Source organism: Adiantum capillus-veneris, chromosome 14 (assembly GCF_014529385.1).
Source record: "Adiantum capillus-veneris isolate H3 chromosome 14, ASM1452938v2, whole genome shotgun sequence".
NCBI lineage: Eukaryota > Viridiplantae > Streptophyta > Polypodiopsida > Polypodiales > Pteridaceae > Adiantum > Adiantum capillus-veneris.
In genome coordinates, this window is record NC_140944.1 from 28346752 (window position 1) to 28418840 (window position 72089).

Consider the following 72089-nt stretch of genomic DNA (forward strand, 5'->3'; position numbering starts at 1 on the left):
TAATTGGGCAGGTCAATATATCACCACAATAAACATTCATGACCCTTGCAATGCTAAGGATAGAGAGAAATTGTGGATGCACCTTAGGGATATCCCTATTGAAGGAGAGTGGCTACTGATAGGTGACTTTAATATGGTGGAGAAGAGCAAGGATATAATAGGCTCAACCAATCTGTTGACAGGCTTCAAAAAGCTAAATGATTGGGTCTCTATGAGGAATGGGCTATGGTGGACTTATGGGAGGTGGGTCCTTGGAACATCATGTTTGGCTTCATGTACACAAGCCTAAAGTATGCCGCATGGCTTCCTGGCTTGACAGGTGCTACTGCTCTCACCAAGCGGACTGGATCCTGTCGCTACTTGAGATGAAGGTGTTGCCAACAAAGAGAATGGTGGACCATATACCTCTACACTTAAAACTTAGGAAAGCCAAGGGGGAGGGGCAACCCCCCCAGAGGGAGTAAGAAGTTGCTTGTAATTGGGGAACACCTGGTCAAAGACCCTCTCTTTAGAAGGATTACCAAGAAAGCTATGAGTAAACTTAATAAAGATACCAATGTTGAGAAACTTAAAGCTTGGGACATCTTTTCTCAGAGTGTACAAAAAGCGAACAAAATACTGGGCCCTCGGATGAAAAAGGCCCAGGAAGAGCATGGGAAGCAGCTTGAAGAGGAGGTCGCTACTTTAACTTCTAGAAAATCTGCTGCACTAGCCTCCGAAGAAGAACACAAGAGGTGGCTGGAAGCTAAAGCCAACCTCATTGAGAAATAACTCGAGGAGTTTAGGATGGTGAGGTTGATATCAAGGGAGATCTTCCTCTAGCCAAAGGCCGCTAATCAAGCACATTTCTTAAAGTTCTTGAAAATCAAGAAGAGTCGGGGCTCCATCCACTCGCTCATAGATGAGAATGGGAATACTACACTGGACTAAGACGGAATGGTAAGGATGATGCTTGATAATCTAAGCCAAATTATTGGCCAGCCCGCTCTCAAGAAGTGGAAGAAGCCAGAGCGACCTTGCTTGATGGTGTCAATAGGAAAATTCCCCAACTTGAAGCTAATCGTCTTGAGATGGCCCTCTCTGAAAAGGAATGCTCGCTTGCATTGGAAGTTGTTGGAAAGGAGAAGTCCCTTGGGTGGGATGGCTTCAACATGCAATCATTCAAGGAATTTTGGGAGGAACTCAAGGTCCTAGTCACGTGTATGGCTAACTGAGCTTTTGTCAATGGCTCGTTGGATCCTAGTGTAAAAAGAAGCCTTATCAAGCCTATCTCGAAACAGGTTCTTTGCTCGCATTTTAAGCTCTAGCGTCCCATAACTATGATGTCTATGGCATACAAGATCATTGCTAAGGTATCTGCTCTTAGAATTTCCCCCTTCTTGGATAGAGTCATCTCTCTTCATCACCATGGGTTTATCAAAGGAGGGTGTCAATATATGACAATATCTTGAGGGCAATGGTGGGCATTGAGTACGTAGGCTTCACGAAGCAGGAGTGTATTTTGCTTCAGCTAGACTTGGACAAGGCTTATGATAGGATTATGTGGTCCTTCATTGAAGATGTCATGAAAGTACTTGGCTTTGGGCCTCGCCTCTATCGACTTATACACACTCTAGGTGCAAGTAGAAAGATGTGTAGAGCTTGTGATATGGGTGTTGTCGATCTTTTCAAATCGTTAATCGGAGTCTCGGATGCCAAGATACAGAGCTTTGAAGTTTTGTCGGGCCGATTTTGAGCCGGTTTGACCGCTTTGGAAAAGGTGCCATAAGGTGGTTCACATGTTGTGGGAGAGAGAAGAGGAGAAATTCGATGGCCAAGAGGGCCGTCACACACAGTGTGAGAACGAGCCGAAAGGTGAAACTTGCCGAGCTATCTATGCATGCAAGGTGATGCTAAAAGGGAGTGTGACATATGAAGGCAATGCAAAAAAATACTATCTTGGGCTCTGATGGAGCTGCATGAGCGGAGATAACACATTTTTTTGTTTTTAAGCTTTATAAAACCCCTATAAAGGGAGATTCACAAGCCTTTGTTGGGGCTTTTTGCCCATTTGGGGCTTGAGCCAGTGTATGTTTCCAAGAGGAAGCGATTGTTGAGCTATGGAGTTATTGGGGAGCAGGGAGGTCTCCCAAGTCCTGTTTTGAGCTCGCCGATGCGTGTGCCAGCTTGGAGCTAGTGTTGTAATGGTTGTTTGTTGAGAAGTGAAGCCAACATTTCTCTGTATATTGTGTCGGTTCCCCCTTCCCCCTTCTTTTCTCTGCTTATGTGTGTGTGTTGGTAGGTGTGCCCCACGAGGTTTGATGTGCAAAGAGGGATTGAGAGAGGTTGTGTGTGTGGTGAGGAGAGTGAATTGGGTTGTGCGAGATGATTGGGATTTGGGTGATGTGATGCAATGTGTGTGTGTATGGTCGTGTGAAATTGGTGGTTTGCTTGTGAGTCGTGCAAGTTTTGAAGGTGAACTCTACTGAATTGGGATGCAATGAGTATCTTGGTATAGAGAGGTGTGTCAATTGTGCTCCCCTTTCCCCCTATCCAACATGTTCTAGTCTAAGATTGGGTGGCATCATGAGAGAGCTGGTGAAAAAGTGTAATGGATCATCAAGGGTACTAGGATGGGGCGAATTAACCATGTACTTCCAGAACTCCATCTGTCACTAGTCCCCTTGGCTGATAAAGGACTCCAATGGTTGAGCCACTTTTGGGATAGAAATAGCAAGTCCTAGAAATCCGTTGACCAGGTGGTAGCCCAATTTCAACGCAATGGCATTGAGAAGCTGCTTGTTAACAGAGAAGTAGAAGGCCTGGTCAATATTCTAATGCCGATATGTGAATCTTCTTTTGAGTGGAAAGCTTGGAAATGGCCTTTGAGTAGCCATTTCTTTAAACCTCATACCAAGGGCATTTACCAAGTGTTAATACACGAGGCTGTTTGGTTCGTCCTCGAGGCTAAATGGGTTGAGGTCACAAACAACATTTGGAATCTACAATGGCCTAGTTTTATGAAGATATTTCTATGGAAGGTACTTTGGGGGGCCTTGCCAACAGGTGTCAAGATACAAGCACACGGTATTGGGTCCGATGGATGTTTAGGGTGTAGACTGGCTAGTGAAGACTTCGCCCACCTGTTCATAGGATGTTTGGCTATTAGAGGCATAGCTAGAAAAGTGTGCAAATGGATACAAATAACGTGGAAGAAAGGGTTCTTTAGGAAGGATCTGTGCCTTGGTGGAAAATAATTTCAAAAATTTTCATTGCTTATCTGTACTCAAATTGTCAGATATTGTTCCTTTAGGAATATTTGGAAGGCTAGGAATTGTCGCATATTCCATAACGACCTCATTGTGGCTAGTTTCTTAGAGATTGTACAAGAAAGTAAGGAGATAATATGTGTGGTAAGCAAAAGGTATAACTTAAATGATTGGATTAGGGCGACTCTCACCATTCGATCAAGGTTTGGCAACAATACTCTATCGGGTATTTTTGACTAAGTTCTGATGTAACCTTTTGTCCCTCAAGACTCGGCATGAACTTGATGCTGCGTTATATTTTTCTTTGTGACATTATAATACAAAAACCACTCACAATTATGAGTTTTGCCAAAAAAAGAAAAAAAAAACTACTAAGGAGCTTCCTTGTAGAGAAATAAAACTTGTTTTGTAAAAGGAAAATGGGATTAGAGATTCTTATGTGAAAATGTTTTTTTCCTTTCTTATGTTATGCTAATCCAAACCATATTCTAGATCAATTTTTGTTGCATTGAAATTAAACTTAGTCATACAAGTTTTCATGATTCATATAATCTTCTTGATTATACTAAATTCAAGCATTCATGCAATACAACAACAATAAGCACAAAGTCAGTCCTCAGTGGGGGCACCAATTTGAGGCGGTCCGGGGCGGGCAACAAGAAGAGTGGCCTCTAAACACCCTTTGAGGCTCCCGTGCTGCTCAATTGGGGCTAGGGCAAGCACAATCAGAGACAACAACAACCCACAGCCAGAAACCAAACAAGAAAAGGGGCACCACCTAGTTGTAGATGCGAACTAGGACGCACGTGATATCTCCTTGTACTCAAACGCACAAAGAGAGGGGAATGCAAGATAGCCACACACACCAAACACAAACATTCACCACGCCAGAGAGAAGTAAAGAGCACAAATCAACTTGAGCAACTCAGTCTTAGCCTTAAAGAATAGATGCACACAAAGCTTGATGAGAAATAGAGAGACAACACAAAACTTGACCTTGTTGTCAATACACAAATTGTCTTAGGGTCACTGGAGCCCTCTCACCGAGCACCCTCTTACAATTTACCTTTTAGGCAAACAATTCAACAATCCCTCAAACCACCAAGCATGAAATGGCACAACAAACTTCAAGGACAATATACCTTCAACCACCTGATGAGCCAACTTATCAAGTCAATTTGGAGAGAAGAGTCGTAGTTGCAGCATACAATTGTACCCAAAACTATGAATCTTATTTATGGACAAGAGTAGGCTACAAGTGTGATTGCAGAGTATAGTATCACTCCACTCCTCCAGATGGAATAACTAACTTCAAGCTTCTCCATGCACCTATGTGTAGTGATGGAATAGAGCACTCACAATGCACACACTCTACACAACTAGGCTTGAAGAGTGGTGTGTTATGTGTTGAGAATGGTGTGGTGTAGTGTGATCATGTGATGATTTAAAAGGGAGAGAAGGGCTCTATTTATAGGTTTTAGAAGCCCCGATTAGGATTAAGCCTAATCAAGTTTATTTGAAGGAATAAAAGATTATGCATATTTTTGTTTTTTTTTAATGAGGGTGTGTTTCTCTTGTCCTTTGAGTCACATGGATGTGGGCTCAAGGGAAGAGAATTATTGAGGATGAAAGGAGAGAGGATTGAGTGAATAATTTGGGAGTGCCTACTCTAGTAGAGGGTGCATTTTACAATAAGGTTAGTGGTTAGTAGTTAGTAATTATCACTAAAAAATATTTACAAAATCATTCACCAAATGGTGAGATATATGATGAGAAAAGTTAGAGAAGGGATGAGCTTGTAAAGAGAGGTTGAAGCTTTGGAGAAGTTGACATTCACCTCTTTACAACACCGGTAGAAGAAGCGGTCAGCATGGCGAAGTAGCGCGTGTCGATGAAGCTATGTTATCTTCAAACCTTGGAAAATTCATGATAAAAGCCTTCATTTGCAGAGGTTATCTTTGGATTTTTTTTGATTTTTTGAAGTTCTTTACAAAGTTGAAGAGAGTATGGTAATATGGACATATATGTAGAGAGAAAGGGGGACACATAGGGTGTAGAAATGGAGGATGAAGGCTATGGAGGTGTGAGAGATGTGGCAATGGTGAAGAGGGTGAATTAGGACATGGGAGTGGGACGGAGAGGGAGGAGTGTGTGTGAAAGAGGAAAATGATAAAGTGGAAGAGGGAGTGTGGCTGCATAGCATGGGCAAACTGGGGTCCACCAATAAAATCATAGCTCACAGATCGTAGCTCAAAAAAATATGAAAACATTTGAGGTGAAAGTTCAGCTCATGAGCTACAATGTTTGTTTGTATCACCTTTTCAAAATCAGGGAGCATGTGATCTTTAAAAATTCAGCAAAACTGACTGTTTTTTCCACTGCACAAGGTCCTTGTGAGGTCCTTCTTTGGATGATTCTTTTGAATACCTTCAAGAGTGAGCTCCCCATGGTGCATGCATGCATGCCACATACCCTTGACCTTATTTGGTAGGTCTATAATTGAAGATATTGTTGAGATCATGATATAAGTGAATAGTACAACTAAGAAAATCAAATATTGAGGGGTCTAAAAAAATATGTACATGTCAAATATAAATAATATAGGTGGAAAAAATATAAAGGGGTCAAAATAAATCTCTCTCATTATAAGTCTACCATAAAAAGATGAATAATTTTGGTGGTCTAATTTATGAGAGTAATAGGGAATAGATGTAGGAAGGAAAAAATCACAATAGTGAAAAAATATACACATAAATAGAACTAGTTTTTTTGGATTTTTGTTGGGATGGAGTTACACCAAAAATAAGAGAAGCTTGCATGAAATTATTTTTATATGGAATAAAGAGTATGCAAAATGGTAAGAAAAAATATGGTAATGGTGAGTCAATGTACATAGCATAAATAACACACACCTAAGTATAAATATTTAAATAAATACCAAAATAATTATGAAAAATCCTTTTATTTAGGCTCTATATACAATAAAATATTTACACACAAATGGGCCATAATATACTTATATATTTTTTATTTTTTTATTTTATTTTTGGCTCAACTAGCCCAGTGACTAGCTAATTGAGGGTTTTTAAGAAAATATGGAGAAAGTCCCTAACTCACACACGCCTATGTATAGTGAAATTGTAGGGATAACCAAAATTTTTGAGTGATTTGATAGGGTGAGGTAGCTTACTATGGCAATTATGGAAAGCTGAAAAACGGCTATGAATATCATCAAAGAACACTCCACTAAAGGTTTGGTGAGGCCTAAATAGCTTCTCCATCAAGCGGTTGAATCTGACTGGTGCAGTGGTCAAGCTAAAAGGCATGACAATGTATTCGTACAGACCAAACATAGTGCGAAATGCGGTCTTCATTTTGTTTGATCAACTATCATTATTTGATGATAGCCACTTTTTAGGTCAATCCTACTAAAGTAGGTGGACCCTTGTAGCTTATCAATAAGTCTTCTACCCGTGGAACGGGAAACATATTTTTGATATAGATCCTATTTAGTGCTCTATAGTCAACACACATACGATATGTGCCGTCTTTCTTTTGCACTAGTAACACAGAATAACAAAATGGAGATGAGCTAGGCCTAACCATGCCCTTCTCGACTAACTCATGCACTTGCCTCATAATCTCCTCTTGTTGAGCTTTAGAAACTATATAAGAAGGTTTGTTAGGCGGTGAACTTCCTGGAAGAAGTTCAATTGCATGGTCATCATTACCTCGTTTAGGAGGTAGCTCACAAGGGATGTCGTCAATAAAGACATCCTGAAACCCCTTGAGAAAATTGGACAACTCTAATTCCTTTTGATTGTGTATATTTTCTTTTGCTAAAACATTAGGTTCATTTTGGGAATCTTTAACAAAAATCATGTACACGGAAATAGAGCTCTTTATTGACTTGTTGAAAGCTTGTGTATGTACAATGGTTATAGTGTTACCCATTTCCTTAGCATGTATATACATATTTTTTGCCCTGAACTTAAAGGAGATTCTCCTTTCAGGGAATTTAACATTGGCAGCCATGCGATCAAACCATGGTGCCCCTAGGATTACATCCTCATGCTTGAGAGGAGAGATAAACAAGTCCTCTTTGTCCACATAGCTTTGGACATGGAGCCTCAATTTCCCAATTAAGGGAGTGACTGAAGCTTCTTGCCCCTTGAAAGCACCGTCTGCGGGGTAAGACATCTCCCATCTCATAGGCTTGTATGCCTAGCTTGGTGGCCAACTCTATAGATATAAAATTGTGAGTAGAACCAGGGTCAAAGAGAATAAAAGCATCATGTTCTCTTAAATCATTAGGAGAAATATGAACCTTGCATGGGCCTTGTAAGGAATCCTAATTTTTAGGGATTAAGGCTAATGGTGTGTAGGGTTAAGGGGACAAGGGCATTCAAGAAGCTAGTTTTGAGTAGGCTTTTCTAGCCTTTTTTTTAGACACATGTAGGATGTGGACCTAAGAGGTCACCTTCTCTCTCTAGCTTTTTGAAAGTGAAGGGAGTAAAGAGGTGTGGCCACATCATCAAAAACGTGGATCACTAAGAGCCAAAATTTGACTTTAAAAAAAAAATAAATTATTTTTACTTATTTTTGACTTAAAACTCCCCCCCAACATATATCCATATCAAAAAAGTATTTTTTGACATTTTTTTAAACTTACAAGCACTAAAAGTCCAATTTTTCAAAAAAAAAAAACTCCCCCAAAAAAAAAACCTTTCTTCTCTCTTCCTCCTCCCTCCTTTCTCCCTCTCCTCTCCCTCCCTGCCCCTTCTCTCCTCCTCCTCCCCTCTCTCCCTCTCTCCCACTGTCCCCTTCTCTCCTCCCATGTTCCTCCCTCTCCCTCCCTGCCCCCTTCTCTTCTCCTTCTCCACTCTCTCTCTCTCTTCCCCACTACCCCCTTGTCTTCTCCCATGTTCCTCTCTCTCCCTCCCCCCTCTCTCTTTTCATCCTTTGCTTCCTCATGCAACAACTACCATGGTGCTCAAGGACATCACAAATCGTATGCATACATATTTGCTTGTTCGCAACGTTTGCATCGAAGGCCGCACGTGAGGGTGAGTAGAGGTCATCCTAGGAACGTCGTAGCATCGGTGAGATGAATATTGACGATTCTTCAATATCTTGCCAATACCATCACATATTTGAATAAAACACCCCTTCATGCAAGGTAACAATATACTTCTTACTTTTGATTGTGTTCTTCTTATCATAAACTTTGAAGTCTAAGGTGTTGCCTCTACTTGTTTTGTAGTGCTTGGCACAAAGGTTGCTTTTATGCACAAATAGTGAAAGGCTGCAGGTTAGAGAGGCCAAGTGTCACCACTTTTCCTCTAAAACAGTCTTCTTTGTTACATCTTGCAGGTAGGTGCTTCAAATCCATGCTTATTAGGGGTGGTAGTCTCATCCTAATGTATATTTTTATATTGTTTATTCCCAGCTAGATAGAAATACTTGCAAATTTGTACAACATATACTTAACAAGTGTCTTCATTATATAGCTTGCAAATGTTGAATTCATACATGTTTTTGTTACAAGGTGACCTCTTGTTATGCTACTTGAGTGGCGTTGTTTGCAAGAACGGCTCAAGGAACTGGCATAACATGAAGCTTTTACGGTGGCACAAAGCTCTCCTCAGCGGCAATGTGGTTCCCACTACACCAAAAATCATTATGCTGACATGAAGAGATCCCTAGTAGGACAATGCAAAAACTTTTCATCAGTAGCAACACACTCTTTCCTAACATGAGGGCACTCCTACCAAAGATATTTTTATGTGATAGGTCACCCCAGGAGCATACCATGTCATGGAATGGATGTAAGAACTATGACCACACTACTCCTTGTAAAGTGTTCACAGATGTATGTTTATCAAAGTTAATGAGAAGAAATTTGGACTTTTTTGTTTGTTGATGTGTAAGAGCACTCTAGGTCTACCATATTTTAGATTGTTTGATAAGTTAAATAAAATTTGTAGTCATTTAAAGTGTAAGTTTGTTTTTGTTTGGTAAGATTGTACATGAGAAGACATAATAAAGTATAAGAGATCTTGACGGAATAAGCCTCGATTAGATTCCTACCATGCACTTGTGACACCAGACCTCTCCTTGAACCTTTTGATTTCTATCATTGTGGGAAGTCTAAGGGTGGTCTATTTTCAAATTTTTAGCAATAAATTTTTTAAAAATGAAATTTTGGTTATTTTAAAGTTTGTACACAGTCTAGGAGTTCATTCTGATTGTTTTCCTTCAGTTTCAATTTTTGATCGAGGGCACTCCTTGGAAGCCACTTTTGAAGGTGTTAGGGTGAGATTTTGAGAAAGTTTTGTATGTAGGAAATGCAGTCCTTAACACAATAAAAAACATTGGTTCCCTGAGTATTTTCAGATTCCATGGTTTTAATGCCCGTTCGAGCCCGTAGATTAAGGAAAAAGTAAGAAATGTCTGTTTTACATCATTTTTTAAGAAATTGCCAACTTGCACGTTGATTTTTGGAAAATCCGAGTAGGATATGATTTTTTTGCATCACACGATAGTCAAAGAGCGCGACGAGATGAACAAATTTATGTGAGACAAGCCCAGACAGATTCAAAGCCAATTGAACACTAGAAGCTCTTGAAAACAGCCTAAAAGTCCAACACTTAAGAAAAAAAAAAAAAAACTTACCACTTGAATTATGACCATGCATAAAAATAAAGCCTGTACTTGTCATTTTAGGGCCCCAGGGACCCTCAACATGAGGGGCCACAAGGGCGCGCAAATCAGCCATCCAAAATTTTTGGATGGCTGATTTGCGCGCCCTTGTGGCCCCTCATGTTGAGGGTCCCTGGGGCCCTAAAATGACAAGTACAGGCTTTTTTTGATGCATAGCCATGAGATAGAATTGGGCAAATTGATGTATTCATAGCAAACTCCCCCCCCCCCCCCCAATGGCAAATAGCTAAACATTGTATCATGCCATGCATAAAAATAAATCTTGTACTTGTCATTTCAGCCATCCAAAATTTTGGATGGCCAGTTTGCGCGCCCTTGTGACCCCTCTTGTTGAGGGTCCCTGGGCCCCTAAAATGACAAGTACAAGCTTTTTTTAATGCATGTCCATGAGATAGAATTGGGCAGTTTAATGTGTTCATAGCAACCCCTCCCCCCTCCAAATGGCAGATACCTAAACCTTGTATCATGCTTATCAACCATTTTTTACTTCCTTGTGTCCATCCCCTGTTCTTGGAAATATCTTGGTCCCTATTTGTGCCTGGATGGGCATTCTACGCGCCGTTGTGGTCCCTCTTGTTGAGGGTCTTTAGGGCTTCAAAATGACAAATAGGGGCTTTGTTTTAATGTATGGCCATGAGATAGAGTTGTAGTGTTTGATGTCCGGAGTATTCACTATGTCAAATTTTCCTATATCATGTCCGTTCACCACAATGGATTGAAAGTAGCCCTTATAGGCCTTACCTACACATGTTTCTATAACTTTACAAGAATATAAATTCCCTTCTGTTGAATACATGTGCTATGTTACATATACTTTAGTGAACTCGCAAGGTCAAAGGCCTCACAAATTTTGTGCACTCAGAACATTTAGCACTAGAAATCAACCAAACAAGGAGCCAATTTTTACTTCCTTGTGTTCACCTCGTGTTCTTGGAAATGTTTTGGTTAAGCCATTTCTTTGGTATTTAAAACCACATGTGACCCCTATTGTTATAGTATCCGACCAAAGGTTTCTTGATTAGCAGTTATATAGGTTCGAGTGATACATATCTTCTATGTTAACAATGCATGTATCTATAATTTATGTTTACACTTTCTCTATCCAAATGAGCTACATAGTAAAAATCAAATCTGCAATTCAACAATTAAGTTCACAAGGTGATAGATATTGCTATGATCTTTAACAATACCAAATAAATAGCTACCAATAGCGAATGAATAGGGATATTTAAGAAGGTTTGATACCAAAAACTTGTCAACACTACTCAAAAAGGTGGAAACTCAAAGGCTTTATAATATATATGATGAAACAAGAATCAATAATAATTCACCCCTATATATCTACACCTCCATCTCAAGTTGTCATTTCTCTAAGTCAAGCTTGGCATAGGAACAGTATGGAAACAATAACATTTTGGAAAGCAAGAATTTAGCTTTCTCAACTTTTGAAATGTTGCTATTGATATATATTCAACATCCCCAAATGAGGACATCTTGACAAAGGTTATGATCCACTTAATAAGAATAACCATTAGTGATTAAACTGAAATCAAAATATTGCATGAATTTCTTCATGGTGGAATGATTAAGACTTGAAACTTCAAACATCTTACAGACAAATCAGAATATCCAAAAAAATCAACAATATTTCTCAAATCTGTATGAAACTCCAGTAATCTAAATAAAATACTCTCACTCAGTGCGACACCATTTAATAAAAAGAAATATTTATATTGCATTTATAGAGGAATCCAGCCTCATAAAAATAATTACAAATGGAGACAATGTTATTGTTGTTAGGCTTCTCTTACAAGTATTTGTCTTTCTCATCTAGAGATTCATATATACGAGTATTTGTGTGTCTATGACACTAGGGAAGATAGTAGTACTATAGGGATGGCTTTTCTAAGAGCTCCTAGAGAGTACCTATTGGTTCAAGATTCTACAAAAATCCTACTATTCTTATCAAAATCTTTTAACACGGTAGTGAAAGGTTCCTCACGGAACAAAAATAGGGTGATTTCCATCTCTGCACATGGTTGCTTGCTCATGTCCTCTCAAAACAAGTTGACTCTGTAAGTAAACAACAGATTATGTGAGCACAAAGTTATAAAGTACAAAATGATATCATTCTAATAATCTAATGACAACTATACAAAGAATAAATTATAAGAAAAATCTTTGATGACTCTCCATAGATAACACAACTTACTTACATTGTGAGACTCAATCACATGCTACAAAACTATAGATGGCGCACCAAAGCCATCAACAAAATAGCACCACCCAATGTTATGAGGTGTGAAGCCTAAACATTGAAAGCCATAAAGAGGTTAATTCCCTCCAGCATGATAAACTTAAAGATGGAGATGATCTTAAGCTCTGAATGTAAGCTACAAGGGTAGTTTTCTCACCATTCTATCTTTATGTTGGAGATGAATCCTTGCAATGCCCATGCACTATTCACACCTCCTGTTCTTGTGGTATGCAAGTCATGTGAGTTGATGCTTTTTCCACCTTCGGGAGTAGAGGTTTTCATGTAGTGCGAGTGAATGAAAGTAGAAGGAGGAGAATCTTGTTTCATGCTGTAATGGAGGTGAGAGAAGGGAGAGGAGCTAGCTTGGTGTGGAACTATGTGGTGGGCAAGGGGAAGAGATGGGGAAGAAGCTTGCTTGGTGCTACAATGGAGATGGGAGAAAGCTAGTAGAGAGATAATGTTGGACTATAGGGGGTGCATGTGGTTGTTGCAGCCATGGAGAGCTTGGAAAAGGATTTGTAGAGAGAGAAAATCACTTTTAGCTATAGAATAGGTTTGGAAAGACTTTGGAGGGTGAAAAATGATGTTTTGAAATTTTTTGAAAAAATTTAATTTTTTGGAATTTTTTAGTGCACGTTTTTGACTTTTGGAGGTCAAAAATACTTTTTTGACCATGAAATAGGTTAGGGGACCTTTTAAGGAGGGAAAACTTGAAATTTGAATTTTTTTGAAATTTTTGAAATTTTTAGTGTATTTTTAAATCCGGGCCAAAAAGTGGGGGAAAAAAGGTCAAAGTGGTCCCCCCCCACCCCCTTTCCCCTAGCCACCTCCCTTACCTTCTCACTAGGTAAGAGGCCATTAAGAGGTGTAAGGCTACCTTGTCCCCCTACTTTTTTGAGGGTATAGAGTGTGTCCACCACCCTCTTCCTATTGGCTGGCCTCTAATTAACCTTAATCCCAAAGGGCCCCTAGAGGGTTCATATTTTTCCTAATGTTTTCCCAAGCATGGCATAGAGGAGATACTGTGTGGTGAATTTCCTCCTCTTGGATTTCAACCAAGGTAACTCTAGGAGGTTCATGGAGGGTGTTCTTTTGGGGACAGGTGCGGTACACATGCCCTTGCTCGCCGCACTTGAAACAACATTTATCCTGCCAATAACGTTCAAGCTCTTTAGGAGAGAGTTTGTTTTTACTTTTGTAAACTCCCTTCTCCTTAGCTTTGTTGGAGTTTCCCTTAGGATACTTTTGGACATTGTCCTTCCCCTTAGGCTCATTAGAACCCTTTTTTTCCGTAGGCTTAGAATTTCTTTTAGCCCCTGTTTGGAAATTGATTCAAGAAGCCACCATAGTATGGTGTATAAACGCCGATATGGTGTGTGACCTTTGGCAGTTGACATACTCCGCCATTTCTTCAGTTAAGCCCGCACAAAATTGTTGCTTTTTCTCTACAAAATCCAGCTTCTTGAAGACAGTGGCTTTGAGTTGTAAGCCCCAAAACTGGTCTACATATTTGTGAATGGATTCGTAGGGAGAGAGCTTCAAGCTTCGCCATTCGGTGAGTACTTTGTCTTTGGCATCGGTGGCCAGAAGCTGCTTCATAATGGAAGCTCTTAAAGCTTTCCATGTTTGTGGAGCTTCACCTTTGGCCCGTCGGCTAGACCACCATTGTCTAGCGGACTTTTGAAAGTTCATAGCTACATCGCATAGCTTAGAGGACTTTGTGAAGCCCTCATCTCCAAACGCCGCATCGAACTGTTGGATAAAGGCCAAGACTTTGTCCGTAGCACCAAAAGTGCCATCATAGGTAAGGAAAGAGATGCTCTTCCCTCCCTCTTTGAATTTCTTGAGCTTGGATGACCTCTTCCACGCGGTATAGGATTTCATAAGGCCTCTTCTTTTTGATGGGTCAAAGGTTGCATCATCACTTTCTTTAGAAGATGAAGAATTTGAGGAAGATAAAGAAGAGGGTGACCTCTTTCTCACCTTTTTCTTTCCTTGATTTTCTTTGTCTTCAGCATCACTTTCATAAGAGGAGGAGAATGAAGAAGACGGAGAAGAGGGTGTCCTCTTTCTCGCCTTTTTCTTATCTTGCTTTTCGTCATCCCTCTTTGAAGTATGGTGTGGAGAAGTATTCCACGGTCTTCTCCGTTTTGGAGGTGATGGAGAGCGTTTAGCCCGCCGTCTTGTGGAGCCATCTCCGCCGAGGTGGCAGGAAACTCGCTTCTTTCTCATTCCTTCGGTGGAGGCTCTTGATTTCTCCTTTGAGAAGGAGATGCGTCATCAAGGAGCAAATTTCTGAGCCCTTCATATGGATCCTTTTCTTCTTCCCGAATCGGAGAGAGACCTCTTTTGGAAGTCTCGCAAAGAGGCTTCCTAGGTGCTCTCTCGTCATATGAATCTACTGTTGCACTTCACTTTGGAGGGTTGGATTGCACATGGCTTGTTGAAGCCTAGAAACAAGATAGTTAACAAGCATCGGGGCATCATTAGTAGCTTGCTCATTAGCAAAATCAAAGTCATCAACATTAATTTCACTCTCTTTACTATTTTCAGCCATTCTAACAACTTTTAGGTGTAAACTTTTTAGGTATACTTTGGCACTTCAAGTCCTAGTTGCTACTCCTCTTTACCCCTTTAGAAAAAGCATTCAAGCTACTGTACCCCTGGCTTGAATACCATTAAATGCAACGAATAGAAGAGAGGGTCGTTCAACACCAAAACAACACAAGCTTCTAATAGCTCAATAGTACGTAAGCCATAGGCAAGCCCCATAGGACTCCACTATTAAGACCATAGCTCTCGACGGTGATGCCCCGTTAACTGCACAAAGGTAGGCGCACTGCAAGGCTGAAAAATCCTTATTCTACTTATTCACATGCAATTAATAGTACCAACCATTTATAGCTAGATTGAGGACCTCCCTTCTTGAGCAAAAAAATAGAAACCTTGTGCTCTGATACCAATGTAATATTTAATGGCCTAGTAACTTGAGTGTAGCGGAAAATAGCATGAACATAGTGAGCATTTCATTAGAATAGATTCCTAATGAGATTAACAAGAGTGCTTGGGTGGAGAGAGCAACAAAAAGCATAACACCTAGTTAGATAGCATGAACAATACTTCAAAAGAGAGAGATATTTAGCAATTGACAAGAGTTGAGGACCGGATTTGCATGGAGCCGGTCCCCCCTCCAAAAGGCTTTGTATTATGGTTTCTCCCATCAAGAGAGACATTTTACAATACAATTTTTTGTGTTCCTTCAGTACTAGCTATTGCAATGAAGATGGAAACTTCAAGCACTAAGCAAAACACTTATCAAACACAACATCAATTCCCTCACGGTCTCAGACCCAAGACCTCACACACCTTCGAAGATGGTGAGAGCTAGCGGGGTATGAGAGTAGATTGAGAGGAAGAAGGAGTATTCTTACGAGAAAGATGTACATCTCCTCACATAATCACTCATATTAGCATAGCTTAGCTTAGTAATTAGCATGGTAGAGGAGGTGAGCATGCATTGAAGCTTGTCTCTTGGTTGGATTCGCATCACAAAGCCAAGAGTTGTTGGTGTAGACCTCCCTTCTCACAAGCTTGGAGTAGGTGGTAAGCTTTCCATTAAAGCTTGAGAAGGAGAGAGAGTCTTCTTTGCTTCACACATGAGATTGTGTGTGTGGGTGTGTGATAATGCCTTCCAAAAATCAGCCCCCTCCCTCTCTCTTGGTCGACCCCCCTTGCTAAATGCTCATGCTACCCAGGCCTAGCAAATTAAAATTAAGCACCATAAGTGATAGCCTTCTAATGTGTGTCCCCCTTTCCCCTTTTGTGAGAGCTTTAGGTAATTATTTAATTCAACTAAACTCTCATTGGACCCCTTTGCCACTTGGCTAGTAGGAATCAGGCAAGCCATTGGGCTGTTGAATGCTCATTGGACCCCTTGGGAGAATGTCCAATAGTCTTCTAGAGAGCTTGATTCTTATTAGTTCTTTTATTAAGTGATATTAAATTAATTAAACTAGATTTACTCTAGCTTAATTCTCATTGTTCCACCTCCAAGGCCATCCAATAGGAACCGAGTACACCTTGTGGGCATTTGGGCTAGGGAGCTGACATGTGTCCCTCATTCCTTTTGTGTAAAGGGAGCTTGTGTGTGTGTGTGTGTGTGAGTTTCTCTTTCATCTCCTACTTCTAGGGCTCGCCCCCTCCTATGTAGGAATGGTTGAAGAATTTTGGGACACACACAAAGCATCCAAATTTCCTAACCTTTGACCTTTGGACACAACCTTTGAATTTTGGAACCTTAACATTTTGGAAGTCTTAATGGGCTGAACCTTAGGGTCTTTTAAGCCCATTGTTGCAAATTTCTCTTTTACAGATTGCCCCCCCTTGGATCCCTTTTTCCCTCCTTTGAATCCCTATTGTGGCCGATCAGCTAGCTTAACCAATATTATAGTTTTTTCTCCCCTGGAACTTCCCCATATCAAATGATCAGTTTAACATGAGAAAATCATTTAGGAGAATTAGATATTGATTATTATGAGAAAGGTTCTATTGGGTCCTGGAAAAGATTACAAAAAAAAAAGAGAAGTTGGGAGTTTGGTTGCTTCCTTCCAAATTCGGGTCAGAGTGATCAACTCATTTATGCTCCCCCCCATGCTCCTCTGTATGGCCTTCACCGACCCGCTCCTCAAAATAGCCAAATGTAACTGGTAGGAGTTTTTGAAACCTGTTAAAAGATTATTCTGGAGGAACAACACTAAATTCTTGTCGTCGTGGCAATGGGAAAAGTGGGAAGCTATCGCTTGATCGTTGCTCCAAGGAGGTCTTGGAATTCTCAACCCTCCAGTTCATGTTGAGACCCTCTATGCCAAGTTTGTGGTCTTATTTGCAAAACAAGACCGAGCTTGGGTTGCCATGACCAAGGATATGGTAGACAAGGCAAGACTTTTCTCTGATGGTGGTCAGTGGAAAGGGCTCTGATGGTAAAGGGCTCGAGGTAAGGTGTGTGAGGTCTTGGGTCTGAGACCGTGAGGGAATTGATTTTGTGTTTGATAAGTTTTTTGCTTAGTGCATGAAGTTTCCATCTTCATTGCACTAGCTAGTATTGAAGGAACACAAAGAATTGTATTGTAAAATGTCTCTCTTGATGGCAGAAACCATAATACAAAGCCTTTTGGAGGGGGACCGGCTCCATGCAAATCCGGTCCTCAACTGTTGTCAATTGCTTTATTTCTCTCTCTGTTGAAGTATTGCTCATGCTATCTAACTAGGTGTTATGCTTTTTGTTGCTCTCTCCACCCAAGCACTCTTGTTAATCTCATTAGGAATCTGTTCTAATGAAATGCTCACTATGTTCATGCTATTTTCCGCTACTACACAGAGGTTACTAGGCCATTAAATGTTACAACCTTTTCTTGTGAGTAATATCCACTCCCAAGGGGGCACCTAGGTGTTGAAATATCCTTTAGACACAGTCTCCCCTGTCCAGCCTAATGGATCAAATGTATCATTTTCAATCAGAGAGATCAATCTAGACTTCTCAATACTACACTTTGATCCCAAAGCCAAAGAAAAAAACTTCACAATCTCTAGGGCCTTCTAGAGAACGTGAGGGTAGGCTTTCAAAAAGAGGAGGGAGTCGTTTGCAAACATCTTGGCCAGAAGTTGGTCATTGACGGGTAAAGTTATCCCTTGAATTTCCCCTCGCTCAGTAGTATCTTGGAGCATCGTAATTAGAGGATGCGACCGAATAGAGAATAGAAGGGGGGCCATGGGACACCCTTTCTTGATAGACCTTTTGGCTTCAAAGGAGCCCAAAATCCTATCATAGATTAAGAACTCAGATTGGCTACCTACCCCCAAAGTGTGTATAAGTCGACATAGGCAAGGCCCAAAGCCCAGTGCTTTCATGACATCTTTAATAAAGGACCACATAATCCTATCATAAGCCTTGTCAAGGTCTAGCTGAAGCAAAATATACTCCTGCTTTGTGAAGGCTGCATACTCAATGCCCACCATTACCGTTAAGATATTGTCATATATTTATCTTCTTTTGATAAACCCATGTTGATGAGGAGAGATGAGATTGTCCAGGAGGGGATCAATTCTAAGAGAAACTGCCTTGGCGATGATTTTGTATGCCACAAACATCATAGTTATAGGTCGTTAGTGCTTAAGATGCGAGCAACAAACCTGTTTCAGGATATAGCCTCTTTTCACAATGGGATACAACAACCCATTGACAAAAGTTGGGTTAGACATATGGATGACTGGGACTTTGAGGTCCTCCCCGTACTCCCTGAAGAATTTGGTGGTCAGTCCATCCCATCAGGGGACTTCTCCTTGCCAAGAGCTTGCAATGCAAGCGAGCATTCCTCTTCATAAATGGCACTCTCAAGAAGATTGGATTTAGGATGGGAACTTTTTTTAATTACACTCCCGAGCAAGGTCGCTCTGGCTTCTTCCACTTCACGAAAGAGGGTCTCTAGCTGGCTAGTAATTTGGCTTAGGTGATCAAGCATCATCCTAAACATTTCATCTTGGTCGTGAGTAACATTCCCATTCTCATCCATGAGTGAGTGTATGGAGCCCTGGATCTTCTTGACTTTCAATGCCCTCAAGAAACGTGCTTGATTAGCGGCCTCTGGTTGGAGGAATGTCTCCTTGGAGATTAACCTCACCCTCCTAAACTCCTTGAGTTGTTGCTCATCAAGGTTGGTTTTAACTTCCAACCACTTCTCGTGTTCTTCTTCGGAGGCCAGCCCAATATATTTTCTGGAAGTTAGACTTGCGACCTCCTCTTTGAGATGCTTTCAATGCTCTTCCCGAGCCTTTTTCATCCAAGGGCCCGAGCTTTTGATCGCTTTCTCTACACTATGAGCAAAGATATACCAAGCTTTAGGACTCTCAAGGTTGATATCTTTATTGAGTTTACTCACGGCTTTCTTGGTAAGCATTCTAGATAGAGGGTCTTTGAACATGCATGTGTGCCCCAGTTACAAGAAACTTCTTACCCTCTCTGGGGGCCTGAGTTTTAGGTGTAGAGGTATTTGGTCCGACACGCTCTTTGTTGGGAGCAACTTCATCTCAATTAGCGATGGGATCCAATAAGCCTGATGAGATCAATAGCACCTGTCAAGCTGGGAGGCCATGCGGGCATACTCTGGGCTTGTGTACATGAAGCCCGAGGTGCTGTTCCAGGGACCCATCTCCCATAAGTCCACCATAGCCCATTTCTCACAGAGACCCAACCATTTAGCTATTTCGAAACCTGTCAACAAATTGGATGAGCCTATTCTATCCTTGCTCTTCTCCACCATATTAAAATCACCTATCATTAGCCAAATCAACCAATCCTATTTGTTCATGTCTATACACCAACCTATTCTTTTTAATTGTTAGTTCTGTACCTTGCATTGTCAATTTTGCACGACAAACTTTGGATAATGAACTATTTTTTTGTAGTGACTACCTTCATTTTTAACATGCTTTCCTTATCTCAATTTAATATGGGCCTCATCATATGTGGGAGTTTATACAATAACTTGTAATTATGTTGATTCACACAATGGAAAGACTAGGTGTACATTGAGAATCAATCCTTCCAGCAAAATATAGAGTTGTGGGTATAATTAAAGCTGCAAATTCCAAACATGCATTTTTAATGCTTGAAAACCTTGTTTTCCAAGGAAAATCAACATAGATAAGCCTTGTCATGTGTGATAAGCTTAAGCCACATATGAAGTATATTGTTTGTGTGTAACAAAAAGAAGGGGAGTATGAGCATCCTCACATGGGGAAAAATCCAGGACAATTGTGCCATAGAGGCTTGTAAAATAGAATGCAATATTTTGAGTTGGGTATTCATTTAGCCTTCTGTGGGGAAATACAATAAAGGTAAGAAAGAGTCTTATTTTTGGGGGTTATATTGTTATTTTTTCGGGGCAATATTTTGAAATGGGTATCCATTTAGCCTTCTGTGGGGAGATTCTTAAAGGAAAAAAAGGAATCTTATTATTTTCTTTTTTTGGGGTCAATATCGGGACATTTACCAAACAGGTTGGGAGGGTTAAAGCTAGTAGGTAATTTTACTTTGGAGGCTAGGCATAGGCAAAACACTTTAAGGAGACTAGATAAATACTTGCAAGCCATTGCACAAGAGCCCACTAACCATTTGTAAAGCACAAATGTCCAACATTATTTAAGAGAGGGGAGGACATTGTATACATCCATGATATCTTGCTTTAGGCATGAATCTCTCGTGGTTGTAAAGATCGTTATGGCCCTTGGTAGGAAACCTTGAAGAACCTTGAGAAAGCATTGATTGTCTACCTACATGCAGAGAATCAATGTGCTTTTATGGCATGAATTGAGTAAGAAGAAGATTGTGCTTGTATTAATACATGACAATGGTCTCATGTCACCACCTGAGACATAGTGAAACATTGCCATTACAAATTTGTAATCCTCATTTAGAGAACTAAAACATATAGGGTAAGAAAGTCAATTATGAGACATCCTCTAGTAGGACAAGGTATCGCCCTCCAATTTAAATACATTACTTTGAATATGCTTGGAATCATGCTTATGTGTCCTTACACGATTGTTGACTTGGCCTTGGCTTCTCTAATCCCTTAAAAGGCCTTGAAAAGTGAATTTTCTCAAGTACAGCATCGATATAAGTTTTAAAAAGTATCAACTTGTATTGTTAAATGCTTATTTTCATTGAAATTTTGATGCATTGTTTACATCACAAAAATGGCTAAATTGGCACCCCCTTACCTACTGTTTGGAACTAATTGTCTCTAATATATATCCTCTATCTTGCAAGCTATGGTGGTCTATGCTCACCACATCGAAAAGAAAGATTGAAGCACTACTATTTCATAGCAGAAGCACTAAATTTGCCAACAAAAGGAGATCCATTGAGGTCTAAAGAGAAGAGCAAGACGAAAGTAATTACCAAAATAATGCCGTAGATACCTTCACCGATATGATCTACAAGATGAAAAAATATCCTACTCGGCTCTACCTTCATCATTTCTAATTTTTTGCCAAGATGCCACCAAGATATACTGCCCCAAATCATGCTATAGTTTTAGCATTCACCATAGCTTTGAAGATGCGGCTATCAATTTCAAATTATCATGATTCCTACATGCTCAACACACTGAAGAGCACCAAGAAAAGGAGTGGAATTTCATAGGCGGATAGCCTACCATTAGGGGAAGTTTAAGGTCATTTTATAGCCCTCTCAAAACTTGCCTAGTTTTCATTTTTTTTCCGTAAAAAGGGAGGTATGGATAACTATCCTTTTTCTTGCTCAAAACTATATGATGTGACCTGTCTTTGTAAAGATCTCTTTAAGAGCTTTCAAACATGCCAAAGTTCCATGACGGAGCCTCCTTCCCATTGACCCTCATGACATATTCCCTCAAACTTCCCCTAATGCATGCTATAGGTATGGTTGATAATCTACCACCAACCACAGATCAGAATTCATACCTAATAGCTAGGATGAAAAATGAGAAAGAAGACGAAGAAGAATTAGAATCAACTACATACCCCAGAACAAGATAAAAAAGAAAGCTAATGCAACCATTCAATGATGATGAAGAAGAAATCAATGAAGTTCCAATGGATGAGCAAGATAATGAAGAATAACCACCTGCAAAAGGTGTTCAAGACCCCTCGGATATGAAGGAAGGGAGAAAGAGAGTTTCCAGGGCAAGTAGAAGGTGGGTGAGCAAGGCTCCAAACACATTAAGGTGCCACCACAAATTATTATTGAAGAGCCTACCCAAAGAGCCACAAGACGAGAATGAGAAAAGGAAGCTTTCAAAAGAAAAAGGCCTACAAGGAGACTTATGAAAAGTATTGGAAACCAAACCCATGCAAGCTCCACACCAAAAACCCCTTGAGCCACCAAGGTGAGGATACCCTTGTAGATCTAGAATTTATCTATGGTAAGAAGAAAGACAAAGAATGCAAGAAAGTGAAGCTAACAAAGATACAACCAAAGCCAATACTGAGGTGGAAGGCACCGCAACAATTGTATCAGTTCCCTTGACTACATGAAGAGTACTTCCCGCATACAAGAAGAGATCCACAAGGAAAAATACTAGAGGAAGCATCACAAGAGCCTCCACTACTAAACCAAAAGTGCTCAAGAGTGCACAATCTAAAGAAAACACTGAAAAAAATGTAAAAGAAGATATAAAAGTTTATATAGTAGATATAGGTCTAGAAGAGACAAAGAAAGAGCCACATTAGAAGACAAAGAAGCAGATAGAGCTCCAAAAGAGACAAAGAAGGAGCCAGAGGAGGACTCAAAAGAAGAGTCAAAAGATGATACCAAAGAGGAGGAGAAGGTAGAGAAAATCCTTGAAACTGAATGGAATTGCTAAATCTGTTACATCCTTGTTGTAATGACAAGTCTGTAGAAGATTATGCTTGCATGCATGATGCCTTGCATAGCAAATTTTTTATTTTTTCTCAAAAGCTTCAACACCTTCTCAAAACCCCCTATCCCATGCGACCACATTATGGACTCTTGTTAGCAATTGCATTCCGTAAGCGTGGGTATCCCATTATGGGAACCCAAGCTTGGCCAGGTTATTGGCATTTAGGTGTGAAAATAAACCAAGAAGCCACGGAAAATGGCGTCGGTAGCATAGAGAAGTTCCAAAGAGAATAGGGTGAGAGCTACGGGCATCCTCTTGCCATGATGAAGAAATGAAATCATTGCTGCTTGGCCTTGTGATGCTAACAAGACTACATGTAGGCCATTCTATGCAGATCTCCCTCATGACCATGCCTCAAATGTTCTCCAACAACCATCTTACAACACAAATGCACGACCTTCCTTGCAAGTTTCATGCAAAAAGAAAATTCCCAAAAACTTCCATGACCTTCAACTCTTCTTTACCTCCATAGAACCGCCATGGCCTTGCATGAGAGAGAGAGAGAGAGAGAGAGAGAGAGAGAGAGAGAGAGAGAGAGAGAGAGAGAGAGAGAGAGAGAGAGAGAGAGAGAGAGAGAGAGAGAGAGTTCCATGGCGCTTCTTCCCTCCAAGGGTGTCTTGCTCCACCTTGCTCTGATACCAATATGAGACTGCACTGTGGACAGGCATGCGATATCCTCCAAACCTCCCTACTTATAGCCCTTGGCTCGTGCAAGTAGGACCCCTTTACCATATTTCCTTGCCCCTTGGCTCCTACAAGTAGGACTTCTTAACTATATGCCCTTTCCTTGGCTCCTAGCCATAGCCTTGTCCTGACAAGACTAACACCTCGCTCATTTAGGACTTCTTAACCATATGCCCTTTTCTTGGCTCCTAGCCATAGCGTTAATCTTGTCCTGACAAGACTAACACCTTGCTCATTTAGTGGCTTACCTGCGTGATTTTGACTCTTATGCCATGTATTTTGACTGGTGACTTGGGTATGCTTGTTCAAGGCCAAAAACCTAATTCCATAGGTTCTTGAGATTAAGGCCTCTTTCATTGTGTTGGTCTTTACATGCCACTATTTTGTCTAATAGGTTGGCATACTTCTGTCCTCTTGATTTATTTGTCATATATTGATTTTTCTTTGTGAAATAGACATGATGGTTGCAATAGGGTTTGATGGAGCCTTTGTTGTGTTTTCCATGACAAGTGGTCATAAGTATTTGTGGGTGCTCTGTGATTAAGTTTCCAATAAATTTTTTTGAACCCACTTTGTTTCTAGTCTCTGTGTGACCACCTTTTACATTTTCCATTCTACTCTAACTTGATGGACACTAGGCTTCAATATCCATATCTGCTTAGTACTGTTGTAAAAGCCTTCCTTCTATAGTAGACATCGAGGTATCCATTTGGAGGCTGCATCACCCTTGGTTGTGATTGGCATCTATTGGCTCTTGGTTGCAACTACTTGCTTTTGAGTGAGCCTTGTGCTACATGACTGATCTTTATTGTTCTAGGTTGAGCTACTACTTTTGGTAACCATATTTGAGAGTTACCTTCATAAAATCCTTGCGCTTTGAGTAGGTGACTAAAATTATCTGTTGTTTCACATGTTCTTATTAGGTAGCTTGGTTGGAGTCTATCTTTTGCACCCGTACTTGTTGAATCACTTGTTTCTATGAAGGTCATTTCTTTTGCCCTTTGTGTTTGTCCTTTCTCTTGATTGAGGTGTTTGTTTATCACTGATAGCTCTTGTTTATCTTCATAAAACTTTGTTCTTGAGGTGAGTAGGTCCAAGCTATTACCTTAGGATTTTTGGCCCAAACATTAGTGTTTCCTTGAAAGTAGCCTTGAGTAGTGATTTAGTCATTTGATGCTCCCCACCCTGTTAGCAGGTTTCCACGATGGATTTCTATAGCATAGCTTAATGGTAATAACATAATTTCAATACTTAAGGAAGCGACTCGGATGGGGCACGGAGACTCTTTGAGGGTGTCAACCTCAACAAGTGAACCTACAAAACATCAATATCTCTAGCACATGCAAATCTATCAATCTCAAATATGACAATTTGCCTATGTCCTATGTCACCGCACTCAATCATCAACCCATTTTGGCACTTGAACGAAGTCCAAATGCTACAAAACTTTGGGAGGAGTTCTAAGACACTTAGGGACACTAACCTACTAAGTTTGGTTGCAATACAAGGAGGTACCAAAATCACGATCCATCATGATCAAGGTCTTGGAAATTGTAACAAAACATACCAAAAAGGTTGCCCTAGGGTCTACAAACACTCTCCAATGGTCAGAATGTCAGAAAACAATCATTAATGTACTCAAAACAGCATATTTAGCCTACTAGCGCATAGTCACAAATCACAACAGAATCAACAATGAATATACTTGAATGAAAGAGCAATGGACAAGGAACACCTTGCAAGTTTCAGAATTGAAAAATGAGTATCAAAGCTTAAGGTATGAAGATTACAAGTTGCATGAGAGTAGCCGTCCTCAATTGTAAATTTCAAACTCTTTAAAACTTGATAATGATAAGGGTTCTTTTCCCACTTTACAAAATGGACTTTATACCTAGAGCTCTCTTGGCCCGTGGTGGCTCACTTTACAAAACTCAAACTCCATTACAAACTTTACAACTCAGCTTTTTAGAGATGCCCACCTATAATCAGAGATATTAAATAATTACAAGGCTTTCCGGAAAAATAATGAAAATACATAAATATTATTAAATAATTACAAGGCTTTCCAAAAAAATAATGAACATACATCTAAATTTTGGGGCTCATGGAAGAAGGGGTCGACTTCAAGGGCGCCCATCTGGTTGAGTACCAACATTCCCCCCTTCCTAGTCTTTGCACACCCTCGTGCAAACTGTGCGGGTCTGATTCAGAGTGCCGTCGTGCTGTCTTTGCTATGCATGTGCAACTACTAGATGGAGCTGAATGTATCCTTCTTTAATAATCGAGTGTACGCTTTTCAAGAGTAAGAGTTCGTAACTTGAAATTTTTTTCCCCTTGTTTCAATTTTCACTTTTGCTGCCAATTCTTTGAAAGGATTGCTACATAAAGTGCTCTAATAATAAATATGGAGAGCAAGTAGATTCTTTGTCATGGGGTTAATTGAAGATGGATGAATCAAGCTCAAAGAACCCGGTCATGAATGCCTATTCAAATGCTTGCATGTAGTGAGAGGGCAAGAACATGACACATGCATACAACCCCATGATGATATTCTTGCTTGAAATATTTGTCTCAAGGTTTGCATAGCCCTCTATATCCTTTTACGAGGATCTGTCATAATAACTAATATCTAATTCTCCTAAATGATTTTCTCATGTTAAACTGATCATTTAATATGGGGGAGTGCTAGGGGAGAAAAAGCTAGAATATTGGTTAAGCTGGCGGACCGGCCACAGTAGGGATCCAAAGGAGGGAAAACAGGGATCCAAAGGGGGGTCCATCTGCAAAAGAGCTATATGAAACAATGGGCTCCAAAGACCTTAGGGTTCAGCCCATTAAGACTTCCAAAATGCTAAGGTTCCAAAATTTAAAGGTTGTGTCCAATGGTCAAAGGTTTAGGAAATTGGATGCTTTGTGTGTGTCCCAAAAAGTCTTCACAAAATCCTACATAGGAGGGGGCGAGCCCAAGAAGTAGGGGATGAGAGAGAAACACACACACGCACACACTCACAAGCTTCCTTTCTACACAAGGGGAAAGAGGAACACATGTCAACTCCCTAGGCCAGATGCCCACAAGGTGTACTCAAATCCTATTGGATGGCCTTGGAGGTGGACCAATGAGAATTAGGCTAGAGTAAATCTAGTTTAATTAATTTAAAAACATTTAATAAAATAACCAATAGGAATTAAGCTCTCTAGAAGACTATTGGACAGTCTCCCAAGGGGTCTAATGAGCATTCAGCAGCCCAATGGCTTGCCTGATTCCTATTGGCTAGGAGAAAAAGGGGTCCAATGAGAGTTTAATTGCATTTATTAATTACCTAAATCTCTCACAAAAGAGGAAAGGGGGACACAAGTTAGAAGGCTATCACTTATGCTCTTGAAATCCTATTGGCTAAGCCTGGGGAGGTCCAATAATGAGGTGCTAGCAAGAGCAATTAGCAAGAGGGGTCGACCAAGAGAGAGAGGGGGACTGATTTTTCAAAGGAATTATCCACACACACACACACACACACACACTCACACAAGCTCATGTGTAGAGTAAGAAGACTCTCTCTCGCTTTTCAAAACTTTAATGGAAAGCTTATCACCTACTCCAAGCTTGTGAGAAGGGAGGCCTACACCAACAACTCTTGGATTTGTGATGCAAATCCAACCAAGAGCCAAGCTTCAATGCATGCTCATCTCCTCTACCATGATAATTACTAAGGTAAGATATGCTAATATGAGTGATTATATGAGAAGATGTACATCTTTCTTGTAAGACTAGTCCTTCTTCCTTTCAATCTACTCTCATACCCCGCTAGCTCTCACCATCTTCGAAGGTGTGTCAGGTCTTGGGTCTGAGACTGTGAAGGAATTGATGTTGTGTTTGATAAGTGTTTTCCTTAGTGCTTGATGTTTCCATCTTCATTGCACTAGCTAGTATTGAAGGAACACAAAGAATTGTATTGTAAAATGTCTTTGTTAAGGCGGTTACGCCGCTAGCGGAAGCTAAATAGCGAGAACTCAACCAACAACAGAATTTGTCAGACGAGGACGGAGCTTGACCCGCAGGCGCATGGAAACAACTAGGTGGGTGTCAAATCACCTACTCGACCTTCTAATGACAATCACTACTAAGGAAATCAAATCTAAGTTCTAAAATACGCAAGTGACTGAAATCCGTACTACGAACGAATGCTATACGAAAGAGGATCTAGAATCATTGAATCGATCTCAAATTTAAGGGGAAGTCTATACACTAGGTAAGAACAACACCCTAAAGACTTGAACTGCAAACTCAACCTATAACCACTCCGTGCGGTAAACGCGTATGAAGACAGGCCAAAATATACAGGTGACCGAAACTTGACCCCGATGGTACTAATGTGTAGCTCTACTCGTTGTGGTTCTATAGATATGGTGCACGCTCAATTCCAACACACGAGTTGGAAGAAAACTCACACCGAAGCTCGTAGGAACTTACCACACATAGAAGCCGATAGCGTGCACTCTTGGTATCTGTGCGTAGCTCTCGTCGTTGCTAACACAATGGCGGTGTCGCTTCTCCAATGGAGGCTCCGTAGCTCGCGTAGCAAGTAGATAAGACTCTCTTTCTCTCTCTCTCTCTCTCTCTCTCTCTCTCTCTCTCTCTCTCTCTCTCTCTCTCTCTCAGACACAGTCACGGCACTCAAAAACTCACTTTGATTAATAGTCTGCCCCTAGGTTACAAAAAATTTGGCTTATATACCTCAGCCTTGGAGGTGAGAACATCTCTAACTAATTACATCAGCAAGTGAAATTACTTCGGGATTACAAGCTGGAAACTCAATTGAGTCCCGTTACTTAATGAATGGCTCAAATCAAAATTAATGTCGGAAAGACATTTATTACAATCAATGGTTACAAAATGATGAGTGTGAGCAAAAATGTGGGTGTGATCCTCTGCTGGCTCAACACTCCCCCCTTCCGCGTTCATGTCATCCCTGACATGACTTTTTATGCTTGGTCAATAAAGTCCTGTCGTCTTGAGCATCTGCAAATGTGATTCGTATCGTAGGTTGCCGATGGTCAAGGTTGGGCCGAATATTTTTCTTTCGTGGGTGAAAAAGCCGGTGTAGAAAGCTTCTTCGAATGTTTGCATGTGGAAGCTAGGCAAAAACATAATCCTTTGGTATAGGAGGTGTAACACTTTTGGAGAAGGCTGCAATGAAAGATCGTTCATCATATCAATCACTGTGTCGGCCGTCGATAGTAGACTCGAGGTCGTGGCTTTATCTGGCGCGAACACTTCAATGCAAGCTAAGAGAGTCCTGCAGATTTTCTTGAGCATCTGACATGAAAGTTCAGGAGAGCCAGTAAAGAGCTTGATGGTGCCCGTTAGGGTTTTCACCATGTAGGCTTTACCTATTCTCTCTCCTGCCTTTGGTCCTGGCATCCTGGGATAATTAAGCCAATTTGGCTTCTTTTCTGCAATCCTGCCATGCTCTTTCCAGTTTCTGACTCTTGGCACCGGGCAGAAGGTTGCATCCTCCCGAATCTCCTTTGGTGCCTCCACCAAGTAGATGAGGTAGGCTGGGTATTTGTTCAGCCAACCTTTCCTCCATCTAGGTTGTGAATCTACTATCTTCTTTGATTGTTCCTCCTTTGTGATGTCGCCTTCGTAAAGAGCGACATACTGCTCCTCCTCTATTCTCTTTTCGTCTTTAGCACTTCAAATTTCATCAAAGGGAAAGGCAGGCTGGGTTGCATCCACTGTTCATGGAGCACTTTTGTGTCTAGTCCCTAAAGTCTAATGGAGATTAGGAGTCTCCTCTCCCATTCCATTTCCGCCTTGGCACTCTCCTCTGCTGACTTTTCTATTTGGTCATGGAGCCTTTGTTCTTCTTCTTCAGAGATTCTTGAAGTTGAGGCTACCTCTTGAGCTGGGGCTGGATCTTCAATTGTGGTTGCCTCTCCAGTTTCTGGTAGCTCTATGGCTGCTCCACCCGATTCTTCTTGTGGTGTCTCTGTCTCTCTTCTTTGCTGCTCTTGTAGATCTTGGAGCTGTTTGCGGAGGGCCTCATTCTCTATCCGTAGTGTTTGATTTTCTAATGTGAGCCTCTCCTCTGCGGCCAATGATCCCTCCGCAATGTGCAAACTTTGCACTTGCTCTAATCTCATCTCTCTCTGTAAGCTTCGAACCTGGTCTTCCAAAGCTGGTATGATAGCTCCCTCTTGTTCGGTTCCTGCTCTGCTAGCTCTAGGGGTAGTCCTGAGTCTAGTGATTGTTCTTTCTTGGAGCTCGACTCTCTCCCTTAGCTCAATGAGCTCATCCTTGGCCGCCTCCAACTCATCCTCTATCCGCTCCCTTGCTTCCTGTGCACTTGTTACTTCTCTTGAAGCCTCGGTTAGCTAGAGTATTAAGCCGTCTCTCTCGTTTTCCGCGTCATAGAGTGATGCTTTATGACTTTCAGATTCAGTCATAGCATTCTCTAATTTTCTCTGCAACTCTGCTTCCCTTTGTTTGGCTGTCTCAATCTCTACTTCCTTTGCCTTGGACCTTTCTTTTATCTTGCTGAGCAGTTCATGCACCATGTGCATGTCTTTTTCATCATCATCTATCAACTCTAAAGCTCTTTCCGCCACCACCTCCACTGGCTTTGGCTCTTCTAGTACTTTCGGTTCGTCCAGTTTCTCTTCACTTTCTTTTTTACTTTTTGTTTTTTCCTTTGTTCCTCCCCGTTCATCTTGTTTTTGTAGGGTGATCCCATAAACTGCCTCAAGGGCCTCTTCTTCGGTGTATCCTATCTCTACCAGATCCTCATAATCATTTCTCTTTTGCTGAACTAGATCTATCTTCTTTTCTTTGGTCTCGGCTTCTGGCTTTTCCGAAACATCTGTGTCCACCTCTACTGTGGTCTCTTCCACAATTTTTTCCGTCTTCTTCGGGCTTGGTACATCAGTCATAGAGGGATATCTGTCCTCAGCTTCCTTGGCTTTCCCTTTGTCGGCTTGCCCATCTTTCTCTTGAGGATTAGTAGACCCATCTACTTTCCTTTTCCCCTTGTCGTCTTTTTTCAGCTCAGCTTTTAATTGCTGTACCTCCTCTTCAGTGTATGGCTCGACAGGTTGCTGCTCCAAAATAGCCTCTGACTCCTCATAAGCTTTAATATATTGATCGTATTGATCAATATGTGGCCTGGCCGAGCTAGTTCTGACTTTAGTGGGGTCTGGCACCCACTTTTCTTCATAGTCACCCTTTAGAGCTCTTTCCGCTCTAAACTGCTCCACTAATCTTTCCATCCTTGCCGCTTTTTGACTTTTGGTTTGCTTGGGAGCAACCTTCTTCTTTACTTTCTTCTTAAGTGGCTTGTCCACATCCTCTTCAGGTTCTGAAACTACTTGTAGTTTCCGGCGTGCTCTTGTGGATGCCCTCTTGGGTACTTCGGGCTGTTCTTCCTCCTTGTCGGCTTCTCTAAGCCACTCATTCTGGGAGGGAGCCTTTGGCCACTGATCTCTAGCTCCAATAGCTTCATAAGCTATTCTTGTCAGAATTTCCGCTCCTCCTATGTATTTTGGCTTCTCGTTGTGCATGGCAATTACTTGCTCGTGGATGTGTTGAGCGTAATTCACCTCTTTTGGCATATTGCTGTTTAATGCCCATGTGATGGTGGTCGCAATGGCATGGGGTGGTGTCGTATACTTTTGCGGTCTTTTACTGCAAACATGAAGAAATTGGTTGTACAGTCGGCAAAGGGTTGCCGCTCTTGGGTCCTTCATATCTCCATAGGTTTCTTGGGCCCATAGACCTCTATGGCCTCCCTTCTTTCCCTGACCGAGCTCCCTTTGTTTTGCAGCTTCAATGCGTCTACAATTAGCTGTGGAGTGATCTGTACTTCTACCTTCTCTCCATCCATGGCTGTCAATGTGGCTTTTCCATCCTTCTGAATGGATGTTGCCAACTCATACACTCTTCTTGTATCGACACCTGATGGTCTCGAGGTGAAGAAACTGTGCAAGTCTGCCCTTTCCAGGTACCTGCTGATGTCTCCTGACCTGCTATAATCTACCAATTCCTGTGGGATCATCGGTACATCCACCGCTTGCCCTTGAGGATCTCTGAGAGTCCCCTGGTAGATCTTTATTCCCTCTTTCTCCAATACTGCTTCCTCCACCCAACTTTTGGTTGGCTTGAGGGTTTCTGCTGGAATGTCAAAGGGTTCCGCTTCTGCAATAGCATCTTTGATTGTCGGTCTTTTTCTCTTCGTTGCCGATGACTTGGTGGAATCCATGGATCCTGTAACTCCAATTTCAGAAGTTAGCGTCTTTTTAGTACTGAAAGCCGAAGTGAAGCTTTTAACTATCCAAATGACTTGAAAATTGAAACATGAGCTATTCAGGACCTAAGAATGCAAGGTAGGTGAAAAAATATGCAAAATGGGATCAAAATCATGCTTGAGACATCATACGCGTATGATGTCTTTTGTGTCAAAATGACTTCATATTGGTTGTACTTGTAGCTGATAGTGTATACATGATTATCATATGCTTGGATTTGAGTTTGGATCCCATTTGGTCAAGTTTTGGCCAATTTAGTCCAGTTCCGGCTCTTGGCAAAATTTTGAAAGGGAATTGGATTTTATGATCCAAATTGGATAAAACTTGGTGGTTCACTTTCAAATGGCATGTAGATCACTTCTGTTTGGTGGTTGAAGCCCTGAGGTGCCAAAATCACATAGTGAGACATCATACGCGTATGATGTCTTTTAGTGTATTTTTGGACCAAATTTCTCTATAAGCTTGGATTTGGCTTTAGATAGGCTTATTCAGTGGATTTATGAAGTTTGGATAGATTTTGGGCTAAAAATGGCTCTGGAGACATCATACGCGTATGATGTTTTTTTCATCAATTTTGCATGGGATTGGTTCTGTGGACTCCCCATGTACTAGTGAAGGACTATCTCTACTCAAATCTTGGTTTGGACTTGAGTATGTTGGATTTGGGCCAAAAATAGGCTTTAGGTGAAGGATTTTTCCTCAATTGGGCTAATGGGGTGATCCTCTTGACCAAATGGTTCCAAATTTCATATGTAGCATGTATTATATATATATAATGGATGTATGATGACAAATGAGCAGTTTTGGCTCTATAAGTGCAAATAGACATCATACGCGTATGATGTCTTTTGTGTCAAAATGGTGCTTTTTGGTTCCAGATAGCTTGTAGATGTGTTTAACAACAATCCTACAAAGTTTCAATGAGTTTGGAGTTATTTTGACAAAATTAGGACCAAAAATCAATTTTATGGCCTACTTTGCGTCTTTTTGGTTTTCCTTGGGTTTTCTAACTCCAATTCTCATGATACTTGGTTCATAGGATGTGATTAACATGTGGAATGAGGCTATGCACTCAAATGTTGAAATGGATGTGAAATTCATGCTGTGAGACATCATACGCGTATGATGTCTTTTCTTGAAATGTTGGTCTTTTTGTGCAAAGAATGCTTTGTGCTAGTGCCCTAAGCCCTGCTAACTAGTTTTCAACTTAAAAAGTCATCAGTTTAGCTAAAAAGCCCCCTTATAGACATTTCAGTCTTCGAAGTCGTCTTTTTGCCTTGGAGTTGAATCTCTTCAACTTTTCTTCTCGAGAGTTGCATTTCCAGCTCATTGGATATGTTGTGAAGCCATCTATTTGGTTGAACTTGACTTTGGCTCCCCGTTCTCCATCTTTCTCCATTTGGTTGCCCGAAAGCGTCTTTTTCACCATCGGTAAGTGAATCAACTTTCTTTTGGGTTTTGCTTGCAAACATAAGTCATCAATAGTTACTTGAAGTTGCTTGTGAAGTTTGATTTCATTCGGTCGTCAATTTCAGCCGTTATGCCAAAATGACGCTTTGTGTGTCTGTCGTCGAATCGGTTGTTTTGACCCACTTTTGGTGGTCCAAACCTGGAGATACTCCATGGTTACATTGCCCTCGATGTTGTTAAGCTTCCTGAGAAGTTTTGTGTCGTTTCGACAACTTTTTCCTGTTTGCCTCTTGCAGGCTCTGTTGACCTAGGGTTTTTCCAGTCGTTCTTTCTCGAGCTTTGAGTGTTAGAAACCCATCTTCTATACCAGGTTAACCCACCTATAAGTTCTTGCAAGGTTTGGTTAGGTGGTTGTGCCACTACCTAGCATTCTACCGCATTCCCCGTCTGCTCTTGTTTCTTGGTTTTGCTCAGTTTTCGCGACAAAAGTTAATGATAAGCATCAAAAGATTATGGCAACGAGTCTACCTCTCATGTCTGGTGTCCTCTCAGCTCTCGTAGCAGTCGTAGAAGGCTGTAGAAGGTTGGATGCTCTTGTGTGCTCTTTGCTCTCTCCAAGTGGGTAATAGTGCAAATGAGCCTGTAAGTGAAGTCAAAAATACTTAACTTTGGACTTCCTGGATCACTTGTTACCAAATTTGACATGTGCTCCTATCTCGTCGTGAAATGCACTTTAGGATTTGAAATTTCTCAATTTGGATTCCGTTTGACCTTTTTCTGAGAAATCTGTCCACTTTGCCAAAATTCTGTCATTTCGGGCTTTCCGCAACTTTTCCCGAATTGTACTCAATTTTTACCATGGGTTGCCCTTGTCATTAGGATCATCACTATCTATTCTTTTCTTTTTTCTGATCTCGTTTCACCTGCTTTTTTATTTTTCTTTTACTTTTTATCAAGAAAATCATAAAAAATAAAGAAAAATAGCAAATTGAAGCCAAAAAATTCCAAACATACACAATAAATAGCTGGTAACCCTGTGTATATGAATATACACTTATTTGTGATTTTTGGACTTGGATTACCACTTTTTTTCACTTTTTAGCTCCAAAAACACTCTTATTTAGTGATATTTACACGTCTAGAGACCCAAATTCATCATTTGATCTCTTCTTGTTGCAAAACAAGGTATATAAGGGCATAAATATTATCAATATCCGCAATCAAACATAAAAATTGCGAAATCATGTAAGACACTGCCTTTGTAATATAATTTTTGTTTTTCTTTGTTTTTGTCGCTTGTAGCTGCTTTGTAGCTCCTGTATACCTGTATACCTCCCCCCCTCCTAGTCTGAGTCCTCCTGGACGACTATGAAGTGTCTGTGGGCGAAGCATTGTAGTTGTTTTGGTCATAAGTTCCCAATGCAATTGTAGAGCGATGATACAACAGTCTTTCCAATAAAGCTGCTCTTTGTTTGATTGAAGGATTGGTGGTCGGGTTTTGGGTTGGTTTTGGCACTTCGGTAGTAGAATCAGTAGATGGATTCTTCTTTACCTTGTTGTTCTTTTTCACAATCCAAATCTGCTTCTGCTTCGCTTGTGCTTGCCACAAACTCTTTGCAACCCAAACCTGCTTTGTTCTTTGTGTTGATTTCCTCGCCTTGAAATACCTAAGAGTTTCCGTGGATTGTACTGAAGGGAGTTCCTGTTTACAAATCCTTGGGATCCAAATTTGCTTGCTATAGCTTCGTGCCGTCATGAACTTCTTTGGAATCCAGATCTGTTTCACTGTCCTTGATTGTCTGGAATCACTCTGTTGTCTGGTATTGAAGACTCTGTTTTCCACCTTTGTGTTCTCTGGCACAACCTTTTTTGGTCTCCATACCAACTTTGACTCCATTTTTTCCCAAGGTTGAGCTGTTATATTATTGCTTGTCTTCCTTATCCAATGTTGAGAGTTCCTCGTCGAAGAGCAATCCAGTTGTATAGAAACTTTTGGTTGCCATTGCTTCTTCTTTTTCTCTGGTTGTTGTTTACCTTTGTTCTTGGATTCTTCCTTTGGAGTTGGCTCTGCTCCTTTGGTGAATTTAACTGATTGACTTTCACCTTCGTATTTGATAAGCACTGATTTAGAACTCCAGTCAATCATTGCATTGTATTGCTTCTGCCATGGTTGTCCTAGCAATAATGGATGTTGTGTAGCTTGGTCTTCAACCACGTAAAACATATGAGGATACACATACTGGTTAATCTGTATATGTAAAACTGTGCATCTGACAGTTTTGATTGAATTCTCAGAGTAACTCTTTAACTCTTGCTTGGCAGTTTGTAATTTAGTGTCATTTGTCAATTGTCTATACAAACTGAGTGAAAGTAGGTTAGTTTGAGCTCCTGAATCCAATAGTGCTCTGGCTTTGATTTGGTTGGTTCCTACTTTGCATTCAATGATGGGTTCTTCTTTGTCATTATCCATTTCTGTTATACTGACTGCGTTTATTAGTATTGCTCCTTCATTGTGCTGTTTCTGACGCAGTAGTCTTCTTTTCTCCATTCTTTCCTTTTCCAGTGTATCGTTCTTTTCTGTTTCTTTTTCGAGTATAGTTCTCAATATGAAGTACGGAACCACGTCGTACCCGTCCTTGTCGCAAAATTTCATTGTGGGACCATCCGGAATTGCACAAACATTTAGGGTTGCTAGAATGTGTGTCCATTCTAATGGTTCAAGCATGTCCTCTGGAAAGGGTTCTCCTATATAAGTTTCGTCTTCGATAGCCCTTTCTAAAACATATTCTTCTCGCCTCAGACTTCCACATTTCGAGGCTCCACACATCCATAACTCCTTGGGCTTACCTAACCAAGCTGGAAATTCGGATCCCGCCAAAGTAGCTGAATCAAACTCCTCTACCGGTGTTCGGTTCACATCTTTGTAGCTATGGTCTTTCAGGTTCACACGTGTAGTGGTTTCCATATTTCTCAGGTATATGTGATCGTAGCCCCAATCCTGGACCATTTTCAACTGTCTCATGAATGGTCTTCCCAGTATGATATCATAGTTATTCTCCTTGCCAAAATCGACAATAGCAAAAGTATGTTCGTATTCAATGCCGCAAGAAGTCACTACGACTTTCTCTAATAACCCCATAGGTTTCTCCATGTGTCCATCTGCTAATTGGAGTTTAAACCTAGTCTTTCTTATTGCTGGTTTCCCCCATTTTTTCCAGATTTCTTTTGTAGCAATGGCTACCCCAGCTCCGCTGTCTAGTATTGCCATCGTGTTCACTCCTTGGAATTCAACTGGTAAGGTTGTATTCCCCTCTTCACCTTCGCAATACTCTCCGACCTTGTTTAAGGGTACAGGCTTAGCGTTCTTTTGTGGTTTGCTCAGCTCTTGTATACCCTGTTGCAGTCTCGATGTTGGGTCTTTTATCCCAAATTTCTCCAAGCATTTTCCTACAGTGGTCCACATATGTGGTCTTAGCCTCAAAAGCTCAGCTAGAGTGATAGTGCATGTCACTGGTGTTGACAAGATCTCTATCAATCCTTGCGAGTCCATGACTTTTTCTGATGAAATTCTTCGTGAGGGAAGTGCTCTAATCTCGGATTTTTCTTCATACTCTCCTAAGTATGACGGTAAGGTATTCAGTGAATGAGGTCTCCTCTCCATTGTTCTAACAGAGCCCCCATATCCCCAGTAAGATTGCAGATCCAAGTCCACTTGAGATCCTGCCTCAATTCCACTATGGGAGGATTCCTGATGTCCTTTTCCCAATTTGTTTGATTAGCTTCGCAACTTAGCTCGTTTGCAAAGTTTGCCTCTCTCACTTGTTTCCAAAATTCATTGTAATCCTCATCTCTTCCGTAAATCCTGTGTATGACTGGATGAAAACTCTCTATCTCCTGATCGGTTGTGTTCAATACTATGCTGTCATCCTTGTGTGTATTTTCAGGCTTTTGTGCACTGGGAGTCTTTTCAGCTACCTGTGAAATGATAGTCTCTTACTGAATTGGGTTTTCCGTTCCACAATTCATTGTTTCTCTTGGTGGTTCTAATAAGGCTTGTGCAGTCTCGATCATTCTCTGGCACATTTCAAGTCTCTGCTTTTCCAATTCCGCGTTTGGGTATGTCATCCACCTCTGTTCTTGTGTTTGGTTGTTCTTTAACCTAGGTTTGTAAGCTCTCATCAGTGCGTCCAATGGTTCGTGTACTTTGTCAACTAGCACTGATCCCCCTGAGCTTAAGCTCGTTGTTTCTTTGATACTCTTTTGTTTCGTTCTTTCTGGGCTCATCTCTCGTTTCTCGTTTTGACTCTCAAGTTTTTCTAATCTATCTTTAGTTCGCTTTAGTTCCTCAGCTAGAATAGCGTCTTCACGTTCTTTTCTCAACTTCATGCGTGCTTTTCTAGCTTTCCATGTGTTTCTCTGACTCCGCGGTACTTGACTAACCACTTCAGTCGCTAACTTTCCATTCTCAGGTTCTCTAGTGGTTTTCTTAGCTTGAGCTCTAGTAACAACTTGCGTTGGTATCAGAGTTTCATTTTCGGACCCACTGCTGGTAGGAATAGTTTCTAGCATATTCAATGTCTTCTTTTGCACTTTGTTTGGATTCTTTGAACAATCCTCAATGAAGTGAGTAACCCCACACTCAGTGCAATAAGCATTAATTCTAATGATTTCCGTATGTGGACAAACATTCATCAGATGATCACCTCCACACTTGTAATAGGGTCCTAGTGCTGGTCTTGGTCCCACTTGATTCGTCCTTTGTGGATAGGATGGTCTTTGTCCTTTTAACCCTCCATGAGCTATGAACATCAATGTTCTTGCGTCCAAATTGTATCTCTCTTCATCAGAAGCACTTGTAACTGTTGGTGTTCCAACATTCCCAATCATGCCCCATGGTTCTGGTTGTTTGGGTTCTTCTGGTGGGTAATACACAGTTGGAGACATGTGTGCACCAGATTCTTCATAATAGGCTTGAACAGGCACTAAGGCTTGTTCTTCCTGATTCTCTAAGGTTGGTGCATATCTAATGCCCACTGGTCTTGCTCCTGGTAAAGGTGGTTGTTGTCCCAATACTGGTTGCGGTCTTTCTATCCCCATAGGTCCTTGTACATTTCCCGTTGGGTATCGAGGTACTGGATGTACCTGAGGTGGTGCTAATTGAGCAGGAGGTGCATACTGACGTTCCCTTACATACCCTTTGTTGTAATAGCACTCCTCTGTTGGATGGTTTGTCCATTTTTGTTCAATAGCACACCATTTCAGTGGTTTTGGCAATGGTTTTTGGTATGGTGCCATCCTTTTTAGAGCATCTTCTATCATTTGCTGTACATTTGGCATGGTTGTTGTTTGAACATTCTTTTTAGTGGTAGTCTCGCTCGCTACGGAGGAAGAGCTACTAGATGCAAAATCTGTATCCGCTGACACCTCTCCATAAACCGTACAGTTATCCACTAAGTACAATGCTTCTCTCGTTACTTGCTCGAAACTTGTACAAGCTTTCAAGTACAAGTCCTTCTTGAGAGTGTCGTTTCTCAATCCTTCAATAAAGAGAACAGATAGTCTGTCATCTTGTGGTCGTTCACGTACTGGAAATCTCTCAATGTATTGTTTGAAGCGAAGTGAAGCTTCCTTCACTTTTTCGTGTTCTCTCTGTTTAAAAGCATATATTTGTGAGACCGTATTGTGCTTAATCCGTCGTTTTGAGAATTCCTCAGCAAACTCTCTTAGCAAATGGTCAATGTCATGGAATCCCCCTCTGTTCAGTGGTTGAAACCATGTCAATGCCGTACCTTCTAGAGTAAGACCAAATCCCTCATATTGTGTATGGAAATCTGTTATCTGATCAGCTCTTAAGACTTGCTTAAAGAGTGACACATGTGCATACGGATCTCCTGAACCACCATACTTCTTTGGCATACACTTGGCTACTTGAGATGGTCTCATACGTCTATGGTCTGCTACCAATCTCATTGCTCCTGTGTCCCGGCTAAAGCTTTCTCTAGCATCATGGACTTCATGGGTTACCCTTGTCGGTTCCCCTGCCCTGAGTCTACTACTAGGAGGTAAATGTGATGGTTCCGCTTCGAACCTTGGACCTGAAGTGGTATACGTGGGGATTGGAACTGCACTACCTCGATTCGTATCCATTGACTCTATGGAATGTAATGATCCCATTGGTCCGGGCTTCGAGTACTGAGGTTGACTGAAAGAGTCAGCAGCGTGAGTTCTTTGTCCTCCTGTTGTCATTGGGTTTTGCACTCCATTTGTTGGTGCTGGTCTTTGTGAGCTAGAATACTGATGTAGTGGTCCCCCAAAGTATGTATATCCTTCTAATTCTTTCTTGCCCGTTGTTGAGTATTGCCTCCCATACTTGTCGTAAGCGGAAATTTTCACTTCCGATCCCTCTGTGTAGGTAAAGAAATAAAGTCTTTTTTGGTCTGTCAACTCTCCAGTGTAGGGTTCTTCACATCTATAATAGAGATCTTGCTCCCCATTATTATATTTGTATAGCCCCACATAGATGTTATCAGTGTTGATCCTTGTAGTTTCATTCTCTTAACCTCGCATCAGGGAAGTTCATTATTGGTGCTTTCTCCTCAAGTTATTCATCTACTTTGGCTTTGGTGCCCATCAATCCCCACTTGTCCACAATGTTAGGATTTAGGACTACCAAATACATGGTACCCTCGTCATCTAGATATCTATCTCCGCTATAGCTCACAGGCACTAAGTCCTTGAACTCACTAGGTCTATCTTCTATCTTTACACAATAGCGGTCCATTCCATCTTTGTAGATCTTGGCACCTTGCTCATTGTCGTACTGGTATTTTATGAACAATAGCTTCATTGTGGTGGAAGGGTTTGATGGTCCTGCTACCATATTTTCTCTGTTGTTAAGGTTCAAGTGTTCCAAGTGTTCGATGAAAATCTCGTAAGATCTCTCCGAAGAAGTATCAGAAACACTTCCTTCAAAGATCGGCTCTAATGGTTGCACCCAACTTTGGTTTACACTTCCCTCGGTTGATATGACACTTGCTTGTTCCCCTTGTTTTGGTTGGTTATTCTGGAGATTCCTGCCCGATCTCAAATTCATCAATTCCCCTGAAGGACTTTAACTTTTCCGTCTCAGCAATTTGTTTTCCCAAGTTTTTGTGGTCAGAATTGATCCAAACTGATTGATACTTGGTCAATTGTTTAATCTTGTCAGTTGGACAACTTCTGTTTCATCAAGTGAGAATTTTGTTGCAGTTATGCTGAAAAAGACATTATACGCGTATGATGTCTTTTTTCACAGATTTGGACTATTTTGGTTATGCTCACTCTCAGTAGCCCCCTTATGCTCTGTCCACTCACAAAATTCAGTTTGAACTATGTTTGAGCAAGTTATGGCTAATTTAGGCTTTTCTTGGCAATTTTCCGCTTTTGACTTGTTTTGGGTCAATTGTGATCCAAATGGGATGAAACTTGAAATATAACCTCTAGACAGCTATTACAATGGATCTGTGTTGGCAAAGTATCAAAATATGTCCAAAATTAGGTCAAAGACATCATACCCGTATGATGTCTTTTTCATCAATTTGGGTCAAGACTTGATATTTTTGCTTTCTACAGTGTTTGTAACAATCTTGTCAGGTCAGATATCAAAAATAAGCAGTGGATGTGCTAAAAGACATTATACGCGTATGATGTCTTTTGTCCCAGATTTTGACTATTCTTGGTTTTAAGCCTACTCCAATGTTTATAATTGAGTTTCAAGTGTTTTTGTCAGGTTTGAATGTAAAAACAAGATCTGAATCCAAAATTTCCTATTCTTTGCGTTTCTTGGACTCCGACTTGTCTTTTTGGGTTTCTTTGAGTGTTAATGCTCTTGTTTTAAGTTGAAATTAGGGTATAACCCCCCTTTTGAACACTCTGGTAAAGTCAAAATTTCTGTTTTGGTCTCTGTTTGGTCATTTAGACATCATACGTGTATGATGTCTAAAGTTGCAGATTTCCAGTTTTTTGGCACAGAATCCTTCCTAAAGCTTTCTCAAGTGCTCAGCAGCTCCCAGATACACAGAAAATTTCTCTGACTTTTGTTTATTGCAAGTTTCGCTACTAACTCAACGGTTTAGTGATCTATCATGCAATCAACCATATCAAGAAAATACTCCAATGATTACTAGCTCCAATCAACCATATCAAGCAAATACTCCAATGATTACTAGCTCCAGATCAGGATCAAATGAAGTCCTACCTAAGCTATTCCTAATCATAAAATGGGTTTGGTAATTGTGATTTTAAAGAGATCCACTGTCACTCACGGACTAGAAAATTCTTCTTCTATCAACAACTACTCAACACCAACAAAACAACAAACAAATCTAAGCTAAACTAAAAATACTGTCAACACGGAAGACCCAGGAATACCCCACTTCCTAGTATCTCTCGAGATCTTCGGAGTCCACCACTCCTAGATCTTTTCTAACTAAAGTATACAAAGTAGTTTATACGACTCACCTCGTAGGATTAGTCTAAGATCACCTACTTAGGGCTCTCGTCCCCGGCAGCGGCGCCAAACGTTAAGGCGGTTACGCAGCTAGCGGAAGCTAAATAGCGAGAACTCAACCAACAACAGAATTTGTCAGACGAGGACGGAGCTTGACCCGCAGGCGCATGGAAACAACTAGGTGGGTTTCAAATCACCTACTCGACCTTCTAATGACAATCACTACTAAGGAAATCAAATCTAAGTTCTAAAATACGCAAGTGACTGAAATCCGTACTACGAACGAATGCTATACGAAACAGGATCTAGAATCATTGAATCGATCTCAAACTCAAGGGGAAGTCTATACACTAGGTAAGAACAACACCCTAAAGACTTGAACTGCAAACTCAACCTATAACCACTCCGTGCGGTAAACGCGTATGAAGACAGGCCGAAATATACAGGTGACCGAAACTTGACCCCGATGGTACTAATGTGTAGCTCTACTCGTTGTGGTTCTATAGATATGGTGCACGCTCAATTCCGACACACGAGTTGGAAGAAAACTCACACCAAAGCTCGTAGGAACTTACCACACATAGAAGCCGATAGCGCGCACTCTTGGTATCTGTGCGTAGCTCTCGCCGTTGCTAACACAATGGCGGTGTCGCTTCTCCAATGGCGGCTCCGTAGCTCGCGTAGCAAGTAGATAAGACTCTCTTTCTCTCTCTCTATCTCTCTCTCTCTCTCTCTCTCTCTCTCTCTCTCTCTCTCTCTCTCTCTCTCTCAGACACAGTCACGGCGCTCAAAAACTCACTTTGATTAATAGTCTGCCCCTAGGTTACAAAAACTTTGGCTTATATACCTCAGCCTTGGAGGTGAGAACATCTCTAACTAATTACATCAGCAAGTGAAATTACTTCGGGATTACAAGCTGGAAACTCAATTGAGTCCCGTTACTTAATAAATGGCTCAAATCAAAATTAATGTCGGAAAGACATTTATTACAATCAATGGTTACAAAATGATGAGTGTGAGCCAAAATGTGGGTGTGATGCTCTGCTGGCTCAACAGTCTCTCTTGATGGGAGAAACCATAATACAAATCCTTTTGGAGGGGGGAGCGGCTCCATGCAAATCTGGTCCTCAACTCTTGTCAATTTCTTAATTTCTCTCTCTTTTGAAGTATTGTTCATGCTATCTAACTAGGAGTTATTCTTTTTGTTGGTCTCTCCACCCAAGCACTCTTGTTATTCTCATTAGGATTCTATTCGAATGAAATGCTCACTATGTTCATGCTATTTTCTGCTACACACAAGTTACTAGGCCATTAAATGTTAAATTGGTATCAGAGCACAATGTTTCTCTTTTCTTGCTCAAGAAGGGAGGTCCTCAAGCTAGCTATAAATGGTTGGTATTATTAATTGCATGTGAGTAAGTAGAATATGGATTTTTAAGCCTTGTAGTGCGCATGCCTTTGTGCAGTTAATGGGGCATCATCGTCAAGAGCTATGGTCTTAATAGTGGAGTGCTACGGGGCTTGCCTACGGCTTAACCACTATTGAGCTATTAGAATCTTGACAAAAGCCGGTGTTGTTTTTGGTGCTGAACAACCCTCTCTTCTATTCCTTGCAATTAATGGTATTCAAGCCACGGGTACAATAGCTTGAGTGCTTTTTCTAAAAGGGGTAAAGAGGAGTAGCAACTAGGTCTTGAAGTGCCAAAGTACACCTAAAAAGTATAGACCTAAAAGTTGTTAGAATGGCTGACAATAGTAAAGAGAGTGAAATAAATGTTGAGGACTTTGATTTTGCTAATGAGAAGGCTACTAATGATGCCCTGATGCTTGTTAACTATCTTGTTTCTAGGCTTCAACAAGCCATGGGCAATCCATCCCTCCAAAGTGAAGTGCAACGGCAGCTTCGTGCTCATGGGATTCTTCAAGCTCTCCACCATGACGAGAGAGCACCTAGGAAGCCTCCTTGCGAGACTTCCAAAAGAGGCCTCTCTTGTTTGGGAAGAAGAAGAGGATCCAAATGAAGGGCGCAAAAATTTGCTTCTTGATGATGCATCTCCTTCCCAAAGGAGAATTCAAGAGCCTCCACCGAAGGAATGATAAAGAAGTGAGTCTCCTGCCACCTCGACGGAGATGGCTCCACGAAGACGGTGGGCTAAACGGTCTCCATCACCTCCAAAACGGAGAAGACCATCACAGACTTCTCCACACCATAATTCAAAGAGGGATGACAAAAAGCAAGAGAAGAAAAAGGCGAGAAAGAGGACACCCTCTTCTCCATCTTCTTCATCCTCTTCCTCTTATGAAAGTGCTGGTGAAGACAAAGAAGATTAAGGCAAGAAAAAGGCAAGAAAGAGGTCACCCTTTTCTCCATCTTCCTCAAATTCTTCACCTTATGAAGAAAGTGATGGTGCAACCTTTGAACGTGGAAGAGGTCGTCCAAGCTCAAGAAGTTCAAAGAGGGAGGGAAGAGAATCTCTTCCTTACCTACGATGGCACCTTTGGTGCTACGGAAAAAGTCTTGGCCTTTGTCCAACAGTTTGATGCAGTGTTTGGAGATGAGGGCTTCACAGAGTCCTCTAAGCTACGCCATGTAGGCATGCACTTTCAAAAATCTACCAGACAATGGTGGTCTAGCCTATGTGCCAATAGTGAAGCTCCAATAACATGGAAAGCTTTAAGAGCTTCCATTATGAAGCAGTTTTTGGCCACCGATGCCAAAAGCAAAGTACTCACCGAATGGTGAAGCTTGAAGCTCTCTCCATACAAATCCATTCACAAATATGTAGACAAGTTTTGGGACTTACAACTGAAAGCCAGTGTCTTCAAAAAGCTGGATTTTGGAGAGAGGAAGCAACAATTTTGTGCGAGCGTAACTGAAGAAATATCAGAGTATGTCAACTCCCAAAGGGCATGCACCATATCGGCGGTTATACACCATACTATGGCGGCTTCTTGAATCAATTTCCAAACAGGGGCTAAAAGAAATTCTAAGCCCATGAAAAACAAGGGTTCCAATTAGCCTAAGGGGAAGGACAATGTCCAAAAGTCTCCTAAGGGCAACTCCAACAAAGCTAAGGAGAAGAGAGTTTACAAAGGTAAAAACAAACTCTGTCTTGAAGAGCTTGATAGTTATCACAAGGATAACCGTTGTTTCAAGTGCGGCGAGCAAGGGCATGCGTACTGCACTTGTCCCCAAAAGAACACTCGCCATGAGCCTCCTAGGGCTACCTTGGTTGAAATCCAAGAGGAGGAAACTCACCACAAAGGATCTCCTCTATGCCATGATTGGGGAAAGGTAAGAACACATGATGCTTTTATTCTCTTTGACCCAGGGTCTGCTCACAATTTCATATCCACAAAGTTGGCCACCAAGCTAGACATACAAGCTTATGAGATGGGAGATGTCCTACCTCGCAGACGGTGCTTTCAAGGGGCAAGAAGCTTCAGTCACTCCCTTAATCGGGATATTGAGGCTTCATGTCCAAAGCTATGTGGACAAAGAGGACTTCTTTATCTCTCCTCTCAAGCATGAGGATGTAATCCTAGGGGCACCATGGTTTGATCGCATGGCTACCGATGTTAAATTCCCTAAAAGGCGAATCTCCTTTAGGTTCATAGATGCCAAGAAAATGGGTAACACCATACCCATTTTACATACACAAGCTTTCAATAAGTCAATAAAGAGATCTATTTCCATGTACATGTTTTTTGTTAAAGACTCTCAAAATGAACCTAATGTTTTAGCAAAAGAAAATATACACAACCAAAAGGAATTAGAGGTATCCAATTTTCTCAAGGGGTTTCAAGATGTCTTTATTAACGACATCCCTTGTGAGCTACCTCCTAAACGAAGCAATGATGACCATGCAATTGAACTTCTTTCAGGAAGTTCACCGCCTAAAAAAACTCCTTATAGAGTTTCTCAAGCTCAACAAGAGGAGATTATGCGGCAAGTGCATGATTTAGTTGAGAAGGGAATGGTTACGCCTAGCTCATCTCCATTTTGTTCTCCTGTGCTACTAGTGCAAAAGAAAGATGGCACATATTGCATGTATGTCGACTATAGAGCACTAAATAGGATCACTATCAAGAATAGGTTTCCCGTTCCACGGGTAGAAGACCTATTTGATAAGCTACAAGGGTACACCTACTTCAGTAGGATTTACCTAAAAAGTGGCTATCATCAAACAAGGATAGTTGATCAAGACATTGTAAAGAGCGCATTTCACACTACGTTTGGTCTTTACGAATACATTATCATGCCTTTTGGCTTGACCAATGCACCAGCCAAATTCAGCCACTTGATGGAGAAGCTATTCAGGCCTCATTGAACCTTTACTAGAGTGTTCTTTGATGATATCATCATCTACTCTTATTCATTAGATGAACACAAGCAACACCTCCAGGTAATATTTCAAGTTTTAAGAGAGAATGAACTTTATGTTAATCGAAAGAAAAGTGATTTTTTCTTAAAGAGATTCAGTATTTAGGTCACATTATCTCTCAAGCTGGCATCCAAATGGATCCATCAAAGTTAGAGGTAATAAAAGGATGGCCTAAACCAAGGAATTTTCATGAACTAAGAAGCTTTATAGGTGTGTGCATACTATAGACGCTTCATAGAAAAGTTCTCACTAATAGCAGGACCATTACATGACCTAACAAAGAAAAACGTTAGGTACACATGGTCTGCCAAGGAGAACAATGCTTTCAAAAAGCTTATCTCTCAACCTGTGCTTACACTACCGGATCTCTCAAAGCCATTTGAGGTCCCATGTGATGCTTGTGGTGATTGCTTTGGAGCTATTTTGCTCCAAGAAGGGCACGCCATAAGCTATGAAAGTCGAAGGCTCGACCCAGTTGAGCAAGCTCTAGGCATATATGAAAAGGAACTCCTCGCAGTTCTACATGCCTTAGACTCATGGAAGCACTATTTATTGGGGACTCCTTTCATTCTGCGTACAGATCACCAAAGTCTTAAGTACTTCATGATGTAGACCAAGCTCTTCGACAAAAAAATGAGGTGGGCATTAAAAGGAACTCCTCGCAGTTCTACATGCCTTAGACTCATGGAAGCACTATTTATTGGGGACTCCTTTCATTCTGCGAACGGATCACCAAAGTCTTAAGTACTTCATGACGCAGACCAAGCTCTCCAACAAACAAATGAGGTGGGAAAACTTTCTTTCGCAATTTCATTTTCATATTGCTCACATTGCTGGCAAGCATAATCAAGTAGCCGATGCACTCTCAAGATGGTCGAGAGTGAATGCGGTTTCCATAGCAACTCACAATGATCTATCTTCTATGATAGATGAGTATGCTATTGATCCCAATTGTGGAGATGTGATTTTAGCCCTTGCACTAGGGAAGAAAGAGCAACCATTTACTTTACAATATGGTTATCTTCTCTATGGCAATAGACTATGCATTACTAGCTCACTACGTGAGAAAGTAATGTATGAATCTCATGCTCCTCCTTATGCAGGGCATAGAGGGATTCAGTCTACCCTAAAAGGGATTGAAACATATTTCTATTGGCCTACCATGAAAGCAAACATACAAGAGTATGTTTCTAAATGTGTGGTATTCCAAAAGACGAAGTTTAATAGAGGGAAGCAACTTGGATTGCTTCAACCTTTGCCAATCCCTAATTCACCATGGGAGAGCATATCCATGGATTTTATCTTTGGATTGCCTAAGTCTATCCATGGGAATACGGGAATATGGACGATAGTGGACAGGTTTAGCAAACAAGATCATTTTATACCTGTCAAAAAGACTATCAAAGCCCATCAAATGGAAACCCTCTTCATATCACAAATCTTCAAGTACCATGGCTTGCCAATGTCCATAGTGTTGGATAGAGATCCTAGAATGACCAGTAATTTTTGGAAGGGTCTCTTTGAGAATTTAGGGACAAGGCTAAACTTCTCTTTAGCCTATCACCCACAAACGGATGGCCAAAGTGAAATAGCTAACCTAACAATTCTTGATCTACTAAAAGCCTATGTAACGGAAGTAGATCAAAGATCCCCATGGGAGAAGTACTTACCCTTAGTGGAGTATGCCTACAATAAGACTAAACATACTTCCACGGGAAAAGCACCTTTTGAGGTAGTTGAGGGAAGATAAAAAAGTCCCTTGCTACTTAAGGTACACGGGAAGATCTTTGCTGCAGATGAGTATAGCCGAGATCTACAAGAATCCTTCCAAAGATTAAGGATGCTATCTCTATCTCACAGCAAAGTCAAAAGGCTACTGTTGATAAGCACAAAAGAGCCCAAGCCTTTCCCAAGGCTCGATTAAGGCACACAACGGGCAAGAATCCTATGGGACACAAAAAGTACTATACTAAGTTAGCAAAAAGGTACTATGGTCCCTTCCAGATTCTTAGGTCAAGCAATGAGATGGCCTATCAACTCAAGTTTCCCAGCCATTGGCTCATACACAATGATTTCCATGTGAGCCTACTAAAGCATTACAAGGGAGAGCCACCTCAAGAACCAACTATTGAAGACCCACCGGAGATCGAGGACCAAGAAGAGGTGCTGCAGCCCGAGTCCATCCTCCAACATGAAGACGAGGTACTAAGAGGCGGTAAGACTATCCAACGATATCTTATTAAGTTTAAGAATGATCCTTTTGAAGATGCTAGATGGATGCAAGGCATAAATTAAAGAATAACCTAAACCTTGTCGATGCTTACAATGCTTCCCAAGAGTAAGCAAATGTAAAAATGTTAAAAATGAACAAAGTTTTTGTCTTATAAGACTCTCTTTTTCTTTATTGTGCACAAATGTGAAGTAGTATGCATGCTTAGATCAAGTTTGCGGAGACGACGTCTCCCAAACACCAAGTAGAGCTTGTCACTCTACTATGGAAGATTCATAGGACTAATGTGCAAACATGCTTGTGGGAAGCTTAGGCTCTCAAGCACCAAATGGACTAGTCATCCATTCTAGAGCGATGTCGTAGGGTAACATATTGATCCTCTACCCGCTAGAAAGAGGACTAATGAATATGCTTTATCTTCTCTACCCCATAGTCAAGGACGACTATGATTTCAAGAGAGAGGATCTATCATAATAACTAATATCTAATTCTCCTATATGATTATCTCATGTTAAACTGATCATTTAATGTGGGGAAGTGCCAGGGGAGAAAAAGCTAGAATATTGGTTAAGCTAGCAAACCGGCCACAGTAGGGATCCAAAGGGGGGGCCATCTTCAAAAGATCTATGTGGAACAATGGGCTTCAAAGACCTTAGGGTTCAGCCCATTAAGACTTCCAAAATGCTAAGGTTCTAAAATTCTAAGGTTGTGTCCAATGGTCAAAGGCGTAGGAAATTGGATGCTTTGTGTGTGTCCCAAAAAGTCTTCACAAACTACTACATAGGAGGGGGCGAGCCCAAGAAGTAGGGGATGAGAGAGAAACACACACACACACACACACACACACACACACACACACACACACACACACACACACACACACACACACACACACACAAGCTTCCTTTGTACACAAGGGGAAAGAGGGACACGTGTCAGCTCCCTAGGCCAGATGCCCACAAGGTGTACTCAAATCCTATTGGATGGCCTTGGAGGTGGACCAATGAAAATTAGGCTAGAGTAAATCTAGTTTAATTAATTTAAAAACACTTAATAAAAGAACCAATAGGAATTAAGCTCTCTAGAAGACTATTGGACAGTCTCCCAAGGGGTCCAATGAGCATTCATTAGCCCAATGGCTTGCCTGATTCCTATTGGCCAGGAGAAAAAGGGGTCCTATGAGAGTTTAATTGCATTTATTAATTACCTAAAGCTCTCAAAAAAGAGGAAAGGGGGACACATGTCAAAAGGCTATCACTTATGCTCTTGAAATCCTACTGGCTAAGCTTGGGGAGGTCCAAGAGGTGCTAGCAAGAGAAATTAGCAAGAGGGATTGACCAAGAGAGAGAGGGGGGGCTGATTTTTTAGAGGAATTATCCACACACACACACACACACACACACACACACACACACACACACACACACACACACACACACACACACACACACACACACACACACACACACTCACACAAGCTCATGTGTAGAGTAAGAAGACTTTCTCTCGCTTCTCAAGCTTTGAATGATGATCATTTTGGCAATTTTCACCAGTATTTGAAAAGCCATACCGGAAACATCTCTCATTTGGCTGATGACTCCTTGTAGAATGTTGATCATATACCTTTCTAATGGAGGAAGTTACATGCTAGCTTTTTGAGAACTGGGTAGTTCAACATCCTGGTCTTTTGCTTTGCTAGGTATAGATAGGCCAAAGGTTGGGTTGATTCTGATATGTTGGGAAGCGTTTCTATAGTATGTTTCATCAATGGGGCACTTCTCAAACCACTTCTTCCTCCATAATGGTAGATATTTGAAAATATTTAATGCATGTTCTGTTGTTATAGGTACATCCATATAATCCCCTTAATGATTGGGCTCTAGTGTTGGCAACATCTTTCTCTTCCATAGAAGTACTTCTTGCTTCGTCAGTGGAAGGGATATCCTTTCATGCCCGTGATTTTTGACGACTTCATCAAGGGTGATCATCAGAAGTTCCACCAACTCCAGTACCTTGAGTTCATATTGCATACATTCTTTGTGTGACGGGTCGTACACTTTTGAGATCCATCTTTGAATCTCCTCCCTAGCATCGGTTTTATCTTCTGTGTCATCAAAATCATGTAACCTTGCCTCTGTAGATGTGCTTGGTAGATCTACAGGGAGAAGGTCCGTGCTCACTTGCTCTTTGCCAGTCGTCGTCAGGATGAACTTCCACTAGTGTTGGCTGAGCCCTTATGGCACTAATGGCCATATCTTTCTATTGTAGTTCAAGGGCATGTGTTGCACTCTGGGCTACCAGCTCTTTCTTTGCTTTAGCCAATTGCTCTTTAAAAAGCTTAATCTCATGATCCGTTTGTATTTGAATTTCTTTAAACACCCTTTTAGTGAATTTGGGAATTTTATAATTCCCACTATGAAAATGAGCTTAAGATTTGACCACATGGAAAAATCTTAGTCAAAATTTTGAGAGCATGGCTCAGAGGAGATTTTCAAGTACTACCTTATGGAAGGATTTGACCTCAAAAAACACTTTGAGATTTGTCCATATGGCCAAATCTTCAAGACATTGGTGAATCCCAAATTTTCTTTAAAGTCTCAAACTCTCTAGTATGGCGTTTTTATGCCCCGTAGTCCTGATTTTTTGGTCATACTTTTTCTGAGTTAGAGCCTCCTTAAAATCCTTGAGATTTTGTAAATTTGAAGCAAAAGCTAATGAGGTAGAGATAGGGGTTAGGGTGTCTTGCATGGCCAAAAGTTGAGTGAGTGTTGTCTTGACCATCTCATATGAATCCCCTAGCTTGACACTCCTTTGCCGTTCTTTTTCAAGCTCTTCTTCTATCCACTGTTGCTTGATGTGTAGATTGGTGTTGGCTTCATTAAAGTCTTGAGCTTCCTTATAGTAATGGGTAGCTTTTCTCTTTTCCTTTTGAAGCTCAGCTTGTAATTCCAACTGCATGCCTTGAAGTTCTTCAATCTTTCTTTGTAGTTTGTGGTTTGCTTCTGTGTACTTTGCTGCTTCTGCTTTCGTTTCTTCTAAATCCAACTCTCTAAGGTTGTTGAGAGCCCTTTGATACTGGAATTGTAGTTTGATATTCTCAAGGTGCTCATCAATATCAAATCAATGCACCATTTTGTCTCCATCTTCTAATAATGCTTGAGAGTGGGGGGACAACGGTTTCTTATGTGATGCGTGTGGTCTACTAGAGGTGCTCCCTTCTTCATTTTTGCTTTGTGTTCCATTTTTTATTATTTCATGTGCTTGTTCTATTGTTTTTTTTAAGGGAGGGGAGGGGGGCAACTCACTCTTTTCTTGGTCCTTCAGCTTTGGTGTCTTCAAATATGGGTGGAATATTTGGCACTTGCTTTGGTGTGATTTTTGGTACTTTTCTTGCTTGGCAGTTACTTTGTTTTCCATTTAAATTCAAAAAATTGAACTTTTCTCTAAATAGTTGAGTAAAAACCAATCCTTTATCTCTCTAGTGGCTAGCAGTTCTCCCTCCTTCTCTCCTAAAAGAGGGTCCCTCCAAAAACGTGATGATCGTTCCCTCCCTCTCTCTCTACTATACCATATCTCACTTCTCTTCACTTCACCTTGCAAGTTTCTTCTCTTTCCTTCCTTTCAGTTTTCCCTCCCAAAATCTCTACAACAGAAGTTTCAACCCCCTTTCCCTCCTCAAGCTGAAGTTATCCATTTCTCCATGAGCCTCACTAAACACCTCTACCTAAAGCTAAAGATCTGCAACATATCCTTCTGCTAGATCATCCTCTTTCTTTCCTCAACATGTTTCCTGCTCCTTTTTCATTAAGCTCTCTAGAGAGGATCTACTTCCCTCTCAAGCTTTGCAACATTATCTTCCCCATTAATCCAACAAGTAAGTGGCATCCTTCGTCTTTGTGTACCCAAGTTTTTAACCTCAGCCCGCCTATCATCATTGTTATCAAAGGCAATCATTTTTTGGTGCTCTTTTGCATTCTCCTCCTCGGCTTGATTTTTTCTTCCACTTTTTCACTTACAACATCTTGTTGGTTGTGCTTTGAAATGGTCTCCATGGTGTTGATCTAGTATAGCTTCCAGATCTGATTGCCCAGTGGAAGAGGAATCCACATCGCCTTGATACCACTGAAACTAGGTGATACTAGTAAAACACAGAATTTAACTGCACATAATTGATACCACACATACTCGGATGACAAGCTGAAAAAACTTCAAAACAACATACAATCACCTACAAAGAGTAAGAGTGGTGGAATTATTTTGGCCTCTAAGGTAGGCAGCCTTGGCAGTATTTCTTTAATAATTATTGGTGCTCAACAATTTCCAATAACTCTCAACAACTAAGAGAACCCCCAATGAACTCAGGCTGGTTAAAAGTGGGACGTTAGGCACTTAAGTTGTTAAATTGAAATAGCAATTGGCATTAGCATGCTACTAAGAGCATCTGCATCAGTAAATGATGTTCCATGGCAGGATAGAAAAAGCATGTATGTGAGGAAATCTGGCTGTTCCATTACGATGCCACATCAGCTGCTACAAAATTAATAGGCTACGTCAATTGCCACGCCATCAATTGGCCATGTCAATAGTCCATAAAAGAGCGTGCGTGGGAGTATACATACATTGTTGACTAGCAAAAGCTACACTGGCCAAGTCCAATAAAATAGATAGGGGAGGGAAGCAAGGACACCGATTGCACAAGGAGAGAGGGAAGGAGGGGAGGATGGATGCTTGCACAGGCTTATAAGCATGCATCATTGTTTTCCTTGGAAATGGCAGTATGCAAAGATGCCTACACAAAAGCTAGTGCATGAGTTTTGTGCTTTATAGCCATTATTCATAGCTTCAACTGCATCTCTACTTTTTGTTTTCCAAAAGCATGAGAGACAATTTTAAACACTTGCCACACATTAGCAGTTCCTTTATGACAATTTCTTTTGAAATACTGTGTTGTTTATTTTCATAAGTTTTTCCCCCATGAAATGATATTTCCATTGGTTAACAAACTGTCCATAGGGCTACACCACCCCATTAGAGTATTTATTTCCATAAGTTGAGTGGCATACTAAGCAGGCATACAAGTGAAAAAAGAGGACCTTTTGGATTTACATCAAGTTATTCTAAAACTTATTTACAATAACTATCTGTAGCTGTGTTTCAGGTGCTGAAGGTTGGGTATTTGAACTTACGATGTAATCCTATGGAAGAGCTTAAAAGCTACAGAGAGATTGTCCTTAAATCACTTCTTTTTTTAACTGATGTGGATTGCACACCTGTTGATGCAAGTACACCTTCTTTAGCTTGGCCAATTCCAGTGAAATTTACCTTATGATATGATCAATGCAGCTTAGGTTACTTTATAATAATAAGTCTGGACAAAAGTCAACCAAGTGATTGATTGCTCATTTAATGTAGTATTGAAACTTCTGCTAGCTACTTGCTATGCTTATCACTTTTAGAAGAATTAATACCACCACATTTTATCCTCCATGAACATGCCTTGTTAATTCGGCAAAGGAGTCTTACCAAAGATTGTTAAGGGTGACTCCCTAAATCATGCACTATTGAATGGTCCATTATTTGACACCACAATGCAGCTTAGCTCAAGAGGTGCGCACAAGGTCTAAGGAGACACATGGCTCCTCGAACACACCATTCATGGATTTCAAGCAAGCACAAGACATCAAGAGGCTTGCGAAGGTGCAACACGTGTAATGTTGCTTCACAACTGAAGCTAGAGACAGTAGTGGCCCCATTGAGATTTTCTGCAAACTGTAACTTTACTCCTCTTGGGTCGCTCGACCCCGCCGGGCGTCCCGTGGTCTGTGGTGGTCCTATTGACCCTGGACACCCTGGTTTTGTAAAAAATCACCGTGATTTGTCCCCTGTCGATGCTTTTTTTTTGCACCTTCCGACCCCGCCGGGCGAGCCGTGCGTCGTGGTGGTCAGTTTAAATTTAAAATCTTGAACAATTCAAATATTTTAAAAAACCAATGTACAAAATCAAGTTCAACAATTGCATGGAATGGTAGAAATTTGACATTTGATATTATATGAGAAGATTACAAATCTCATCAAGAGAGAGTACATGTGATAAACTATTTCTTATGAAGTCATCCTTCATTTTGCAAATTGATTGCTAGAGCTCAATTTGTATTTTTCAATGTTACACGCTTAGCATGCACCATACAAGAAACACCATCCTGAAATAGCTGCACCAAAATGTCTTTGGGGGCATCCTATAGGCCAGTAAGGCTGCGTGTTGTATGTATGTAATAGAATCTCTATATTCATCCATTATCTCTCTCACCACCCGAGAGACCCGAGGGATTCACTATTAGTAATGGGAGGATGTCACCTGCGTGCATCAAAATTAGAGAAACCCCCCTATGTACGATATCTTACATGCTAACCTACCCCCCTACATACGGACAAGATACGGACGTTCTTGCAATGAGCCATCCCCCCCCATACGGATTTTTCACGGAATGTAATGACCTGCTATTTTATGTATGCTAGTAACATAACAATTTTAGAAGCACATGTTTTTGCAAAAATACATGTTGAAGTGTAGATTGTAGTGTGTTTTGCAATAGATGTTAAGAGAACAAACCATGAAAAGCAACAAATAGCCTCTCAATAGCCAAGAACCAAATCACCAAGAGCACTAGCAGCAATATGCTGACAAGGAAATTCATCTTGCACAACCTCAAGATGTTAGGAAATATGACGTAGCTAAATAGATATTTGAGTAGATTACTTAATGGAGAGGGATATATTTCACACACAAGAGATTATAGAGTAGAGAGAGAGAGAGTACACACGATATACGTGGTTCACCCAATGTGGGCTACGTCCACGGGAAAGCAGCCACTCAATGGCTTTAGTACTTCAAAACAAGAAGTAGTTTACAAAGGGATTATACCCTTAATGGAGATCCCACCTTGCTTCACTCTCACCACCTCACACTCACCTTGTTGCATCAACTTCACACTATAAAATGTGTGTAGAAATGGACTCCTTTTTTAGGCCAAAAGGGCTGCCCTCTCTCATGAGAGGCAGCCATGTGTAGCCGCCCTTGTGAAGATAAGTCCAAATCGGACCCTCCAATCCGCCCATGTGTGGCCGCCCTTGAGAAGACAACTCTGCTTTTGAATTCGACCACCGGCCACCGGCCATTGACTATCGGCCACCGGCCAACCAACCAACTGACCGGTCGTTTTCTGACCACTTTCCGACCGCCGGCCGGCCATATATTCCTGCAAAAAGGAATATTCCGGTGAAGCAAAAAAAAGTCTTGCCCCTGAATTTTGGCTGTGAAAATTTTGGTTTTCGACGAGTGATTTTCCTTCACGCACAATGGCTTCTCCTCATAATGGGGGCCTTACAAATGTGCGTTTTTACCAAAGAGAGAGAGAGAGAGAGAGAGAGAGAGAGAGAGAGAGAGAGAGAGAGAGCGAGAGAGAGAGAGAGAGAGAGAGAGAGAGAGAGAGAGAGAGAGAGAGAGAGATTGGGGGATCTATTGGAGATGACACCTTCACTCATCACCTCCACATTAGTACAAATTATGATCCCAAGATACATACATGAAGCTTCTCCATTCTAGACATTCCTTCTTTATATCAATTTGAGTATACAAAGCAGTGTTCCTAAGTGAAGTTGTAAGCTCGCACATCTTATTTAAGACACATTCTTAATTTTTTTGATTTGTGATTGACACACACGTTGCCCAATATTGCACTTTCTGACATGTCGATCGCTTGTGTGTGGCACGGGCCTAAGATAAAGCTCTATCATTTTGTAATGTAAGCCCATATCACACCAAGGCAATGGACCTAGCTGACCTAGTGGAGCTTGGGCGGCACCTGGAAAAGGTGTGCTAAGCTTTTTGAGCCTTTGTCATAGAAAGCACGAACGAGTGTGTGTATCAAATAGGAGATGATTACAATGATGGTTGTAAAGCTGGTATCGTGGGTGAAGGATAAGCTCTTGATCATGCCATTGGTGTTGCTATTGCGTTTCCATACGAATAAAAAGAAGAGAAGAGTGACTTTGATGATGTGAAAGAAGACAACAATAAATAAAATGAGGGTGCAAATGTGGAGACAAAGGCTATGCAAATGGTGGTATTGATGATGATGATGTTGAAGAGGCTAATGAGGGTATGAATGTCCAAGATATTGATGCCTAGTGGCTACATAGAAGAAGATTGGTCAAGTTTATTGTAGCGTCGACCCCAACAAATCTAGAAGCTTGTTGAAGAAGTCTAAAAGATGTTAGCTAAGGGAGAGGACAGGGAGGTACCATATTTTCTCATTGGTATAGCTATCTTAGTTTGCTAGTGGAGTAAATTAACTCTTTGAAGTACCAAGAACAACACCCTCATGTGAAAGATTCTTTAATTGGCTTGTTAGGGCATGTGTCTTATGGCATAAGCACTTAATATCCCCCCCCCCCCCCGCGGGGTAGGTCCCCCCCTCCCTTATGCATACCGTACAAGCATGAAATAATGGGGGACTACCCCTATTGTATACGCTTCTGTATGAGCTCTAAAAACCCCCCTCTTGTACACTCACGTGATACCATACAAAAATCCATAGTGAATCCCTCGGGTATTTTGAAAGGCACGTAACTTAACTCATGTCCTTTAACCATGTTGCACAAGGATAATCTACAAGCAATAGCAAATTCAACTACTGATTTTGAGGTAAAAAACAATTTAAGCGTCAAACAACACAAGCAATGCTCTATCTATCAATCTAACGATCAAAATCTATCTACATAATCAATTAGACTCATGATCTGTCTACCAATCTCATGGTCAAAATCAATCTACACTATCAATTTACAATAAGAAATGATGGTCTATGGTTCTCTATGTATCAACTTATGATAATCAATTCACATCATTCCAAACCAAAAAGGACATAATGACCTTAAAACAAAACATTTCAATCATATTGTGCTCACATCCTACTACATCGATTTATCTAAAGTGCAAAGTTTTGGCTTTCACACATTACAATAGTCGATAATCTCAATCACTTATAGAAAAACAATACATATAAATCACATCATTTCACATTGCAGTATATATTTATCTAAAGTTCAAGCTTACGGATTTCACACATTACGATAATCGATAATATTAATCAAGTCTTGAAAATGATTATCATTACAAAATGCACAAGCTACAAGAGCTACAAGTGACATTGCTAAATGATAATGAATCATAGACCTTGACAATTAACATATCTATATGAGTGCCAACATGAAGTTCTCACACATCTAAAAAAAGATCCCACTCTTTCAAAAGGAATTGGTGATGTTTTGCAAGATGTTTCAATGGGTGGAGCAAAAGCCAGAAGATTTTTGAGTAACCATGACAACAAACAAGTTGATGCTATGTGGAATTGCTGGAAGGATCTTTGTGTTATAACAACCAATGTCAAAAGTAGACCAGATGTAGCCAACAAACGCATGGAAGTGTGGAAGAAGCTCGACAATTTTTGAAAGTTTTGAGACAACAAGTTAGCTCTGCTACTTATGCATATGACTTTAAAAAGATAATAAAGCTTTTAATAACTGCTATTACAGATGCTTGGGGAGCAAAAGACATCACATATTACTTGGTGAGTATTCAATTACTTTCTAAAGGTAAGTCTGGATAGTATTTTACTTTGCATCCTATTGAGTTCAACTAACTTTTTTTTTATTTTTAGCATATTCTGTATCTACATGGACCATATTTTGCAAAACAAGGACCCCTTGCAACATGGAATACTCAAGGAATGGAAAAATCTCACTATCAAGCGAGGACTTCTTTTTTCAAATGTACAAGAAAGGGAGGTGGACAAAGAAGGAGCAATGCACTAAAGGAATTATTCAATTGGTTCTATAGGAGGCAATTACAACGGATGAGATCAAACAACCATGCTGCTCAACCACAGATCTGAGATTAATGCTTCACTTTGAAACTTTGTACTAAATCTTTCTAAAGAGATCCAAATTCAAAAAAGATATTTTGGTGCAAAAAATTGTCAAATTTACGTCAGTTTTTGATTTTTTTAATATCTCTAGGCATGTCACCCCTATATCTCAAAAACTTTCTTCTTTTATAGCCCCCAAGAAGGTTGACATTTGTCTCCTCAGCTGCTGTTGCTACATAGCTAGAGTAGCAAAGAAAGTATCCTGCTCTTGAGGCATTGAATCCTACAGCATATCCAAACATTCAAAGTGCTGCTGCTCTCTCAAGTAGCATGATCTTGTTTGCATTGATTTGAAGGGGAGTGTACCCTAATAACCGTGACAATATCTTCAGTGCAAACATTGGCAACTCAGGATCTTCAGAATACTGCATGTGGAAAGCACAGAAGGTGGCAATATCCAATGTAGGCATGTAGTGCATGAGAGAGGAGGAATTGATAAAGATCTCTATTGATAAAGAAGTAGGGAAGGTTTGGAATAGTAAGGGAAGCTTCAGATACCTCTACCTCATCTGTTGGCTCATCAATGACAGTACTAGCTCTAAATTGAGAAACATCAAAATTTGCACTCTCCTGCTCCTCATCTGCAACATCAACTTCCTCCTCTTCTAGAATTTCACTTTTCTCAAGCTGCAAAACTGTGGAAACATTTTTATTTGTTGCCTCATCTGTATCTTTCACTTCATCAGCTTTGCCTTGCATGTCAACTTTAAGGAACAAAAAGAAAAGAAAAGCAACTTCTTTTGGAACAAGGTTACAAGGTTTTAAATGTAATTGACAAGAAATGGTAGGTGGACAAACAAAGGAAGTCTTCCTAGAAAATCTTCCAAACCTCCTTGTTACTTTTCTCTTCTGAATTGAGTTTGTAGTATATTCGGTTAGATGACAATAAGCCTTCCCATCTAAAACCAAACACTTGCCTTCAACTGCCTCTTCAAACTCTTTGAATTTTTCTGCCAAGAAGTCTTTCAAATGGTCTAACAAAGCTGCAAGATCAAACACAGGGTTAAATATTTCATATGCTTTGGTGTACACTTACATGTCACCACCATCCATCGCAGCCCCACCAATAGTTTCTCACTTGGACTCTCCTCCAAAATCTCCTCCCGGCCTTCAATCATGGTAGAGGAAAAGTCGACAGGTGAAGCTAGGTACAAGGTACGAAAATACGCCCAACGTTTGCAAATATAGTAGAGCCAATGACAAACCCGAACCACGCGATACTCGTTGGACCCAAGCTTTGGAACTTGCTCCCTGCGCGTTGTGCGGGACAAAGCCACAGCAAAACGAACAACAACCCCGAACCACGCGATACGCGCTGGACCCAGGCTTTGGAACTACCTCCCTGCGCGTCGTGCGGGACAAAGCCACACCAAAACGGACAAGAACCCCGAACCACGCGATACGCGTTGGACCCAGACTTTGGAACTGCTTCCCGCCGCGTCGTGCAGGACAAAGCCACACCAAAGCAAACAAGAACCCCAAAAGACGCGATAGGGGAGGGACCACCGATGTGCAATTGCAATGGATGAGATCGTGCGGGACGAGAGGATTAGTACACAAAAATGAATAATTACTCGCGTCGTATGCAACAAGTGAACGTACAACATTAATAACATTCGAGACCAAGCTTTATATAAGATCCAAAATATGACCGTTAGTGACACGTGTCAACCATGCATACGTGCCATGTGGCCTATGCACAACGGTTGTCGTACGGACGGGACGGTCTTATGTTTATAAAGCCTTGTCACGTGCTCATTCTTTGCTTTCTCGCATACTCGACATTCGCGTCGTGTCGTCCTCAACTACCTGCACCTCGAGTCATCCGCGCTTTGGATTCTTCCATGCTGGGCGTCAACTGTCCACTAAGCCAAGCCAAGCTTCTTCTCAAACGACGTGACCCAGATGTGTTGGGCATGTCGGCGCACCTTCTACCGCTTCCCATACTCTTAGCATCCCATACGACGTGATAGGCACAAGTTGCAAAGTCTAGGTGAAGCTCACATCGCGTCGTACGGGGGTTTCTGCTCGGCTTACTAAAAGTTTCCACAACTCGCATATGACGCGATGCGGTGATGTTCTAGGGTGTGTGTGTGCCCTCTATAGCTTTGTGAAGGTCTTGTTTCTTGAAATACTCATGGCATCCCATACGACGCGATAGGCGCATGTTGCAAAGGTTAGGTGAGGCTCTCATCGCGTCGTGCAGGGGTTTCTGCTCGGCTTACTTAAAGTTTTCACAGCTCGCATACGACGCGATACAGTGATGTTCTAGGGTGTGGGTGTGCCCTCTATCGCGTCGTACACGGCGTTTTGTGAGATTTTCTTTGGAGGTTCCGGTGCTCATGTACGAAGCGATACAGACGTATTCCAGAGCCTGGGTCACCCTTCTATCGCGTCGTGTTGTTGTCACCCTCCTCTTCACACACGGCATGATAGAAACATCTTGCAGGTAGTGGGTGACGCGTCTTTCGCGTGGTGCTGTGTTCTTTTACCCAAATGGCAAGGACTAAGTAGACTGCAAGGAAGGTCTACCAAGCCCCAACTGATCAGATGATGTTGAGAAAGATGCAGAGAAAGCACCCCCTCCACTACCTCGTCAGAGGCCCAATGCCAGAAAAAGATTGAATTATCAGGTGAAATCCCTAAGAGAAATAAGGAAAGCACAAAAGTCTACTTGTCTACTGATTCCAACACTCTCTTTCATGAGAGTTGTCAAAGAGATATCTGATAGACTTGTAAGCATGATGAATATCAAAACTTTTGTCTCAGTAAGGTGGCAATCTCAAGCTGTGATGTGCCTTCAGGAAGCTGCTGAGGATTTTCTCATAGACTTTATGAATGATAGCTACATTGCAGCTGAATTTGCTCACAGGGTCACACTTATGAGCAAAGATTTTGTGCTTGTGTCAAGGTTGAGGTACAAGTTTGATAAGGCTCTTGAGCTCATTCCTAGTGAGGATCTTAGAGCCTTCCAAATTTTAAACATCCCTTGTCATAATAATCAATATCTAATTCTCCTAAATGATTTTCTCATATTAAACTGATCATTTAATGTGGGGAAGTGCTAGGGGAGAAAAAGCTAGAATATTGGTTAAGCTAGCAGACCGGCCACAGTAGGGATCCAAAGGAGGGAAAATAGGGATCCAAAGGGGGGGCCATCTGCAAAAGAGCCATGTGCAACAATGGGCTAAAAAGACCCTAAGGTTCAGCCCATTAAGACTTCCGAAATGCTAAGGTTCCAAAATTCAAAGGTTGTGTCCAAAGGTCCAAAGGTCCAAAGGTCAACCCTAGGGAAATTGGATGCTTTGTGTGTGACCAAAAAGTCTTTTCAAATCCCTACATAGGAGGGGGCGAGCCTTGGGAGTAGGGGATGAGAGAGAAAGTCACACACACACACACACACACATGCTCCCTTTACACAAAGGGAATTAGGGACACATGTCAGCTCCCTAGCCCAGATGCCCACAAGGTGTGCCCAATTCCTATTGGATGGCCTTGGAGGTGGACCAATGAGATTTAGGCTAGAGTAAATCTAGTTTAATTAATTTAAAAACACTTAATAAAAGAACCAATGAGAATTAAGTCCTCTAGAAGGCTATTGGACAGTCTCCCAAGGGGTCTAATGAGCATTCAACAGCCCAATGGCTTGCCTGATTCCTATTGGCCAGGAGGCAAAGGGGTCCAATGAGACTTTAGTTTAATTATTAAATTACCTAAATCTCTCACAAAAGGGGAAAGGGGGACACATGTCAATAGGCTATCACTTATGCTGCTTAATAATCATTGGCTTGACTGGGGGAGGGCCAATAGGGAGATAGCAAGAGCAAATAGCAAGAGGGCTCGCCCAAGAGAGAGAGGGGGCTGATTTTTGCAAGGCATTAACACACACACACACTCACACAATCTCATGTGTGAAGAAAGAGAAGACTATCTCTTCCCAAGCTTTAATGGAGAGCTCATCACCTACTCCAAGCTTGTGAGATAGAAGCCTACATCAACACACTCTTGGCATGTGGATGCAAATCCAACCAAGAGCCAAGCTTCAATGCATGCTCATCTCCTCTACCAAGCTAATTAATAAGATAAGCTATGCTAATATGAGTGATTATGTGAGGAGATGTACATCTTTCTCGTAAGATACTCCTTCTTCCTCTCAGTCTACTCTCATACCCTACTAGCTCTCACCATCTTCGAAGGTGTGTGAGGTCTTGGGTCTGAGAACGGGGATAATTAAAGTTGTGTTTGCTAAGTGTTTTGCTTAGTGCATGAAGCTTTCATCTTCATTGCACTAGCTAGTCTTGAAGGAACACAAAGAATTGTATTGTACAATGTCTCTCTTGATGGGAGAAACCATAATACAAAGCCTTTTGGAGGGGGACCGGCTCCATGAAAATCCGGTCCTCAACTGTTGTCAATAGCTTAATTTCTCTCTCTTTTGAAAGTATTGTTGATGCTATCTAACTAGGTGTTATGCTTTTTGTTTCTCTCTCCACCCAAGCACTCTTGTAATTCTCATTTGGAATCTATTCTAATGAAATGCCCACTATGTTCATGCTAATTTCCGCTACACATAAGTTTTTAGACCATCAAATGTTACATCCCTCCTTCCAGATAGCAGAAAGATTCTAGGGTAGTCATTGAGGATATTACACATGAGTACGAGAAAAGAAAGGCCCAAGATATCAAAGCAGGAAAAGAAGTTGAGAGGGAGCAAGACATGATATCAGAGGATGCTATCCTTAAAGAGCAAGCTAAAATTTTAAGAGCATCCAACTCTCTCCTTTATGAAAAAAAGTCACAGGCCAAATGGTGGTGGATGTCTCCTTGTTTGGAGATACTGAGGCATATTTGGACATATTCCCTCAAGACACAAGTATGCTTGTAAATCCCAACAGTGAGCTTGGTGACACTGTGCTCTATATCCGTCTCAAGTATGGGTTGCTTTGCTAGTTATTAGTGCATGTTCAAGGCAGACAGGCACAAGGGGCTCATTGGGGCTTGTGTTTCCTTTTCCAGGTGTCTTATGAGGGATCTTCCAAAGGCTCTAGCTATGCAAATTTCCATACTTGACCCTCTAGTGACACAGTGACTTTTTAACAAGCAAGGAACCCTTTCAAGTTTTTTTTTATGATTTTAACATGCTGACTTGCAATTACATATTATACCCCTATGTTGAAGGGTAATTCTTAACTCTTTACATGTTATTTTTAACATTTTGTGATATTCTTAGCTAATTGTTTTTTATTTTGTAGAGGAAATTGGAGTCTTATTATCTTCCATCTTTTGAAGAAAGATATTATATTTATGAATTCATTGTCAAGTATCCATGGGAAAAGTAAACTGTAAGTATGAAGCATAATCTATGCTTGATGATGGCCCATTGTTTTCTATTAGTAGCTTTTTGATTCAATGTCTTCTTGCAATGCTGCCAAACTTATTGTTGGTCACCTGAGTACCACAAATAAGGATTACAATATAGAAGCTTTCAAGTACTACAATCAAAAAGTGCCTTTACAAACAAACTCAACATCTTGTGGATGGAGGGTGCTTGCAAATGCATGGAGATATCTTGAGTCAAGGTGCCGGATGACTACACTCACTGTAAGTGTGGTTCATGTATTTATTTTGATGTTTTATGTATGTATGTTCTCATGTCCTTAAGTTCCTTTTTCTATTTTTTTCAGTTGTATGACTATCCAGAGTCTTGGGTCACGTGGGTGAGAGAGAAGGCTGTTTCTATGGTTTTGGAAAGATCAATAAATCCAAATGATCCAGATTCTCCTTTGCCACCAAAGAAAGGTAGAGCCACCAAAGGTTTGGATGCAAAGAAAATGGATCAAAAGAAGAAAAGTCCTGCAAAGAAGATCCATACAAAGAAAAAGGATCACAAGAAGAGTCCTGCCAAGGGGAAGAGTCTCACGAAGAAGAAGATCCCTGCCAAGGGGAAGAGTCCTACCAAAAAGAAGATCCCTGCCAAGGGGAAGAGTCCCACTAAGAAGACTGCCAAGGGAAAGAGTCCCACTAAGAGCCCTGCAAAGAAAATAGCAGATACAAAGGGCCATCCATTCCACTCACCATTGAAATTCAAGGTTCAAAAGCGTCGTACACTTAAGAACAATAAGGGGGAGGCACCTAGCTCACCTTTCAAGCTACCATTCATGTTGCCAAATCACCCAAGCCAGCCAGTCCTCAGGAGCCCAAAGCACCAACCCCTGCCAAGTCACCCGTGCCAAGCCCTAAGGGGCCCAAAGCACCAACCCCTGCCAAGTCACCACCACCACCCACTCCTGAACTTTCACCCCCTTCTGAAAACAAAAGGAAAAGGGTCTCTGAGGATGCAAAATCCTCTCAGGCAAAAAGAAAAGTGGAATTTCATGATTGAATAGTCCGCAAAAGCTATGTACACTTTTGTTCATTTTGTCCATATGAACATATATATATACCCTTTGGTGATTCATAATTTTGTACTTCAAATACTTAATACCAACTGTCGATTCTTAAATGTGTATCATGATTTCATGTAAGTTTAAAACAACATAAGTAGAGAAAAGATAAATATATTTGCAAAATGATTACAATATTGAACTTGTTTTTTCAAGTCCTTGCAAGTGGCTCAAATACAACTCTTTTTGGGGGAAGGCATGTGATGCAAGAGGTTGAATTCTCCATCCTTGTGCTCATTACAATTTCATCCACTTTGAATCTATACTCGGGAGATGTTTCATCAAGAAACTCAAGAGATTCTCTAACATCATTTAGTCTCCAATTTGTTGTTACTATCAGGCTTCTATACTCGGTGTGTGGATGGACTGTGACCTTTAGTTCAAACTCTGGACAATTTTCCTCAAGTCGAGAGGAACCCAGCTACCTAATTTTCTTCTCCATCTCCTATAGTCGTAGCCCAGAACTAGTGATTGACGACATAGTTGATATGAGATAGACATAGAATTTGGGCTTACTCTAGAACTAATATTGTCATCAATATGGAAAGTTTCTTTGGTGCTCCATCTGTCTCCAAGAACATTATCCAGCTCAGTCATAGAAAGTCTTCTATTAAGCCACATTGTCTTTGTCCTCTACAAATCCATTGTTTTGAAAACATTCCACAAAGACATGTATAGGCAAGAACCATTGAACTTTAATCCTTCTTGATATCCTACCCGGAGACATAGCTTTAAGGATGTCGTCTTTGATCTTGGATTTGAAGCTTGATATAGTACATGCATCAGGAGCTTCCCAGTCAAGTGAACTTATGGTGGGGACAGGTAACTGATGTAGTTCTCCATATGCACCTTCTCGTGATGGAACTTTGTATTCTAGAAAATAGACAAACAAATCCATTGTTTTGTAAAAGGAAGGTGGCTTGTCAGCATACATAGCATCTGCAATCCCTTTATGCATTGCTTTGAACGTCCCACTTAGACTCTCCACAGGATGCCATTCCACAGCTGTTGAAGGAAATATATCTGGAATGGAATCAAAAAATGAGAAAAACAATGGGATAATGAAAAAAATTCATTGTATCAAATAGTTTTTTTTGTACTTACAGTAAGAATGCAGTGTGGGATGTTCTTCCCAGTCTAATACCATATCCTTGGCCATGTACACATGTTAAACCTTAGCTAGCCAGCCATTGTCGGTCACTTTGAAAGTAAGAACATGACCTTTCCAATGGTTTTTTACTTTATCGCGTTTAGTTCTCTTCACTTTGTGTACACCTTTGCATGAAGGAAGCATTGTTACCCAGTCATTCACACGAAAAGATATGGACTTCCAAAGACCATCCTCTCTAACGTTATGAAAGTCACAAGAAGTTATGTTATGTGAAGGGCGACATGCAAAAGACGCCATGGAAACTCAGAGATTAGAGAAGAAAGAAATTATAGACGAAAAGACTTAAAACCTCTCACAAACTAGAGAGCGAGAAAGGTATACGTTTGAAAAGTAGGTGATTTGTCATTAATCCTCTTGTTTTGAGAGCCTTCTGACATAGATTTTGTATCTTTTGACAACTCTTTTGTGAAATATAAAATAGAATAAAAAAAGACGAGACTTCATTACTTTGAGCCGCAAATTTAATGAGCTCTCTCGCCGAAAGCACCCAAATATAGCAGTTTCAGCCTTATGATCAAGACATTTAGCGATTCTCCGTCAAAATAGGACCACCAAAACCCACAATAGAGGAGACAAGAGTGCCATACTTTTGTATATGTGTCAAATAACTATTGGACTATTCCTTAATCCTTAGATTAACAAACAGCCCTTTTTGAGTCGTTTTTGTCCCTAATGTGGCCTATTTGATATGTTGCATGTCTAAAGCTATAGTGAGTGTTTCCTATTACCATTGAAGGGCTGAGATTCAATTGGTTCTCCTAGGTACTGATTCTGAATTGGTTTTGGCAGTTGCTCTCTCCACTGATCTAATATAGAATAATTCCAACGGTTCATCTTCTGATTTTGGATGTACATCTGGTACTGGTTATACTAAGATCTCCCTTGACCTAGCATAGTACACCTTGATCTTGGCCCCATTGTACACTCCTCATAGCAGCACTCCCGACAAGTCTCTGAGCCTTACTATACCGTTGGAGAACACCTAATCCATCTCATAGGGTCTAGACTAGGCTATCTTTAAATTTGGTTTCTTTGGTCCTAGTTTTGACTAATATAACAATACCAAATCTCCCTTCTTGAACTCCTTGGCCTTGATCTTACTATCATGCTAGTGCTTCCTCTATTGGACTACTACCTCTTCCAACATTTCCCTCTGTTTGATCTCGTCCAATTGCAACAATTCTTCCAACCTTTCCTTTAGATTTTGGATAAAATCCATTCCATCTTCCACTATGAGTCTTAGACTGGGAATCACAAACTCATGGGGAACTATTTCCTCCATTCCATGCACCATTTTGAAAGGTGTAATGCCAGTATACCTTGTAGGCAGTCAAATAAGCCCATAGCACCCTCTAAAGCTTAGTGTCCCACTGGCGTGGTTCCTTCTGAATTATTTTTGTGAGAACGGTCTTCATTTTTTTATTGCTACTTTTTGCTTGACCATTGCACGCAGGATAATAAGGCATGGATTTTTTATGCTTAACTGTGTTTGTTATTGTTGTGATGTTGCTGCTTGTTGCTTCGGCTAGCAGAGAAACGCAAAGGAGGGAGGAAAAAGGGAATCAGAAACCTGAATGGCGTAGGCGAGACAGAGAGAGGGGGGAGGAACGAGCGAGACAGAGTGGGAGGGATGAGACTCGAGAGAATATTTTCATTAAGTGCTTGAAAGTACCTTGAGGTGATCATTAACTAGTAAGCACTTTCACTTAGTACACGTCAAATTTTAACCCTTTTTTTCCATAAATTTTGAATTTAATCCCACTGTTTCAAATGCCTAAACCACCCATTTTCTCAACCCCAAAGACCATATACTATATAGTGGCAAAAGCGGTCCACCTATACATGCTTTCACTCCACTCCCAAGGAATAATGCTATACTAGTCAAGTATATGTTGCCTGAGGGACAGGTGGATGAATAGGCTCTAATACCTATTACTATATACCCTGAAACGAGTCTAGTAACAATGGGGGTAGAAGAGAAATGGTATAATCAATCGACCCTAGCACTTGCAGAGACAATGTACCAAGCACCTACAAATACAACACTTGTTTACTTCATTGAAAATCAGGGAGCTAGACCACCTATGATCAAGCCAATGCCCAAACCAAAAACTAGAAATTGCCATAAGTGTGGAGCGGATGACCATTGGAAAAACAATTGTCCTAAACCAGATAAGAATGTAAGACGAATAGAGGCATATTGTGGAGCTTGTGGACACAAGGGTGGACACTTTCCTAAAGACTACCCTAGGAATCCAGCAAACAAAGAAAAAACCTCCATAAATGTAGCTAAAAACGTACCAAGTAGTTCATTAGAAGGGGAACCGACAATTCTTATTCGAGTGATGACTAGAGCACGGGCCAAGGGAAACAAACATAAAAATGCAAGTGGATCTGACAAATCCAACAATTCCTCCAAAAACTCTAGGAGAGGAAGACACAAACGATACAAACTACAGAGACAAAAACTACGGAAGGAAGTTGAAGAAAAGATACAGAAGGAGGTTAAGGAAAAGATACAGACTCTTTCAACAGATTTTAAGGAACCTACTCCAAAATCCGTTGTATTAGATCTGGTTTATAAAATTTACGAATCGATCAACACAGCCTTGGAAGCTTTCCAATCTAGTTAAAAAGTCAGTCAAACATTGGAAACAAATGGAAAACTATCTAGCACCTAGTATGGAAACAACCAAATTAGAAGCTTATAGAAACCTAGTGCAAATCACACAAACCATGCTGGAAAAACAAAAACCTCACTTAGAAATCATAGGAAAACCAGCAAAACCTAAAACGAAAGCCATTAGAGAAAAAGCGCAAGAAAAGGGTGATTTGGAAACCTTGGAGAACAATGACACACTGTTGACCGCTGGGTCAACAACACAACATAACTCAAGTTTCGTACCAAAGTCTTATCTTTTGCGAGTTATGAAATGCTTTGGATTATGGCTATAAACGTCATTTGTAATGAGTAGTTATTCTAGTTTCAGAAGCCGGGGTGCAATGGCACTTCCAGATTGTAAATACAAAGCCATTTGACCCTTTCAACCCCATTTTTGGTTAAACCTAAGGTAGCCTTAGTATATAAGGTACCTAGGTCATTTTGTAAGGAAACTTTTATCCGAATAATCAAGTTTTAGCGCTGTCGTCTACTGTGTGTGAGAGAGAAAGAAAGTGAGCGAGAAGTTCAAAACGACAACAAAAACCACATCGCCATCGACAATCACGTCATGTCGGGGATGACATGAACGCGGAAGGGGGGAATGTTGACCGCTGGGTCAACAACACAACATAACTCAAGTTTCGTACCAAAGTCTTATCTTTTGCGAGTTATGAAATGCTGCGGATTATGGCTATAAACGTCATTTGTAATGAGTAGTTATTCTAGTTTCAGAAGCCGAGGTGCAATGGCACTTCCAGATTGTAAATACAAAGCCATTTGACCCTTTCAACCCCATTTTTGGTTAAACCTAAGGTAGCCTTAGTATATAAGGTACCTAGGTCATTTTGTAAGGAGACTTTTATCATAATCAAGTTTTAGCGCTGCTGTCTACTGTGTGTGAGAGAGAAAGAGAGTGAGCGTGAGCTTCATCCTCTCGCTACGCCCGGCTCGCTCAACACATTGGAGATCCGACTGCACCATTGCGGTAGGCTTGAGGAGAGCTACGCCACAACGCCAAGCATTCCCCGCGACACGAAGCGCACACGCCGACGCATCTACCAGCTATTTGTGGACGTAAGTGTATCAAACGATGTCTGTTCTCTGCGTGCTAGTAGTCTATAGAATCGTGGCGACATAAGCTACGCATAGGTACTCATAAATTTCAGTTTCGGGCACTTTCAAAATTCGGCTCAGTCATCCTACGCGTTTTTCGCAGATGGGTTTTGAGTGTAGAAGCTTAGGGATAGGTGTATCCTAGTGAGGGGATGGTGTTCCTTAAGTTTTGTACGAATCTGGCATGATTAGGTGAGTTACCTTCCGTATGTGTGTATGTGGCTAGGTGGTGTAGTTGAGGGCAGTGAGGTTCTTGATTGTGGTTTAGTTGGCCTTCCAGAGTGTTGTATGTGTAGGATGGTCTCAGCCTGACAAGCTAAAGAGATTTCCTCCGTGTGCCTATCATGTCATCTGTGTCCTCGATTGACATTATGTTGATCTAGGTAGTGTTTGCATGCACTTCATGGGTGTGTGAGTCGCTTCCCATCCAACATTGGCGCCGCTGCCGGGGACACAAGGACCTAAGTAGGTTTCCTACTAACACTCGTGTGATGGTTGCTTGATTTAGTTTCGGCTAAAGAAAGCGTTTTTCTCAAGTGGATCTGGAAGAGGATATTCCGCGATCAAGTGGATAGCCAAGAAGCGTGTGTCTTGCCGAGGGTCTGCGACTAGATAGGTTTAGTTAGGATCTGTGGATTAGAGTAGTTGTTGGTGGTCGAGTGATTTGTGAGGTGATAAAAGCGTTTACTAGTCCGTGTGTGGCAGTGAAGCGTTTTTCTACTCATAGATGCAAAACTCCATATGATTTGTAGGAGTAGCTTTAGGTAAGTGATCCGATTCTGATCTAGATCTATTCATCACTGAATTATTTGCTAAAGTACTTGATTGCATTTGAAATCACGGAAAAGTGTGCTTTTGAGGGTAAAAATGCATTAAACAAGCTTTTGTGGACATTTTTGTATGACTGACTGATGCTGTGCATATAAAAGAGCATTTGCAAGGGTTCTGTGAAGAAAACCTGCAATTCTGTAAACATAGACATCCTACGCATAAGATGTCTCAAGGGGGTTCTGGAGACCAAATTTGAAAATTCTGACTGCACCAGTGTGTTCAGAGGGGGGGGGTTTACCCTAAGTATACATTGAAACTAGAGTTTTGACCAACTCTTGACACCCAAAAGACCAAAGACAGAGTGTCAAAAACGCGAAAACAAGAAACTTAAGATTCTGAGCACAATTTTTCATAAAAACTGGTAGAAATGCTTGAAAAGTAGTGCTCAAGACCTGGGGATTCCTGTGGATAAATTCTGTAAAAAATTTCATCAGTAGACATCCTACGCGTAGGATGTCTCCAGGGCATTTTTGGCAGGGAATTTGGGAAAACTGAGGTTACCAGTGGGTTCAGAGGGTAGGTTTTACCCTAGTAACATATTGACTTGGGTGTTTTTCCCTATTTTTGTTGACCAAAAGCCAAAAGGCGGAGTCAAAAAACGCAAAATTTCAGAAAAGGCTTAAAATGAGTGATTTTTGCATGTTTTTGCAATTATGAAGCATACTTGCACTTGCTGAGAGCATAAGGAAGCATCAGGGACACTTCAGTCTCAAAAAATCAGCAGTAGACATCCTACGCGTGCGTAGTATGTCTACAGGGTGATTTGGGCATTTTTTTGAAAATCTGAGGTTACCAATGTGTTTAGAAGGTAGGTTTTACCCTATTTTCACCTGGAAAGTGGAAATTTGACCAAATTTTGACAGATCAAATCCAAAAGACGAGAATTGCCAGACATCCTACCCAAATTGTGTCCAAGGCCTAATTTTGAGACCAAACCATAGGATGACTCCAAAGGCATGTTCTAAATGTTGTATTGAGTGCATGTGATCAATTTCATTTCATTTGGGTCATTGAAAGGAAGATTGAATAGACTTTTGAAATCCAAACCAAAATCTAAGCATACCACTGGGTTACTGACATCAAGGGGAAGCTGTGGGACAAGTCTGGGGTCAAACAGGCCAAAAAGACATCCTACGCGTAGGATGTCATATGTGTGATTTTGCACTCCAATTTTAATTCTGAGCATACCACAGTGATCAGCACCTTAAGGAGAGTCTGTGGTTCAAATTTGGGGGTTTTCTGAGCAGTTAGACATCCGACGCGTAGGATGTCTAAGGCATAATTCTGAAACCAAAATTCTATTGTGACCATACCATGTTGCCATATAGCCTTAGATAAGCCTCCTAGGCAAATTTGGTCCAATTTGGAGTTGATTTGACTTAGGAATTCATCAGGACAGACATCAAGCTTTTGGAACAGATTCTGGATCATTTGACCAGCCTATAGGTGTCAAAATCAAAAAGTACAAAGAGTTGTGAGTTTAGCACATCAAGGGGAAGCTACAGTGCAAGTTTGAGCTGAAACAGAGCAAAAAGACATCCTACGCGTAGGATGTCTCCAGCTTGATTTAGGACTCCAAACCAACCTATGAGCACACCACTGTGATCAGCACATCAAGGAGAAGCTAGGGTGAAAATTTCAAGTCATTCTGAGCAAAAAGACATCCTATGCGTAGGATGTCTCAAGGCTATTTCTAA